General features: G+C 43.6%; 1 protein-coding gene across 2 annotated transcripts; it reads right to left on the reverse strand.

The window, feature by feature from the left end:
* Window positions 1-14,637: 14,637 nt before the first annotated feature.
* DUS1L (dihydrouridine synthase 1 like) lies at window positions 14,638-46,800 on the reverse strand. 2 transcript variants are annotated; one of them, XM_073684154.1, is made up of 14 exons: window positions 46,391-46,800; window positions 43,544-43,652; window positions 42,778-42,828; window positions 42,569-42,681; window positions 42,413-42,495; window positions 41,962-42,065; window positions 41,081-41,225; window positions 23,752-23,781; window positions 22,093-22,189; window positions 19,548-19,636; window positions 18,206-18,354; window positions 17,376-17,413; window positions 15,343-15,418; window positions 14,638-15,265 (listed from the first exon to the last, which is right to left on the reverse strand). In XM_073684154.1, exons 1-14 carry the CDS (start codon window positions 46,625-46,627, stop codon window positions 15,135-15,137), a joined length of 1,452 nt encoding a protein of 483 aa, XP_073540255.1. In that variant the 5' UTR covers window positions 46,628-46,800; the 3' UTR covers window positions 14,638-15,134. The 2 variants fall into 2 exon arrangements, with proteins under 2 accessions (XP_073540255.1, XP_073540256.1); XM_073684155.1 differs by lacking the exon at window positions 23,752-23,781 and having other exon boundaries at window positions 14,643-15,265.
* Window positions 46,801-72,089: the final 25,289 nt, after the last annotated feature.

Consider the following 72,089-nt stretch of genomic DNA (forward strand, 5'->3'; position numbering starts at 1 on the left):
CCGGGGAGAGCGATCTGCTGCCTGCAACATCCTTCAGCATGACCGGTTTGGCAGTGGGTCAGTAATGATGTGGGGTGGCATTTCTTTGGAGGGCCGCACAGCCCTCCATGTGCTCGCCAGAGGTAGCCTGACTGCAATTAGGTACCGAGATGAGATCCTCAGACCCCTTGTGAGACCATATGCTGGTGTGGTTGGCCCTGGGTTCCTCCTAATGCAGGACAATGCCAGACCTCATGTGGCTGGAGTGTGTCAGTAGTTCCTGCAAGATGAAGGCATTGAAGCTATGGACTCGCCTGCCCGTTCCCCAGGCCTAAATCCGATTGAGCACATCTGGGACATCATGTCTCGCTCCATCCACCAACGTCACTGTAGCATCGGCGTTTCTGCCTCCTGCCGGGCACAGACGCCGTTCCCCTCACCGCCGCAGTCCAGGTCCGGCATCCTCCCGCTCCCCTGCTGCTGTGGCGCACACCGCGCGCAGCTTCCCGGGCTCTGTGCTTAGGGCACAAATCCCTCTTAAAGGGGCCGTGCGCGCCGTCCTATAGAGTCCCCGGCCAATGGCTGGAGGACTGCCCCTATATAAGGCACCTCCTCCAAAATGGAGGTGCCTGTGCATGGTTGTTGTTCTGTGTGCTAACACTTGCTTCAGCCCTCAGGTCCCGCTGCCTGTCAGTCCAGCCCGCCAGTCTGTCTATAGTTCTGCTCGCCAGCCTGCTTACCTGGAAGCACCTACCTGTTACCTGTCGTGCCCTCCAGCTTGCCTACCCGGAGCACCCATCTGGCTATCTGCCGAACCAGCCTGCTTATCTACCCGGACAACCCGTCAGCCTTCCTGCCATGCTCATCTGCCGTACCGGTCAGTTCCTGCCATCTGACCCGTGGGAGTCACCTGCTCTCACACAAGGTCGGTCCCAGAGTGGCACCTGGTCCCCCTGCTTGGTCCCTCCCTGGTTCACGGATCGATTGAGCCGCCGTGCGACCTTGGTCAGGCCGAGTAGGCACTTAGTCACGCCCCTCTGGTCCCTCCTTGCACCGAAGCACAGAGGTTCCACCACCCGGACTCGTAACTGTCATGTTGCACCACAGACTGTCCAGGAGTGTGTTTTTCCACTTTAATTTTGGGGGTGACTCCTTGATGATTTTTGTGTGATTTTGTTGTCAGCACATTCAACTTTGTACAGAGCAAAGTATTCAATGAGAATGTTTCATTCATTCAGATGTAGGATGTGTTATTTGAGTGTTCCCTTTATTTTTTTGAGCAGTGCACATTGAAATTGCAACACTAAGAAGTAAAAGTGGTGGAATTATTGAAATTACAGGATTGATAGACATGTTAATGATAAGGGAATTGTGAAAAAATGGGAAAAAAAATTAAAACATCTCGATTTATTCAATCTCGAGTATGAGCACCACAAGCAGAAATCCCCGCAATTACATTCCATGTGGAATGCACTTGCCGTTGTCTGGTTGAAAAATGGCTCATGGGACACTTTGGAGAAATGGCCATAACACTGGTTCCATCACCAAATTAACGTAACACTGAGCCGTTACTGTACCTAGAGAGGTCTCACTACCATGCATTTTACCACCCCAACCATAATCCCAGGAGTAGGACAGGTGTAATCTTCCATCATGAATGCCTCTTAATAGAGTTGCCCATGTTGTCTTCAGATGGAGACCAGAAGTTGGAATTAAACAATAGAGGCTTGAATGGAGATTTACATTCTTCAGAATGATTCCTACTTTTAACTTTTGAACGCTATGATATCCGCAGATTGGTCTGAAAACCATTTGGGCAACACTATGAAGAGGCCTTCACAAGGGAACTTCCCACTGGTCCTTCTCCCGGGATTATGGTATGGAATGGCATAATGTAGTACCCGGGACCCTCTAGTCCTCATGAGCAAGCTGTGTGGTCTAAACATACTACCACGGCCTGCAGTATCTACCGACTTATCGGCCATCGAGCACATCTGGGAAGTCATTGGTTGGCAATTGGAAAGGAAGCGGCCAGCAGTGGATCTTGATGATTTGCATGCCCAAGTGCATTCAGCGAGGCAGAACATTCCTCAGACAACCATTAATAAAGGCCCTGGCATGCTATCAATGAGGTTAAGTGCCTGGATTTCTTTACGTGGCACTTATACTCGATACTTAATAGAAAACCAGTGGGGTACAAATGACCTGGGAGGGATACATTACTGAGTGAAAACAGAAGGGGAGAACTCCATTGCGTAACCCTCACTAACAGGCCATAAAACTTAAAGCACACCTGTCAGCAGGATTGTGCTCAGTAAACTACATACACTGTCAGGTGGGCGACATTACACTGATTAAATCCGTACTGTGGTTATTGTGTAACCTTTACTTTCAATTTGGAGATAATGACATGCTCATGGTCTGGGGCGGCCTGTGGGGTGGGCTCTGTCTGGTGCCCTGGTTATATATTCAGCTATATGCTCTTACGACAGCTCACTGTGCCTTCACTGCCTGCCTCCTATTTTACATAATGCATCTAGTAGTGCGGGGCAAGGTAAAATAGGAGGCAGGTCAGTGAAGGCACAGTGACCTGTCATAAGAGCATACAGATGAATAAGTAAGAAGAGCACCAGATAGAGCCCACCCCAAAGGTTGCCCCGAAGCACGAGCATATCATTACCTCCAAACTGAAATTAAAAATTAAACAAGAACCACAGGATGGATTTCATCAACCCTGGTATCATATTAATCAGTGTAATATCGCCAACCTTACAGTGTATGTAGATCACTGAGCACAATCCAGCTGACAGGATCAAAATAAGGGGGTATTACTGGTAGTGAATTGTTAAAAAGAATCTGCCCCTAATCTGCCAATATTGCACATATTAAATAAGCTATCGCCTCTGATTATCACACGATGGCACCCCGAGGTGCCACCACTGATAGGCAGGAGAGGATATTTGAATTAAAACAATGAGTCACCCCCCAACATGTTTCACCGCATTAGCAGCAATGTTTTAATCCAAATGTTCTATCCTGCCTATTAGGCCACGGCCCCACTATCAGTATTTGGTCAGTATTTTTTTCAGGAGTGGGAGCCAAAACCAGGAGAGGAACAATCAGAGAAAAAGTATAATAGAAACAAGTCACCAATTCTGCATTTATCACCCACTCCTGGTTTTCTCTCCCACTCCTGAGAAAAAATACTGACCGAGTAAAGATAATGGGGCCGTGGCCTTAGTGGTGGCACCCCGGGGTGCCATCGTGTGATAATCAGAAGCAATAGCTTATTTAATATGTGAAATATTGCCAGATTATGGACAGATTCTTTTTAACCCTCCGTCACATACAATATCGGTTCTAACGAGTTCACATACAATGTGACTGTCAGGCGCAGGCTAGAAAAATACCTATAATATCTAATGTTTGCAATTTCAGTGCTCTAAAAGTGATCAGTGACCTTCATAGGGATGTAATAAAAGAGACTACACATAATCAGGTGCAAAAAAAAAACATTTACTTAACATAAAACTAATAACTCTGAAATACAAACATTTCAAAACTCCCGCCAAATAGTCCCCAGTTCGACTCTGTCCAAAAACTCTACAAAGAAAATTTATGGAAACAAACTTAATTTTAAGGTACCTTAAGTACTATTAAACACATATTCAATCAGAATTAGATCCTGAAGTTTCCCCAGAAAAATTACACTTGCAGAGCAAAGAGCAAGAATTACACATAATTTTTGCATGTGTCAGGCAGATTGCATTATGACATTTGTAACATTCATAATTAGAAAGCCTTCTGATTCCGCTTTCCGTGGTGCAGGTGGTGCATCTCCTTCTTTTGGGAGGTGGTGCAGGTGGTGAATTTTCACTATCATCTTCTGGGCGGAATCTTTTGAGCTGAACTTGAAGGCGAGAGGGGATACCGATTGTTTTCATACTTCTCCTGCGTAGCTCTCCAAGCACTACTTCATGGGCCAATTTTTTCAGATAGAATCGTCTACGGAGTGGTTCAAGCTTGTTTTCAAGGTAAATGACTTGTGAATTTATACCACCCAAATTCAACATAGCAAAAAATATGACCATTGGCCAGCGTTTGGTGTTTCTGCTGACGTTGAAAGTTGAGCACATCTGATCAGCTATATCAACACCCCCTTTGGTTGCATTATAAAATGTAATTATCTCCGTTTTTTTTGTGCCTCAGTCCCAGGAATCGATGGCATCATCATCATGAAGTGTTGATAGAAGAAGTACAATTTTTTTTGCTTGTGGTACATAGGAAACCAAAACCTTTCCATTATGGAATGCAAACATACTGCTATACTGTTGTCTCCCTTTCACACTTACAAACTGTGTAGGCAATTCTTTTTCATTTTTTCTTACAGTTCCGACATATGAAAGCTTCTGCATTTTCAGATAATCAATCAGATCACAATTTGAAAACCAATTGTCAGCTGTTATATTGCGACCCGATCCAAATAAGGGCTCAGCCAGTCTTTTTACAACATCACTGGGTTTGTTGCTGACACAGTAAGGACCTTCTGGTTGTTTTCCTGCATAAACTTCCAGGTTGTAAGTGTAGGTCTTACTGGCATCAACAAGGGCATACATTTTTATTCCATATTTGTTAGGCTTTGATGGAATATATTGATGAAAGGCACATTTACCACGAAAACCAGGGAGCATTTCGTCAATAGTGAGATTCTCCCCAGGGCAATAGCTTTTTTTACAGTTTTCAACAAATTTTTGGAATATATCACGAATTGGAGCAAGTCGGTCATGTGTTTTACGTTCGGTTCGGGTAGTTCTGTCGTCAAACCGAAGGCAACGAATTAGAAGCTTGAATCTGTTTATGGACATAACAAGGCCAAATTTTTCAACTCCATCCCCATCTTTACTCCAAAGTTCCTCCAAACTTTGTCTATTTGCCCTATAAGCTCCTGCAAGGTGTAACAATCCAAGAAAAGCACACAGTTCTATTTCATCTGTGGCCTTGATGGTTCTGTTGCAGATGAACTTGTCCTTTATAATGTCTATATATTGGTTGGTATATGTGACAATAGAGTCCAGAATGTCATCTGTGAATAAACTATTCCAGCATTCAACTGCAGTTTTTGCATTACTTGCAGTTCCTATAACTGCAGGAAGGTGAGTAATAATGTTTTGAGGTTCCCTACGTTTTTTCTGGAGTGGCTTCTTGTTCCATTGTTTTTTTTTATCTTTTCCCATATAATAAGATTCTACATCTTCATCTTCATCACTGTCACCATCTTGCTCTGTTTCAGAATCCACTTCACATACTTCCACCTCATCATGAGAATCAATCTCACTTTCCTCTCCTAAATCCTCATTCAGTGTGGGGTCTGCATCATCTAACAGCATGTTTGTTACTTCCTCAACATCAAGGTTTTTTGATAAATTGTACATTTTCCTCTCCATTTCAGCAGATAATCTGAAGCAAGAGAAGGAATATGTGTTAGGGAACTACTGTATATGCCTGAGCAGCACACTTTCTTTTTTAATCTGCCTTATTTCTATGAAATATCCTCACACTTTGTGCTATACATTCATAAAACAAGCTAAATAAACAATTGTGATGAATAAAAACATAAAATACCAACCTTATTGAGTGTGACGTGTTCACATACAATGAGCCTGAGAGATTAGCGCAGTTGTATCTGTCCTCCTGAAGCTCTGCAATCCAACTGTGGTATGAGGTTTCACAGAGCTGCTAGAGACAGGAGACTACCTGGAGGGAGGGGATTTCCTCACAATCTGGTGAGGAAGGGGAAATGAAAGTAAAAGAGATGTGCCTGTCAGGCCTATTGTATGTGACGGAGGGTTAACAATTCAATACTGAATAAATTGAGAGGTTTTGAAAATGTTGTTTCCATTTATTCATCATTTGCATGTCAGTAACATGTCTATCCATCCTGTGATTTCCAAAATTCCACAACTTTTCCTTCTTGGTGTTGCAGTTCATATTTTGAGGATTTATGTTGCAATGTAATCCATGAAAATGAGAGGATACCAGTAAATGCATAGTGCTCAAGTGTTCCAATTTCTCTCTAAAATACTAAACATGCCTGATCTAGATTTTCAAAGGATGCAACCACTACTGGGACTATATGGGATTGTTACCCAGCTTTACATACACCCCAAGCGTTACGTAGATCTGCACTTTTATGTAGTTACTCTCCCCAGACTGAGCTGAATTATAGGTACAGCAAAAGAAGGAATTGCTTAGTGACCTATATCATCCATTTCTCTCAAATGCTTTCAAGACTCTCCCAGCAGCTGGACATAGTAGCAAGAACGCTTTTATTAGGGCATGCCCTCATTCACACAAGAGGTGGTAGATCCAGGTAATAATGGTGGGACGTGCCAGCAGATCTCTAAATTGCATGTCCAGCTTCATGTTTTATGAAAGTGTTGTGAAAGTAGTTCATACATACAATTGATGGAGCAGGTGGTTCAGGATGGTGAACAGTGCCGTAAATCCCTAAAGCGAGGAGTACTATAGAATTGTGGAAAGATGCCGGCAAAAAAAATTACATTGAAATGGCAGGATGAATAGATTTTCTAGAACAAAACAAGTGATTATCATCAGGGAGTATTGTAGCCCATGTGGCTGCAATCTAAAGCCTTTATATACGTACTAGCTACTGAACCCGTTCTACGCCCGGGTGGCGAGCATTTTTATTGGTATATGGTCTCCCATGCTGGTATGTGCTGCCCCTATTCTGTCCCCACCACCCTATCCTGGTATGCGTGGCACCCCTCACCCCCAATCATGGTATGCGTGGCACCCCTCACCCCCAATCATGGTATGTGTGGTACCCCATCCCTCATCCCTATCCTAGTATGCATGGGCCCCTTACCCACATCCCGGTATGCGTGGCACCCCTCATCCCACATCCCAGTATGCGTGGCACCCCTCATCCCCCAATCCCGGTATGCATGGCACCCCCTCATCCCCCAATCCCGGTATGCATGGTCCCCTCACCCCCCAATAATGGTATGTGTGGTACCCCTCTCCTGGTATGCATGGCCCCCTCACCACCCAATCCTGGTATGTGTGGTACCCCTCACCCCCCCCAATCCTGGTATGCATGGTCCCCTCAACCCCCCCAATACTGGTATGCATGGTACCCCTCACCCCCTAATCCTGGTATGTGTGGCCTCGTCATCCCTTTCACACTGTACACACATACAAAAAAATAAACAGTAATACTAACCTTTCTTCTCTGTGCTCCAGCGCTGCTGCGTCCTGTTCCGCCGGAGACCGGGGGAGGAGTGCGGCACCGGAGCACCGCGCTATCCAGCGCCATTTTGCTGAAGACACACTGCAAATGTGTCTTCAGTAAAATGGCGCCGGATAGCGTTATGCGCATATGCCGATCAGACGCCTCACTCCTGCCCCAGTCTCTGGCGAAGAGAGGCGCCGCGGCAATGCTCCTCCCAGTCAGGCAAGTATGTAAGTATGGCGCCGGAGATCGCGGTATGCGTTCAGTGCCTACGCATACCGTGATCTCCGGCGCCATACACACTCCTCTTACCTGTAACGGCTGGATGCGTGATTCCGTCTGGAGCCAGACTGCGAGGCGCGCATGCGCAGTCTATCGAGGCTTCAGACAGAGACACGCATCCCCAGTTAAAATGCTGCGATTTTCACAACACACACACACAAATCAAACGGAAATTTAAAGCGTACCTCCAGTTTCACAAGAAAATGATGTGGTAGAGTCATTTTTCTAAATCACTAGTAGTTCTTGAATGTTTTGCGGGTTATCAACTGTCCGAAGTATGTGCTGCGTGTAGCATCGGTGTCTCTGCCTCCTGCCAGGCAGAGACGCCGTCCCTCTCACCTCCCCGCTCCCCGCGCAGCGTCCTCCTGCGCACCTCTTCCTGCAGCGGCCGGCGCGCATTCTTTCCCGGGCACTGTGATTAGGGCACGCGCTCGCTCCCTCTCTTAATGGGGCCGCGCGCGCCGTCCTAGGGAGTCCCTGGCCAATAGGCGGAGGACCTCCCATATTTAAGGCACCTCCTCCAAAATGGAGGTGCCCGAGCAAAAGTTGTTGCACAGTTACTCATCTCTGCTTCAGCCCTCAGGTCCCGCTGCTAGCCTGACTCCTCGTCCTGCCTGCCAGCCTGTTATCTGCCCGTTACCTGCCGAGCCTGCCAGCCTGCTCACCTGGAGCGCTCACCTGTTGCCTGCCTTGGCTGTCAGTCCGCTCACCTGGGAGCACCCGCCTGTTACCTGCTGTGTCCGTCAGCCCGCTCACCTGGGAGCGCCCACCTGTTACCTGCCTTGTCTGTCAGCCCGCTCACCTGGGAGCACCCGTCTGTTTCCTGCTAGCCTACCTGGAGGCTCTGCCGTCACTTGCTGTGACCACCTGCCTGGTAAACCTAGAGACTACTACCTGCTCTGCTGTCACGTACCGTGACCACCTGGCAGTTAACCAGAGACTTCTGCCTGCTTGCTGTATCCATCCGTCATACCAGTCAGTCCCAGCCATCTGACCCGTGGGAGCCACCTGCTCTCTTACAAGGTCGTCCCCAGAGTAGCACCTGGTCCCTCTGCCCAGATCCTACCTGGTCACGGAGTCGTTAGCCGCCGTCCGACCAGGGTCGGTTCGGGTTGATATTTAGTTACGCCCCTCTGGGTCCCTCCTTGCACCGCGGCACAGAGGTTCCACCACCCGGACCCGTAACACTGCGGTTTACACTGAACTAGGCAGTGTCCTGCTCGTCAATCCTAACTAGCATCTTCAGTATATATAATCCTATAATGATCGATCCCATACTGAAGATGGCAGCCAAGTAGTAGCAGATCATAAAAAGTGATCTTATAAAGTTGTCAAAGCACTTAATATACACTTGCCGAATTATTAGGCAAATGAGTATTTTGATCACATGATACTTTTTATACATGTTGTCCTACTCCAAGCTGCATAGGCTTGAGAGCCAACTCCCAATTAAGTAAATCTGGTGATGTGCATCACCCTAATGACATCAACACCCTATATAAGGTGTGCTTAATTATTAGGCAACTTCCTTTCCTTTGGCAAAATGGGTCAGAAGAGAGATTTGACTGGCTCTGAAAAGACCAAAATTGTGAGATGTCTTGCAGAGGGATGCAGCAGTCTTGAAATTTCCAAACTTTTGAAGCGTGATCACCGAACAATCAAGCGTTTCATGGCAAATAGCCAATAGGGTCACAAGAAGCGTGTTGGCCAAAAAAGGTGAAAAATAACTGCCCATGAATTGAGGAAAATCAAGCGTGAAGCTGCCAAGATGCCATTCGCCACCAGTTTTACCATATTTCATAGCTGCAACGTTACTGGAGTATCAAAAAGCACAAGGTGTGCGCTACTCAGGGACATGGCCAATGTAAGGAAGGCTGAAAAACGACTACCTTTGAACAAGAAACATAAGATAAAACGTAAAGAATGGGCCAGGAAATATCTTAAGACTGATTTTTCAAAGGTTTTATGGACTGATGAAATGAGAGTGACTCTTGATGGGCCAGATGGATGGGCCAGAGGCTGGATCAGTAAGGGGCAGAGAGCTCCACTCCGACTCAGATGCCAGCAAGGTGGAGGTGGGGTACTGGTATGGGCTGGTATCATCAAAGATGAACTTGTGGGACCTTTTCGGGTTGAGGATGGAGTGAAACTCAACTCCCAGACCTACTGCCAGTTTCTAGAAGACAACTACTTCAAGCAGTGGTACAGGAAAAAGTCGGTATCATTCAAGAAAAACATGATTTTCATGCAGGACAATGCTCCATCACATGCATCCAACTACTCCACAGCATGGCTGGCCAGTAAAGGTCTAAAAGAAGAAAAAATAATGACATGGCCCCCTTGTTCACCTGATCTGAACCCCATAGAGAACCTGTGGTACATCATAAAATGTGAGATCTACAGGGAGGGAAAACAGTACACCTCTCGGAACAGTGTCTGGGAGGCTGTGGTGGCTGCTGCACGCAATGTTGATCGAAAACAGATCAAGCAACTGACAGAATCTATTGCTGGAAGGCTGTTGAGTGTCATCATAAAGAAAGGTGGCTATATTGATCAGTAATTTTTTGGATTTTTGTTTTTGCATGTCAGAAATGTTTATTTCTAAATTTTGTGCACTGATATTGGTTTACCTGGTGAAAATAAACAAGTGAGATGGGATTATATTTGGTTTTTATTAAGTTGCCTAATAATTCGGCACAGTAATAGTTACCTGCACAAACAGATATCCTCCTAAGATAGGCAAATCTAAAAAAAAAACCACTCCAACTTCCAAAAATATTAAGCTTGGATAGTTATGAGTCTTTTGGGTTGATTGAGAACATAGTTGTTCATCAATAATAAAAATAATCCTCTAAAATACAACTTGCCTAATAATTCTGCACACAGTGTACACTGGATTAAAAAAGTATCTACAACCCTGTTAAAATGCCAGTTTTTTCTCATGTAAAATAAAGAAGAACGATTTCAGAACTTCAGAATCCATAATCTGGAAAATTCAATTGAGCAAAGAAATGAAATTATTTTGGAGGGGAAAAATAAACATAAAACTAAAAAAAGAAGTGGTTGCATAAGTGTGGGAACCCTGATATTTGTAGGTATGGTTGTATCCACAATTAGCCAATCACATTTAAACACATGTTAAATAGCAGTCAGTACACAGCTGCCATCATTATAGTGATTCTGATTAACCCCATTTAAAGTTCATCTGATCTAGTAGGATTTCCTGGTCCATAAATAGCTTACAACACAGCAGAGGGATTTCTTTGTTGAAAGTTATCAGTCATTAGATGTATGGAAAACCACGAGAAAAAAAAAACCTTAAAAAATAACTTATCAATATTAGTTAAAAATACCAAAATCAACTATGATATTCACAAAGAAAGAGGGTCAATGAAGTATAGTTACCAGGTAAATATGCAAAATGCTGTTAGGCTAATAGATTAAATAAGCTAACGGAATAAGGGAATGTCTTCCCCCTTTCTAACACTTCCTGGCCGCGGAGGTTGGCATCCTAAGAATTCGATGTGGCGCTCCTGCACCCCAAATAAAGTGCTGAAGTACTATGAAATAGTTTTGTGTCTGGCTCAGAGTAGAATACACTTGGTAAGGATAAGTCTCATATAAAGAGGGTAAATATATATTCATACACACCAAAATTTAGATATCAAGTTATTTCAGGTGCTGAAGTGCGTTTATGTCCCAGATATAAAAGTCTATTTGCATACTGGATTCAGATTAAATCAAGTAAGTATATGCACAGGGGACATATGCACAGCAAATTCAATCCAAAAAATGCATGACTAGCTGGCTATATGTTATATATCCAAGGTTAAGTTAGGTAACTCAAGAGCACTTCCAAACAAATATGCTTATCAAATAATCATCACCATAAGTAGAAAGTGCTATACATTGATCGTTTTCAGCATGTCCATAATAGGATCCATACAAAGTCAGTACAGATATGACAGTAGACTTCCAGTTTCTGGAACTATCCTGGCCGCAGTTAGAATATGGTGACGTAGTTCCTTTCTACATAAAGGGTTGTCCATGACCTGGACAAATGTGTTTTCAAAAATAATTAATCCCGATTGTAAAATAAAAAAAATATACACTGCTCAAAAAAATAAAGGGAACACTGAAATAACACATCCTAGATCTGAATGAATGAAATATTCTCATTGAATACTTTGTTCTGTACAAAGTTGAATGTGCTAACAACAAAATCACACAAAAATCATCAATGGAAATCAAATTTATTAACCAATGGAGGCCTGGATTTAGAGTCACCCCCAAAATTAAAGTGGAAAAACACACTACAGGCTGATCCAACTTTGATGTAATGTCCTTAAACACCTGGGCATGCTCCTGATGAGGTTGCGGATGGTCTCCTGTGGGATCTCCTCCCAGACCTGGACTAAAGCATCCACCAACTCCTGGACAGTCTGTGGTGCAATGTGATGTTGGTGGATGGAGTGAGACATGATTTCCCAGATGTGCTCAATCGGATTCAGGTATGGGGAACTGGCGGGCCAGTCCATAGCTTCAATGCCTTCATCTTACAGGAACTGCTGATACACTCCAGCCACATAAGGTCTGGCATTGTCCTGCATTAGGAGGAACCCAGGGCCAAATGCACCAGCATATGGTCTCACAAGGGATGTGAGGATCTCATCTTGGTACCGAATGGCAGTCAGGCTACCTCTGGCGAGCACATGGAGGGCTGTGCGGCCCTCCAAAGAAATGCCACACCACACCATTACTGACCCACTGCCAAACCGGTCATGCTGAAGGATGTTGCAGGCAGCAAATAGCTCTCCATGGCGTCTCCAGACTCTGTCACGTCTGTCACATGTGCTCAGTGTGAACCTGCTTTCATCTGTGAAGAGCACAGGGCGCCAGTGGCGACTTTGCCAATCCGGGTGTTCTGTGGCAAATGCCAAGCGTTCTGCACGGTGTTGGGCTGTGAGCACAATCCCCATCTGTGGACGTCGGGCCCTCATACCACCCTCATTGAGTTGGTTTCTAACCGTTTGTGCAGACACATGCAGATTTGTGGCCTGCTGGAGGTCATTTTGCAGGGCTCTGGCAGTGCTCCTCCTGTTCCTCCTTGCACAAAAGAGGAGGTAGCGGTCCTGCTGCTGGGTTGTTGCCCTCCTACGGCCCCCTCCACGTCTCCTGGTGTACTGGCCTGTCTCCTGGTAGTGCCTCCAGCCTCTGGCCACTACGCTGACAAACACAGCAAACCTTCTTGCCACAGCTTGCATTGATGTGCCATCCTGGATGAGCTGCACTACCTGAGCAACTTCTGTGGGTTGTAGAGTCTGTCTCATGCTACCACGAGTGTGAAAGCACAACCAACATTCAAAAGTGACCAAAACATCAGCCAGAAAGCATTGGTACTGAGATGTATTCTGTGGTCCCCACCTGCAGAACCACTCCTTTATTGAGGATGTCTTGATAATTGCCAATAATTTCCATCTATTGTCTATTCCATTTGCACAACAGCATGTGAAATTGATTGTCAATCAGTGTTGCTTCCTAAGTGGACAGTTTGATTTCACAGAAGTTTGATTTACTTGGAGTTATATTCTGTTGTTTAAGCGTTCCCTTTATTTTTTTGAGCAGTGTATAATATATATATATATACTCATATACATACATACATACTCACTTCACGCACTTGATCGAACACCCCCTTTAATTAAGAAGCTTATTTCATCATGTGTCCATCTGTACCATGAAGCATCCTCCTATCTGTTTTGCAGTATTTGAATGGATATTAGCTGAGTACATAGCTCTATATCCCCCAGAATTCATCCTGTCACTTCCAATCCCAGTTACATCATCAGTAAATACCAGTCTTCCATGTCTATTAGCAGCCATCCATGCCTGTGCCATAACACTGAGGCCAAGTTCACACGTTGCGGATTTGTGATGGTGATTCCACACAAGTCCGCAGCCATTTACAGTACAACACAAGTAATGTGTTTTCTCAAAATGCCAGTCACATGTTGTGAAAAAAATTACCAAGAAAATGAAAGCATGGAGCAGATGTACAGATTTCATATCTGCAGCACGCCAATTATGTGGATTTTCATAGCAGTTTTCACCCTATTCAAAGTTTAGTAAATGGAGTAAGGAGAAATCCACAACCCAATCAGCAAGTAACACACGTGGAGTCTGTCTGCGGATTCGTTGCGGAATTGTAACTAAATCTGCAGCGGAAATTTTCGGCAAGATGTGAACATGGCGTAACTCCACCAAATAATGCGGTATGCTTCGGCCTTCCTTCTTATACTCTTCTTGACCCATAATTCTTGGTTTCATCTGTCCACAGATTCCTGATCAGAACTGTGAAGCTTTTTTAGTCTAATCTGGATTGTCTGTTGAGTGGTACCTGTAGTTTGCAAACCCTTTACATTCATGAAGGCGTCACCTGAGTGTAGACTTTGACAATAATATATCCACCTCCTTGAGAGGGTCCTTGGCTTTTCTATGTGCTGGAAATGATTTTACTATAGAAAAGAACGTTTTCTGCAATCATCCACTTTAGTTGTCTTATGCTTCTGTATTGGGCCTTTTTGGTGTTGCCAAGCTCAATAATGTAGTTCTTTTTAAGGATGAACCAAATCCTTCACATGCATTAACATCTCTCTGGACCCCAAATTGACAGTTCCCATGAATAACTACCAAATACAAATGAAACATTTGGTAGATTCCAAACCATTTATCTCCGAAACTCGTCAGAAAATAATGAGGTAATGGGACACACTAAGAAACGTATGAATCGTTCCAACTACTGTGAGCCTGTGATAATGGAGGAACTATGTAAAACTGTCTCTAACTCCTAAAAGAGGATGCAATATTTTTGTTTTTCAGTGAAAGTCTATACTTCAATGGCATCCGGATGGCTGTGTTTTAATACATTGTAGACGGTAAATGATGAAAATTCTTCTGGCCCCGACTAACACTATTAATGACCCTAGAGATTGTTGCACTTTAATTCAACACACATTATATTCTTCTGCTATAGCAGCCTTTCCACGGTCATTACGTTTAGATCACTCAATAATAAAGCGCACAGATTTTTTCAGATGCTGAAAATAATTATTTATTATCTCCATACACACAAAGAAAAGCAGGAAAGTTGCCGTCCACATCACACTCATCTATGTAGAGGTTACATTTACTCCTGAGACTTATAAAATGCTGCACAACACATTTACACTCAGACCCAGGTAGAAGCAGAAAAAAAAAATCTTTATTTCCTACATCTTTGTGTAAAAGTTTAAAACAACTTCCGATAAATCCAGCTTTTTTCCATGTTGTCTCAGGCTTAAGCCTATCTGAGAAGAGGATGTAAATCCAGTAGCAGCATGTGTGTAAAAGGCACAGACAGTACCTTCCTCAGTCTTTCCACCTTCCATCAAAACAAAAAGAACTAAAGCATTTTAAAGATTAAGAAAAAGAGATAAAAGTCTGAAGTGCAAACAGTTGGTACTGTGCCCTTTCACAATGGAGTAGCGAGATTCCTAGTCACACGTGGTAAACTCTGAAGATTTCCCTGAGCAAGCAGCAATAGGAGAGGCGCTCCTGATGAGCTAGGTCAAGCAGTTCAGGCTCAGGCTTTGATCTCAGGGGGTGGCTGTGGGAGATTTGATTCGGTCAAGTTCTCCTCTGGCACATCCGCATCCTGCACAGCCTTACATTGCAGAGATCTCTCGGATTTGGTTTTGAAAAGCAGCCCGTGACCTAAAAACAAGAATAAAGTTTTGGTACTTTCACATTTGAGAGAGAAGGTGGCGTAACGGCAGACAGCTGACACCAACCTGCACAGTCTGCCAACTCCCTGAATGCTTGCTTCTTGCAGCAGCTGCGGCACAGATGGAACACACATTTATTGCCCTAAAATCCAACAGCAGCACAGTCAGGCAATCGCATATACAAATTGCCAAATATATTTTTATATCAGTAGATTACATTTGCAAATGAAGCTAGCATGACCTTGCATCCATGACAAAGTAATATATTCTTTGGCAAAAAAGTAATGGATTCAATAGGAGGCAAATATGTGAATGTGACCTATGAAGGGCACTGTGAAATGAATGCCCAAAACAAGAAAATTACTACCAAAACTAAAGATATTCTAAGAATAAATGGGCCAAAAAAACTTCAACAGCCTTAGGGGAAGTTACTTGTTCAGCCGACAGGTATTCCTTCCGCCTACCCCCTCCCTCAACCATCTATGGGTATTTGTGTCCCTTAACTAAAGTCTAAGGTTAAAAAAAAAATACTGCCCCGAGAAGTAAAAACTGAAGTAAAAGCTGCACGTTTATATTTCTGCTAATAGAATGCTTGGTCTATCGGGTTGAAGATAATGTGTGGAGAGCTTGGTCAACATCTTGGCTTCAATGCCATGACTGTTCTTAAAGGGAATCTGGCAGTAGAAAATGACTGTTCAAACCAAGCACAGGAGGTTAGTGCATCCTTAGCAAGTCCAAACTAGTCACTGCCTCTTCCCACCTACTTGTCTCCTATCTCTGTCCTTCTCTAGCTCCTGTAAAGCCAGAGCTGTCACTCAGGGAAGGAGGAGGCAGAGAAATAAGGAAAACAAGTAGGTGTGAAGATGCACTGAATTCTTGATCAGTCAGTTTGTGCTGACTGGCTTGCTTTAAAGGGGTGTTCTCAAGTTTGAAAGCTATCCCATATTCAAAAGATAGATGATAACCCTACCGAATAATGGGTGACCGACCAACATGGCTCCCACCAATCCTGAGAATGGAGCAGACATCAATCATGCGCACTGCCTCTCCATTCATTCCAATAGGAGCACTGAAAATCAGTGCTCGGCAATCTCCGGCACTCCCATTAAAAATGAATGCAGCGGTAGTGCGCATGATTGATCTCCGCTCCCTTCGGCTATGGCTCTTCAGGGCCACAGTTCTCAATATTGGTGGAGGCCAAGGCAGTCGGACATCCAGCGATTAGAAAGTTATCCGCTATCCCTAGCATAGGAGGTAAATTTTGACTTTGAGAACACCCCTCTAAAAAAGGTCTCCTATTAATATATTACTCCCTAAACCTGTGTAAACATTAGTGTAGTGTGTTAATATCACTGATCGCTGTCTTCTCCGGTATCCAGCGACGTTCCGCTCCTCTTCAGAGTCACGTGATGGCAATTAAGGCTCTCCGGCTCACACTGCTCTGTATCAACCAGAAGTTGCTTGTACAAAGTAAGCTTATAGAGCGTCAGAAGACAACTCCATAGATTTACATTTGTATAGAAGATTTCCTGATCACAGACCCCAGTGTGAAGCGGAGAGCCTGAATTTCAGTCACGTGACTCATAAGAGGACCGCAGAGGTGCTGGACACTGGAGAAGACTGCGATTGATGAGTATGTTACCCCACGGACACTACACTAACATTTACACAGGTTTAGGGAGTAAAAAAAAAAATAATGGGAATGTTTTTTCCCCCCATGAATTTGGTTTTAGGGGTGGCTATAAAGAAAAAGGTATTAGCTGCCAAATCTATCTGTTCAGTTGACTTTGTGCACTTGCAGTAACTTTTGTTATTTTTATTTGTAGCAGAAGTTAATGCAGTTTTAATGGCAAACACAGAAGGAGATATAAAAAGAAAAATATATAAAAGGAAAGACTGATTGTACTCTCTTTTGTATCCACTGCCCAAAAACTGCATGTGTGACTCAAGCCTAAAAGCCATAACACTGGATGAATAATAATGTGACAATGAATGCAGCAGCATTAATATGGGAGATGATATATCCATGTAGCTCAATGTAGAAAAGCTGTGCTGGGTGAACAAAGCTCATAAAACAAACTTTTTTCTTTAAAGTTTACCTTGGGATTTCCACACTGGTCACATTTTGCATATTTGGCTGCAATAAACAAATAAGCGCAGATTAATGCTTTTGCAGTTGGACGTTGTGAATATTCTAGAAGGTGTGGGTATTAAAAATATATAGAAGTAAACTACAGTAGTTGTATCACAACAGTCCCAGTCTGGCATTTCATTATTTCTGCACTGTGATGTTTATGGGTGTTGGCAGACCTTCATTCTTGTGATGAGGAATTTTAAATTATTGATTTGTACGGTCAATTCTCAATGGCTGACCCCAAGAATAATGGCTTTTGATAAGTTGTATTCACCACTTAGTAGTATTGATTGGGTAAAAGGATGTCGGGATTCTGAGACTGCCACCTGATTGCCTAAAGGAAAAAGCAGGGGTGACAGATTTCTGGGTACACTCAATGGTAAGTATAGCACTTCAAAAGTTGAGTTACCCTTTACTGTTGGCCAAGTCTAACATAAAGAGAAGGGGTATAATAGCTACTGACTGCAGACCACCACTTACCCAACATGTATGGGAACCTTCAACATCATAAATAATACATTTTACAGTTACAGCAGTCAGACTCTGGAATGGTACTTATGGCAGATAATAAGGGGCTGGATGCTTTTCTCACAACAGATGGCATTGTGGGTTATAAATAAGCTAAACATAGGGAATGTATGACTGCTGGAGAAAGGCTGAACATGTTGGACCGCTGTATTTTTACAACCTATCAAACTGTGTAAATATATAGCTCATGGCAATACATCATGATATCACAACGCCAAAGCACACGCAGCTCTGCTTCATCTGTACAATCTTCAAGGAGTTGCATACGTTTTACAGAAGTGTCAAAAGTTTTGTTGGGGTTACGGAGTTTCTTTTTCTGTTTGTTCTTTGACAGGTGTTCTGCATGTCCATCTTCTTCATCCTCCAAGGCTCTCTTCCCTCGTACTCCACCTTCGTCTTTCAACACATCTTTAGGCCTGAGAGGAAAAAACAAAAACTGTTTCATCCCTTAGTAACCTATGATTCACATTTTTGACATGGGTCGATAAGGAATGTATAAAGCAGTATCAGGAGCGGTTACTTCTTCATACCAGGCAGACGCTTGTTGTGTTACATCTAACTGAACTACTGTAATCAGAGAAAACGCCAACCACTTAAACATCGCTGTCAATCTCTGAGTCACAACCTTCCATCGGCTTCCTGCAACATGATCGTGGGGAACCGGTAAGAGGTGTGCTGAAGACCCACGTATCTGCCATGTTAGTCCTGTTATGAAGCTCCACTACTAGCTGAGCTACATAAGAGAATCTTCATGTCTGTATATACTGCAATTCTATGGTGTTGCAGTATATAGTATCAGCAATTAAATGTTAAGTCCCCTAAGGAGACTAAAAATGAAAAGGGAATCACGTTATATGCACCCGAAAATGGTATCAATAAAAAAGTCAGCTCAAAGTGCAAAAAAACAAGCCCTCATACAGTACTATGGACCAAAAAAAAAAAAAAAAAAGTTACTTGTCTCAGAAAATGGTGACATTAACTAAACATTTTTTCTTAATACAAATTTCTGATTTTTTTTTTTCACTATCAAAATAAAAAACATCGGACAAGTCTGCCATTGCTGCAATTGTACCTGAAGAAACAGGTTGCCAGGTCATTTTTACAGGATAATGAACAGCATAAAAACACTGCCTTCCCCCTCAAAATAACAGAACCGTGAGTTTGTTTTTTTTTGGCAATTTCACCGCACTTGATATTTTTTTCCCCCCATTTTTTTGGGGGGGATCAGATCCAAGTTTTGTTATGTTTAATAAAAATGTAACAGATATTACATGATCATACTCGTTTTACTGTAATATTGTAAGTCCCCCCCAACCCCCTTCCCTTATTTCCCCCCCATTTTCAGTACAGAACACCGTACAGTACACATGGTAAAGTGAACAGTGTCAATCAATGCATTTAAAAAAAAATAGCATGAATGTATGGGGGGGTTGTTTTTTTTTAGCAGTTTCATTTTTTTCTCATTCACATGTTGACATGCAAATTGCTGTGTGTGAAGGCATCCTTATGGTGTTAAAAGGTTCATCAATTGACACGGCTTTTAGTGTAGTGAACACTTGGTATAAGTGACAAAAAGAATACTTTATTGATTACTGAGGGGAGAACTTACAGTGGGCGGACATAAGGCTGGCAGATCCAGTGGGGGAATGGCAAGTCACCTGAGACAATTTCACCTTCTTTCCCTTTAGATTTTTCCTCCTATGAGACAAAATACAAGACAAAGCATGAGCACACAAGGCCTTAAAACACTTCACACCACGAATAGTAATTTACTTTTGACAATTATTTACCAAAGAGGTGTTTAGATAGAAATTCAACATTTAGCGTATAAAATATAATTTGTTGCAAATAAAACTTTTTATTTTACACATACATATATAATATACAGTACAGACCAAAAGTTTGGACACACCTTCTCATTTAAAGATTTTTCTGTATTTTCATGACTATGAAAATTGTACATTCACACTGAAGGCATCAAAACTATGAATTAACACATGTGGAATTATATACTTAACAAAAAAGTGTGAAACAACTGAAAATATGTCTTATATTCTAGGTTCTTCAAAGTAGCCACCTTTTGCTTTGATGACTGCTTTGCACACTCTTGGCATTCTCTTGATGAGCTTCAAGAGGTAGTCACCGGAAATGGTTTTCACTTCACAGGTGTGCCCTGTCAGGTTTAATAAGTGGGATTTCTTGCCTTATAAATGGGGTTGGGACCATCAGTTGTGTTGTGCAGAAGTCAGGTGGATACACAGCTGATAGTCCTACTAAATAGACTGTTAGAATTTGTATTATGGCAAGAAAAAAGCAGCTAAGTAAAGAAAAACGAGTGGCCATCATTACTTTAAGAAATGAAGGTCAGTCAGTGCGAAAAATTGGGATAACTTTGAAAGCGTCTCCAAGTGCAGTTGCAAAAACCATCAAGCGCTACAAGGAAACTGGCTCACATGAGGACCGCCCCAGGAAAGGAAGACCAAGAGTCACCTCTGCTTCTGAGGATAAGTTTATCCGAGTCACCAGCCTCAGAAATCGCAGGTTAACAGCAGCTCAGATTAGAGACCAGGTCAATGCCACACAGAGTTCTAGCAGCAGACACATCTCTTCAACAACTGTTAAGAGGAGACTTTGTGCAGCAGGCCTTCATAGTAAAATAGCTGCTAGGAAACCACTGCTAAGGACAGGCAACAAGCAGAAGAGACTTGTTTGGGCTAAAGAACACAAGGAATGGACATTAGACCAGTGGAAATCTGTGCTTTGGCCTAATGAGTCCAAATTTGAGATCTTTGGTTCCAACCACCGTGTCTTTGTGCGACGCAGAAAAGGTGAACGGATGGACTGGTTCCCACCGTTAAGCATTGAGGAGGAGGTGTGATGGTGTGGGGGTGCTTTGCTGGTGACACTGTTGGGGATTTATTCAAAATTGAAGGCATACTGAACCAGCATGGCTACCACAGCATCTTGCAGCGGCATGCTATTCCATCCGGTTTGTGTTTAGTTGGACCATCATTTATTTTTCAACAGGACAATGACCCCAAACACACCTCCAGACTGTGTAAGGGCTATTTGATCAAGGAGAAGAGTGTGATGGGGTGCTACGCCAGATGACCTGGCCTCCACAGTCACCAGACCTGAACCCAATTGAGATGGTTTGGGGTGAGCTGGACCGCAGAGTGAAGGCAAAAGGGCCAACAAGTGCTAAGCATCTCTGGGAACTCCTTCAAGATTGTTGGAAGACCATTTCCGGTGTCTACCTCTTGAAGCTCATCAAGAGAATGCCAAGAGTGTGCAAAGCAGTCATCAAAGCAAAAGGTGGCTACTTTGAAGAACCTAGAATATAAGACATATTTTCAGTTGTTTCACACTTTTTTGTTAAGTATATAATTCCACATGTGTTAATTCATAGTTTTGATGCCTTCAGTGTGAATGTACAATTTTCATAGTCATGAAAATACAGAAAAATCTTTAAATGAGAAGGCGTGTCCAAACTTTTGGTCTGTACTGTGTATGTGTGTATAATATATATATATATATATATATATATATATATATATATATATATATATATATATATTTATTTTTTTGCATGTGCTAAAGTTATTTTGGTATTTAACTACTTCGGGTCATTGCATCAGGGGCAGGGCTTTGTATATACAATTCATTTTCAACATTCATTTTGTTTTTTCTTTAATATTACATTTTTTTAACCATTTATCTCCCTAAAAAGGTTAGAAATCACTTTTTACAGATGGGATTATTACCAGACACTATAGCAGCCCCATTACAAGGTGACATTGCCCTGATGAGTGAAAGTGTGAAGAATGGGCTGCATCTACAGTAATTGGACCAGGAGCTGACAACACAAGGGTAAACCCTCAGAACAAGCCATCACCAATGTGCTGTATAGTAAAGGCTTATATTTGCGGTGTGTATACGGAGATCAAAAAATCTGAAACGATAAAATACTGCTGCTGCCTGGCCTCGATTATGCCAGGCATCTGACCAGAGGTTGCACAGTCTTCAGTACCATTTTTAAAATATTTAGAATAAGAGAGAGCACTGGCTATCAGTATTTCATTATTATAGATAAATATTAATGTAAAAGATGTGTATGTGGCCAGTAAACAAGCTTGTAGCCATCGTTGTATTACCTGGCATCGGAGTTTCAATTCTTTATTCACAGCAATGATGCCATTCAAGGACTTGGCTTTTGCTAGCTCTTCACGTAGCCCCTGGTAAACCTGCAAACTAAGGTCAGAACAGTGAGAACATCCCATTGTACAATCTTTTTTGGCATAAATTATGATGATTTTGATGGCTGCAGGCAGTGGTGCTCCCTCCAGTTATGCTTTGTCCACATTTCTAAAAGTTGGTGGAGGTGGAAGGGACAGCCATAAAAACATAAGTTGCAAAATTTTTGCACAACTCATAGAATTGCTGTGAAAAAGGCTTGATGAATCAGCCCTTATGCGTATTTAAAGGGGTGGTCCCTTTCAGAAAATCTTGGATCTCCAGGTGCAGTTTGTTATAAAAAGGCAAACTGCACCTAACTCACTGTTCCTGGGGTTCAGCACTGAGTCTTTGTTGCAGCTTTCAGCGTCTGATATTGTCTGCAGCGCTGATGTCAGGTCAACCGCACAGCAACCAAACAGTGAGCTCAGCGGCTATTAGCAGGATATTCCGCCTACACAGGCAGAACCGCTGAGCTCGCTGTTTGGTTTGTGCGCTGTCGATCTGATATTGGCGCTGCAGCCAATACCGGACACAGAAAGCGACAGAGACTAAGCGCTGGACTCCGGGAGGGTGAATAAAAGGTGACAACTAGTGTTGAGCATTCCGATACTGAAATATCGGGTATCAGCCGATATTCGCGGTATCGGAATTCCGATACTTAATTCCGATACTTTTACAATATCGAATACCGGAATCGGAAGTTCCCATAATGCCTGCGCTCTGCAGTGTCTCTGAAGGATGACAAGCTGGATGGCAGCGCTCAGCTGAGATCCAGCCTGCCATCAGAATGACATCCCAGCGTGGGAGAATTCTCCTGATCGTTTAAAAGCCGGCGGCTTTTTAAACAATCACACAGCCCCATACTGCTTCCCCGCAGCCTACCACCCCGATCCTCCGCTCCCCTCGCCACCTCCCACCCCGATCGTAAGTTAGGACCGGGCGGGGAGCGCAGCACCAAGGAGCGGGGAGCGAAGGACCCGGGCGGGGAAGCCGGCAGTGAAAAGACTTCACGGCCGGGTTTCCTGTTCTGTGCTGCGCTTTCCCGTTATTTCAAATGAACAGCTGAGGTATCAGGTGATGCTGATCAGCTGTTCATTTGAAGTAGCCGTGGTGCCCTCAGAGGGTTCACGTGAGTTCATGCTTGACTGCATTGCATGAACTCACATGAACTTTCCCACGGCCGCACAGGTCAGCCTCACCTCCCAGACGATCAGACCCATCATGATTGGTGTGTGTGGGTGTCTGTGCGCGGTGTCTGCGAGTGTGTGTGGGGTGTCTGTTCGTGTGTCTGCGAGTGTGTGCGTGCAGGCAGACATAGGCCGATGTGACACTACTACTCCCATCGGCCTATGTCTGTCCCCCGTCCACTCGTGCCAGCAGGATCAGCTCGATGGGAGCAGTAGTTCCCATCAGCCTGATCCTGCTATTTAAATTGCCCTACTGTGTCCCCAATAAATTTTAAATACATGTCATTGGTGGCCAGTGGTTACCTAAAATAAATTAGTTTATACATTACCTGTCCCCGCCGATCGCCACCTAAAATAAAGTAAAAAATAAAAAACTACACCTATACTCACCTAGACACCAAATTCCCTGAAGCCATCGATCTGTAATAAAATATAAAATAATAAACCACAACCTTATCCTTACCCCTCTGTAGTAGTCCACGAGTGTCCCACGATGATCTCCAGTTTAGAGCAGCCACATAGAATGTGACCGCTCTGAACCGCTGCCGCCGCTAGAATGACGGGGCCGTAAAGCAGCCCCGTCATTGCATAAGCGGGTTCGCCGGAGTTCAGGCAGCGCTGCTCCGGTTAGCTCCTTTACGGCCCTGCTGTATCTGAGAAATTCCCACGGTACAGCAGTGCCATAAAGGAGGTCTCCGGAGCTGCGCTGCCTGAATGCACTCCGGTGACCTCAGTCAGTGGCTCCCGCTGCCGGGAGCGGACGTGTTCCCGGCAGTGTGAGCTTACAGCAGCCATGCACAGCTGTCACCATCTCCAGATGTGACAGCTGTGCATGGGAGATCAGCGCAGGAACGTGGACAGGTAACTATTTTTTTTTAGTAAACTAAGAATTAAATAAAATTGTGTTTTATTTCAAATAAATTATTTTTTTCTGGGTGTAGTGTGTTTTTTCTTTTTAACACTTTGTAGGTTAGTAATGGGGGTGTCTTATAGACGCTCATCATTACTAACCAGGGCTTCATGGCAGCTGGCGCTGACATGAACCCCACCACTATTACCCCCTGCCACCGCACCAGGGCAGCGTGGAAGAGCGAGGCTAAGTGCCAGAGTTGGCGCATCCTATGGATGCGCCATTTCTGGGGCGGCTGACGGCTGGTGTTTCTAGCCTGGGAGGGGGCCAATATTCATGGCACCCTTCCTGGGCTATTAATATCAGCCCCCAGCTGTCCGCCTAGCCTTTGCTAGCTATTAAATAGGGGGTACCCCACGTCATTTTTTTTGGGGGGGGGGGGGTCCCCCATTTTAATAGCTATTAAAGGCTAGGTATTCAGCTGGGGGCTCATATTAGTAGCCTGGGAAGCTCCGTGGGTATTACCCACTTCCCAGGCTTCAAACATCTGCCCCAGCCGTCTGCTTAACCTCCGCTAGAGCCTAAAATTATGGGGGATCCCACGCCAATTTTTTTTTAAATAAATCCTTTATTTTAACACTAAATGACATTTGAGGAGTTAATAAAGATGCAGTTCCTAAATTATTATTTATTTTTTAATTAATTTTTCCCAAAAATTTTGACGTGGGCTTTGCCATATTTTTGTATGCCAGCCAGGTACAGCATCCTGCTTCTATGAACGCGCCATTTTCCGGGGTGGCTGAAATTCATGAAATAATAAAGAAAAAAAGGGCTTCCCTATATTGTTGTGTCCGGCCAGGTACAAATAGGCAGCTGGTGGTTGGGCGCAGCCCGTTCCTGCCTGCTGTACCTGGCTGGACACAAATATAGTGCGAAGCCCCACGTCAATTTTTTTTTAATTATTTCAGGAAATTCCTGAAATAATTAAAAAAAAATTGACGTGGGGCTTCGCCCTATATTTGTGTCCAGCCAGGTACAGCAGGCAGGAACGGGCTGCGCCCAACCACCAGCTGCCTATTTGTACCTGGCCGGACACAACAATATAGGGAAGCCCTTTTTTTCTTAATTATTTCATGAATTTCATGAAATAATTAAAAAAAAAATACGTGGAGCTTCGCCCTATTTTTGTGTCCAGCCAGGTACAACTAGGCAGATGGGGGCTGGAATCCGCAGCGCAGGGAGGCCCAAGCTTTCTGGGCCCCACCCGCTGCAAATTGCAGTCCGCAGCCACCCCGGAAAATGGCGCGTTCATAGAAGCGCCATCTTCTGGCGCTGTACCCAACTCATCCAGGGCCCTGGTGCGGTGGCTTACTGGGTAATAAAGGGGTTAAGGCCAGCTTGGCATTATCAGCTGGCCCTAAGCCCAAAATTCATGGGGTCACGCCAATATTAGACATGACCACCATGAATTTCTAGTAAAGTATTTAAAAAAAACACAACACCCAGAAAAAAGTCCTTTAATTGAAATAAACACACAATTCTTTATTGTTCTAAATTAAACTCTACTTACCATCACGCCCATTCCAGCTGAAGCCAACGATCTCCTGCAATAAAAGTAAAATAATAAACCAACCTCATCCTTACCTTTCCATGGTTCTCACGACAGCTTCAGCTCTGCTACATCGAGATGACAGGCTGGACCGCAGCAGAACGCTGCCATCCAGCTTGTCATCCCGCAGACACTGAGAAGCGCAGGCATGCTTGCGCTCCTCAGTGTCTCTCTGTGACGGCATAAAGATGAGCCGAGGTCATGTCCAATGAACTCTGCTCACCTCATGCACGTCACTGACAGCGTGGGAAAATTCTCCTGCACTCAGCGCTTCAGCGTGAGAATTTTCCCACGCTGTCAGTGACGTGAATGAGGTGAGGTCATGTCCAATGAACTCAGCTCACCTCATGCACGTCACTGACAGCGTGGGAAAAGTCTCACGCTGAAGCGCTGAGTGCAGGAGAATTTTCCCACGCTGTCAGTGACGTGCATGAGGTGAGCTGAGTTCATTGGACATGAACTCGGCTCATCTGGATGCCGTCACAGAGAGACACTGAGGAGCGCAAGCATGCCTGCGCTTCTCAGTGTCTGCGGGATGACAGGCTGGATGGCAGCGTTCTGCTGCGGTCCAGCCTGTCATCTCGATGTAGCAGAGCTGAAGCTGTCCTGGGAACCATGGAAAGGTAAGGATGAGGTTGCTTTATTATTTTTCTTTTATTGCAGGAGATCGTTGGCTTCAGCTGGAATGGGCGTGATGGTAAGTAGAGTTTAATTTAGAACAATAAAGAATTGTGTGTTTATTTCAATTAAAGGACTTTATTCTGGGTGTTTGTGTTTTTTTTTTAACTTTGACTATGGGGTTAGTAATGGGGGTGTCTTATAGACGCCTCTCCATTACTAACCTGGGCTTGATGTCAGCTGGCATTATAAGCTGACATCAACCCCAACCCTATTACCCCACTGCCACCGCAACAGGGCAGTGGGAAGAGCGAGGCTAAGTGCCAGAATTGGCGCATCCTATGGATGCGCCATTTCTGGGGCGGCTGACGGCTGGTGTTTCTAGCCTGGGAGGGGGCCAATATTCATGGCACCCTTCCTGGGCTAATGTCAGCCCCCAGCTGTCTGCCTAGCCTTTGCTAGCTATTAAATTAGGGGGGACCCCACGTCATTTTTTTGAGGGGGTCCCCCATTTTAATAGCTAATAAAGGCTAGGTATTCAGCTGGGGGCTCATATTAGCAGCCTGGGAAGCTCCGTGGGTATTACCCCCTTCCCAGGCTTCAAACATCTGCCCCAGCCGTCTGCTTAACCTCCGCTAGAGACTAAAGTTACGGGGAACCCCACGCCAATTTTTTCTTAAATAAATCCTTTATTTTAACACTAAATGACAAGTACAGTAAGCAACACTGTCACTGTACTTCATATATATGTGACTGACATGTTTCTATCTATCTAATCTATGTGTGAAGCTCTATTCTGTCTGTTATAAATTGTCGGGTACCGCTGCTGAATTGCCGGCCGGCTTTTTTAAAGAGACGGTGCATGAAAACACTAATATTTTTTTAAATAAATCCTTTACACTAAATGACAAGTACAGTAAGCAACACTGTCACTGTACTTCATATATATGTGACTGACATGTTTCTATCTATCTAATCTATGTGTGAAGCTCTATTCTTTCTGTTCTAAATTGTCGGGTACCGGTGTATGGCGCTGATGAATTGCCGGCTTTTCATGTAATACATTCTACATTATTCTTAGTTGTTTTACTTCATGTAGAATTAACCTACAAGGAAAGAATGGGTTTATTTTCATTCCGATATTTGTGTCCCATTGACTTGCATTGGTTTCCGGTATCGGAATCGGCGATATCCGATACTTTTTGGGTATCAGTCCGATCCAATCCGATACGATATTTCCTGATATCGGAAGGTATCGCTCAACACTAGTGACAACCCCTTGAAGCATTCTCTAAGAAAGTCTAAGAAAAGCCTCCTGATAAAGACTGAAAAGAACCCCCCTCCACCAGCAAATCACTAAGTGTAGGGGTTCTCCTTTAAGCACGTGGACCACACCATTTTTTGCTTGTTAGTTTTTTTTTTTCCCCCTTCTGAAAGGCATAACTATTTTACTTTTTACATAGCTGTATGAGAGCTTGTTTTTTTTTGTGGGACAATCTGCAATTGTGAATGAAAGCGTTCACTTTACAATATAATGGACTGAAACATGGAAGGAAAAATTCTAAGTGGGGCGAAATGGTGACAGAAAAAAGCTATTCCAACATGGTTTATTGGTTACGTTTTTACGGTATTCATTGTGGGATGAAAAAAAAAAGATACCAAACATATACAGATCTTTTATTATTTTAATGGATTAGAAAAACTTAGTGAAATAAAAAAATAAAACTGGTGTTGCCAATATTTTTTTTAATTTTTCCATCAATGGAGGGCTTGTTTTTTTACAAGCTGGGCTGTATTTTTTATTGATACCATTTTGATCACTTTTTATTGTATTTTTGTGGGGGGGAGGGGAGGGTATGGCCATCATAGAGAACCCAATTCTGGTATTTCGGGTTTTATTTTTCCATCTGGAGTTTAATGAACAGGTTAAATAGTTCTTGATTTATATTTAGTAATACATTTTATATTTTGATAGATTGTACTTTTACAGACATGACAATGCCAAATAGGTTTTTGAATTTTTAAATTTCTTAATCAACTTGACCTTAAAACATTTTTAATCAATTTTCAATTTATTATCTCATCCCCAAATATAATTCTAATGTCATTAATAGTGTTTAGCGAGTATGTTCTGTCCGAGTATTCTCGGGCCGAGCTCCGAGCGATTCAAACATATCACCGAGCAGCTGTAACTACTCGGAGCTCGGCCCGAGAGTACTCGGCGAAAGGGTTAATAGAACATACTCGCTCAACACTAGTCATTAAGAATTATTTTCAGGGTAAAGAAGAACAAGGAGTCCTGGAAGAGATGATATGGGCTCACAGAGGATTGATCTCTACATTAGTAAGTCTGTATGCGATTACATGGAGAGACAGAAGGATTTGCACAACAGACATCCTCAGAAGATCTGTGGTTAGTTCTCCAAGAAGTTTGGAACCACCTCCGTGCTGAACTCAATAAAATTGTGTACAAATGTACCTATAAAAATCGATGCAGTTTTGAAGGTAAAAGGTGATCACACCAAATATTGAACATTTAGATTTCTCTTTCGTTCATTCACTTTGCATTTTGATAGTTGATCAACTATTAATACTTCAATTTTTTTAAAGCGTTCTGACAGCGTTATTTTTCCATACCTGCCTAAAACTTTTTCCTAGTATTGTACACACAGTGGCTTAAGCAGGAGTAAGTGTCAGCTAGCTGCAGTTTTCTGGATACTAGTTTTTGCCCTCCCTGTGTCTGTCTCACTTGTTCCAGTTACTGGTCTATGCATTATGACTGTGCACCAAATCAGGTGCCTGTAAACCAGTGACACCTTTTTATGTTTTGTACTAAGTCAGTGATTTTGCATTTTTTTTTTTTCTTTCATTTTTGTATTTGTTTTAATTTCATATAATGATATATTTTTGGAACAAACTCCGGGTGGTATCACTGGATCTGGACCAGCACCTCCAGCAAGACCCCAATTTTTATTTCTTCTCCAAATATCTCCTACGGGGTCGGACTACCAACCGTACCAAGGAAGGTTGAAGGCAGCACTTCCACTGATGAGAACTTGCTTTCATGTGAATTGATCCTGACAGCACAAGTGAAACCCTATCCTGTCTTCATGTACTACCTCAGGATACCACAATAGGTGCAATCTCTCCCCCCCACCATTTACAGATTGCTTAATACTGACAATGACATATATGGCTGTCCATACCCCATCCCCCTCCCCTGCATATCTGACCAAATCTCCCGCTGCTCCACCACAAAATCAAAGCTCCTCACAAGACCTCCATTTTTGCAGTCCTCATGTCCACCTCACACAGCAGTCTACAAGATTTCTCCTTTACTTCCTAGATACGCCAGACCTCTTTGACCTGAACCAGTCCAGACTCTCTCTAACCTTTGAAACCTTGAAAAGCAATCCGAAAATTTACTTCACCAAAAAACAAAAGAAAAACTACAATAAGGCCCTGTTAACACTGTGCTTCTGCAGAGCATTAAGGGGTTTCATCTGAATCCCCATAAAAATAGTATTCATTCATACTCCAGATGAAGCTATAGGCTGCTACTACACTGAGTTCAAACAAACTCTTATTTTTTTCTGAAAGTGTGTCTTTTCACATGTGCACAGAGGCATAGACCGTCGGGAATTTGTCTAAATCCTGTTTTTAGGGCAATTCAGAGGGAACCCCCAAGCGCACTGCAGAAACGTGGTGTGAACAGGTCCTAACCCTGCTGTCAGTACACTATGAAGTTTTTATCCTGACCTGAGGTTTCTTTCCGCCTACACTGGTAGACAGTAAGCCCTTGTGGGCAGGGTACTCGCCCCTCTGCACTAGCATGTCACTTGTGTAGTCAACTATATTGGACTGGTCTTCTACCCCCTTATATCCTGTGATATGTACTGTAAATCCTGTTTGCACCTAGCTCCCAAACAGCCAACTGGAATGAAAAGAAATAGCATATACCCAATACGTGAGCTACAGGGACGGCAGAACATGTGCACATCACACAATGTTTCTCCATAAGACAGTAGGACTGTTTTATGTCTGGACTCTGATGCCTGGAGAAATCATACGCAGTTAACTTTTCTCAGATGATGAAACTTCAAGAGAAGGCTGATGCATACACAGTATGGCTCTGGGGGGTTCTATCTAAGTATGCTCAGAGTATTATGCTGCGCATAATGAACACGGCCACGGATCCTCATTACTACATCCACGGTAAAGGGAAAAGTCTACATTTCAATTTCAAAAGGTGTGAACGATACCCCAGGGAACGGCGCCTTTAATGTCTTCTAGAATAAACAGCTTAACAGAATTCCAATAAAATCCAAAGCATCTTCGTCATCAGGAGAGAAAAGTTTCACAAGCGATGCGCCTTCCATCCTAAACTTCAGCCTGCCTGATAAGCCATATTGGGAACCTCTAAAGAGAGCCGGGTAGAGGTGGTGCGCATTGATTCGTACAATCTGGTCCCATCAGTCATGACAGTAATCTGTGGTCGCGGGACGAAAGCCTTAAGGCAGGGACACACTGCCGTATAACTCGTGCAATGATCACTTCACACTGCACGGATCGGCCGGCACCTCTCCTGACTGGAGCATGATGGATTTCTATGCAGCTGTCAAGCTCAGGTCAGGAGAGGTGCCGGCCAGTACGGGGGTTTATGATGCAATCCTCGCACGAGAAATATGGCAGTGTGTCTCTGCCCTCAAAGGGGTATTCACATCGCCAAGATCCTATTTTATTAGGTAGTATGAGTAATAATATTAGCAAATACCTCCAATTAGAAATGTAGTTTAGTTCTCCTGATTCACTATGTTGCTTACCATGTGAAGGGAATTGTGGTAGCTTAAGTAACCATTATGACCATTAGCAACTGACTGTCAGTATATGAGTGGTCGTAACCATGGATACCTAAACTACTACAATGCCCTGCACATGGTAAGCGACATAGCGAATCAGAAGAACTATACTACATCTCTTATGGAGGCATTAATATTATTATACCTACTACATTTTGGAATAGGATCTTGGAGATGGGAATAGCCCTTTAAGTACTGCCTTTCCTCGACGGCATCTGCAGCTCTTCTTTTGATTACCCGGCCTGCAATGTCATGTGTGTGTCACACTGAAATTATGGTGTTGCTGAAGGCCGGCTAATGAAAAGAAGAGCCGTGTATGCAGATAGGTTAGAGGTGGTTATCAGAGCCCACGTCCAGCCGTCAAAGGTTACAATCATGGCCGATGGGACCAGGTTGAGCGAATCAATTCACAGCATTTCCAGTGCAGGGTCACTGCAGAGATACTAACAGCAGCTCTACTGTAATCTAATAACATTTGCTCCAGCTTTCCTTGTGTCATTCCTCTGTTATTCTGCCTAGATATGTATGAATAAATTAATAACTGGGTAAATGTCCCTATACAATCTGACATGGTCCAAGTGCAGGCTGCCTCAGACATTGTGCCCTAGAGTCTTCTGTGTTTTACCAGATGTGTTATAAAAATCAATTCAGTGAGAGCCAACCAAAACCAATTCATTCTCCACATCAGTGGAGTTTCACAGATGTCACCTTGATATCAGGGAATAGACAGAGACGGGCAGGGAATCTAATAAACTGCAGTAGTAAGGTCAATAATCCAGTCATTAGGAGAAAAGCAATATACAGCCCCAAGCTAAGCTGCTCTCTCATCCATCGTTTCATGACATATGACGTACATGTACGTTATATGTCGTGCCCGCCTTTGATGAGGGCATGTACACCGGGCCCACATCTTTCCCAGCAAATCATGGCTGATTCAATCAGCCATTATGTGCCTTTAACAGCTGCGGATGGAGGGGAGCTCCACCCGCGGCTGTTAACCTGTTAAATTCTGCTGTCAATCAGGCTGGCTGGGGGGGTCCGCTGTTCCATGCGCCCATTGGCATGCCTGTGATGTGATTGCGGGGCGCCGATGGGTTGTCATGACAGCTAGGGATCTGCTGAAGACCCCCGTGCCTATCATTACAATACTCCTGTGAAAGTCAGCCCATGGTTGGCATTCATAAGAGATTAGGATTTTCACTATACATAGCCGTGCGGATACACCGCCATGTATAGCACAAGTCTCCTAAGGGAACTAATAAATATAGTAAAAAGTGGGAAAAAAATCTGAAAAAAATAAAAACCACAAAAGTTCAAATCATCCCCCTTTTACCCCATTGAAAATAAAACAAAAAAAAAATACATATTGGGTATCGCTGCGTTTCCCAACAGTCAAATCTATCAAAATGTAAAGTAAATTAATCAGATTCATAAACGGCATAATGAGAAAAAAATCAAAGCACAAATTAGCTTTTTTTTGGCCACCGCAACATTGCAATAAAAGTCAATCAACACATTATATCTACACCACAATGGTAGCAGTAAAAACATCAGCTCAGGGAGCAAGAAATAAGTCCCAACGCTGCCCCATATCCCAAAAAATGAAAATGTTACAAGTAACATAAAACAATACATTTGTAAAAAAAAAAAAAAAAAAACTATACATGTTTGGTATCTGCATACTAATCATGACCTGGAGAATCATATTTCCAGGTCAGTTTTACCATATAGTGAATATGATAAATAAAAAAAGCTCAAAAACAATTTTGGAATTGTTTTTTTTTTTTGCAACTTCAACGCACTTCCAATTTTTTTTTACTGTTTTCCAGTGCACTATGTGGTAGAATGAATGGTGCCGTTCAAAAGTACAACTCGTCCCGTAAAACAAACAAGCCCACAGATGGTCATATTGATGGAAAAAAAAAAAAAAAAAAGTTATGGCTCTTGGAAGAAGGGGAGGAAAAATCAAAAACAAAACAAAAAAGTCAAGAACAACTTTCAACAGCCCTAACATGGCAGTTTTAGTAAATGCTTGTAAACCCCATGAAAAGGACTTGCAAGGGCATCTTTTTTCATGTCGACTGTGCTATTCTGGACTGTGACTGGGCCATTCACACACATAAATATGTTTTGATGTAAACCATTCCATTGTAGCTTTGTCAGTTTAGGGTCGCTGTCCTCCTGGAAGGTGAACCTACGCCCCAGTTTCAAGTCTTTTGCAACCTCTAACATGTTTTCCTCCAAGATTGCACTGTATTTAGCTTCATTCGTTTTCCTCATCAATTTTGACCAGCTTCCTGGTCCCTGCTGAAAAAAAAAAGTAACCCCACAGCATGATGCTGCCACCACTATGTTTGATGGTGGGGATGATGTTTTCAGGGTGATGTGCAGTGTTAGTTTTCTACCACTCATAGCGTTTTGCACTTAGGCCAAAAAGTTCTACTTTTGTCCCATCTAACAAAAGCACCTTCTACCACATGCTAGCTGTGTCTGACATAGCATTTTTCAAACTACAAACGGGGCTTTTTATGGCTTGATTTAAAAAAATGGCTTTCTTCTTGTCATTCATCCATAAAGGCCAGATTTGTGGAGTATACGACTAAGGCCACGGCCCCACTATCAGTATTTGGTTAGAATTTTTCCTCAGGAGGGGGAGCCAAAACCAGGCGTGGGTGAAAGAAACAAGTAAACCAATTCTGCATTTATTATACCTTTACTCTGATTGTTCCTCACCGGGTTTTGGCTCCCACTCCTGAGAAATAATACTGACCAAATACTGATAGTGGGGCTGTGGCCTAATAATTGTCCTATAAAGAGATTCTCCCATCTGAGCTGTGGCTCTCCGCAGCTCCTCCAGAGTGACCATGGGCTTCTTGGCTGCTTCTCTAATTAGTGCTCTCCTTGCTTGGGATGGTTCAGGTGGATGACCATGTCTTGGCAGGTTTGTGCCATACTACAGGGTGGGCCATTTATATACACCTAAATTAAATGGGAATGGTTGGTGATATCAACTTCCTGTTTGTGGCACAATGGTGTGTTTGGTTTTAACGTAACTTTATTCTTTCATGAGTTTTTTACAAGTTTATGACCACTTACAAAATGTGTTCAAAGTGCTGCCCATTGTGTTGGATTGTCAATGCAACCCTCTTCTCCCACTCACAAAGATAGTGGGGCCATTCTTCATCAATGGAAACCTCAATGCCACTGGATATCTGAAATTGCTACATGATGATGTGTTGCCCTCTTTATGCACTGAAGATGGCACGTTCCCTGAGTTTTTCCAACAAGATGGTACACCACCACATTATGGGTGTCAGGTCCGAGCATTCCTACATGAACAGTTTCCTAGAAAGTGAATTGTTCGTCGTGGGCCAGTTGAATGGCCACCAAGGTCTCCCGATCTGACCCCCTTAGACTTATCTTTGTGGTCATCTGAAGGCAATTGTCTATGCAGTGAAGATAAGAGACGTGCAGCATCTGAAACAACGGATACTGAAAGCCTGTGCTAGCATTTCTTCTGCGGTGTTGCTATCAGTGTGTCAAGAGTGGGAGAAGAGGGTTGCATTGACAATCCAACACAATGGGCAGCACTTTGAACACATTTTATAAGTGGTCATAAACTTGTAAAAAACTCAAGTTACGTTAAAACCAAGCACACCATTGTTTTTCTTGTGAAATTCTCAATAAGTTTGATGTGTCACATGACCCTCTTCCCATTAAAAAAAATAAAGTTGGATCCAAAATGGCCAACTTCAAAATGGCGGCCATGATCACCACCCATCTGGAAAAGTTTTCCCCCTCCCATATACTAATGTGCCACAAACAGGAAGTTGATATCACCAACCATTCCCATTTAATCTAGGTGTATCCATATAAATGGCCCACCCTGTACTATCATTTTTGGTTGATGGATTGAACAAAGCTTCATGAGATTTCACAGGTTCGGCTATTTTTTTATAACCTAACCCAGCTTTACTGTTCTCCACAACTTTATCCCTGACCGGTCTAGTGTGTTTCTTGGTTTTCATGATGCCGTGTGATCCCTAATGTCAATTCATTAATTATGTGAATTCTGAAGCAACTGGTCACATGCTAAATACAAATGAGCATCACAATTTTCAGATTTATATTTTTAATATAATTAGAAAACCATGTATCATTTTCTTTACGCTTCACAAATGCTTGCTACTTTGTGTTGGTATATCACATAACATCCCAACGGCTGGTTGTCAAACTATGCCTTCTCTGAAAATAGAATTAGACTTACCGGTAATTCGGTTTCTAATAACCCACCACGACAGCACCAAAGGAGGATGTCACCCCACCCTAATAGGGACAGGAAACACAAAGAGGTTAAATAGCCCCTCCCTCATCCTCCCTCCAGTGTTTTTATAAAGGACCACACAAGTATGCATGCTTCAAATTATATTTATTCAAATTAAATGATTGGCTAACCAAGCCTGGGAGGGAATTACCAGTGCTGTCGAGGTGGGTTATTAGAAACCGAATTACCGGTAAGTCTAATTCTACTTTCTCCAATAACCCCCCACGACAGCACCAAAGGAGGAGTACCAAAGACTCATGTTTAGGCAGAGACAATGGCCTGAAGCACTTTCCGCCCAAAGGCCAAGTCTTTAATGGACATTAAATTAAGTTTGTAATGCTTGGTGAAGGTATGGACCGAGGACCATGTAGCTGCTCTACATATCTGCTCGAGGGAAGCGCTAGCCTTCTCTGCCCAGGAGACGGACATGGCTCTAGTAGTGTGTGCTTTCAGTTTCTCTGGTGGTGAGAGATTTTGGATCTGATATGATTCCACAATTGCTTTCTTGATGCAAGTAGCGATGGTAACCTTTGAGACCTTCTGCCCTCTGTTCTGACCAAATGGCTGAATAAAGAGGTTCTGATCCTTCCTCCAGGCCTCTGATTTTTGGAGGTAGTGAAGAACAACCCGCCTTATGTCCAAAGCATGGTATTCTTCTTCCCTTTTATTTTTTGGGTCTTGACAGAAGGAAGGAAGAATTATCTCTTGAGACCTATGAAAGTCTGAGACTACCTTTGGCAAGAAAGATGGGTCCAGTTGTAGAATAATCCTATCATCCAGGATTCTCAGATATGGGTCATTCACTGAGAAGGCTTGGATTTAGCCCACTCTCCAGGCAGTGGTAATTGCTACTAGAAATGTTTTCCAGGCTAATTTATCCAGCTCTATTGAGGCCAAAGGTTCAAACGGTGGTAGTGTCAGACCCTTAAGGACGATATTAAGATCCCAGGAGGGAACGTGGTTAATTATTCTGGGACGCAGGCGAGTAGCTGCTGTCATGAACCTTTTTACCCATCGGTGTTCGGCTAGGCTCTGGTCTAAATAAATACTCAGCGCCGCGATCTGAACCTTGAGGGTGTTGGGTATAAGGCCCTTCTCCAGCCCTTCTTGTAGAAAATCCAAGATCTGGGTCATGTCAGGATGCCAAAGATCTGGTATATTTGGTTTATACCATGTTAGGAAGGTCTTCCATATCTTGCTGTATATGGAGTTTGTAATTTGTTTCCTACTTTTTTGTAGGGTATGAATTACTCGGTCTGAGAGTCCTTTGGCCTTCAGGATTGTGAACTCAGAAGCCAGGCCGCTAGATGGAGGTTCTCTGGATCTGAATGGAGTATTGGACCCTGATGGAGAAGGTTCTTGATTGCTGGCAGAATGAGGGGTCCCTCTATGCTTAAACTGTTTAGTGCACAGAACCAGCTCCTTTTGGGCCAAAGTGGGGCTATCAAAATTATCTTGACCTCCTCGGTCCTTACTTTCTGTAAGGTCTTGGCTAGCAATGGAATTGGGGGAAAAGCATAAGCCAGATGGAAACGCCACGGGTGAGCGAATGCATCTATCCCCAGGCATACGTCGTCTGGATCTAGGGAGAAGTATTTTTCTGCCTTGGTGTTCTGGCGTCTTGCAAAGAGGTCCACCTCCGGACAAACCCATTGTCTGGTCAGCATGTGAAAAATGTCTGAGTCCAGCTCCCATTCCCCCGGATGGATATTCCTTCTGCTCAGAAAATCGGCCTGGATGTTGTCTGAGCCTTTTATGTGCAGACCTGATAAGGAACGAAGATGTCCTTCTGCCCAGAAGAATATTCTTGCCGAGATACTTTTTAGATTCTCGTACCTTGTACTCCCTTGATGGGACAGGTGAGCTACGGTAGTCATGTTGTCTGAATAGACTTTTACGTGTTTGCCCGTAATGATTGGAGCCGACATTTTGAGTGCCTCCTCCACTGCCTTTAACTCGCGGAAGTTGGAGGATCTCCTGCTGGTCTCTTCTGTCCAGACCCCTTGGAAGGGGGTTTGAGCGACGACGGCTCCCCATCCAGTCTTGCTGGCGTCTACCGTGACTTATCAGAGGGAACTGAGACCATGGAACCCCTGTTCCTAGGTTTTTTGGGCTGAGCCACCATGATAGGGATGTCTTCACATAATGAGGGATCATGATCTTCCTGTTTAGGGAGTCTGGGGATCCGTCCCACTGTGCAAGAATATGGGTTTGCAACACCCTGGTGTGAGCCTGAGCCCAGGCTACGGATTGGATGCAGGCTGTCATGGAGCCGAGGGTTGACATGGCAGACCTTAGGGACACTCTGTTCAGGGCCTTCAGATTCGATATCTTGGATCTCAAAAGTATCTGTTTGTCTTTCGGTAGGAAGGAGGTTTGTCTGGCGGAGTCTAGTAGAACACCCAGAAATGTTTTTTCTGTGGCAGGGACCAGGTCTGACTTTTGATGATTTATCAACCACCCTAGGGTGGTCAGGATTTGGATTGTTCTCTGCAGATCTTCCTGGAGTGATTCCACCGAGGGACCTACTAGTAAGAAGTCGCCGAGGTAGGGAATGATGCAATTTTTTCTTTTCTGATTGAAGCCACTACCTCTGACATAATTTTGGTGAATATTCTTGGTGCTGAGGATATCCCGAACGGCAATACGTTGAATTGAAAATGCAACGTTTGATCCTCTTGAACCACAGCAAACCTTGGAAATTTCCGGTATGTTGGATGTATAGGGACGTGATAGTATGCGTCCTGTAAGTCGATGGTTGCCATCACATATCTTTGTCCTTTCAAGGGAACTGCTGATCTGATGGACTCCATTTTGAATCTTCGGTAGATGATGTATTGGTTTAAGGGTTTCAGATTTATTATTATTCTGTAGGTGCCATTTGGTTTCTTTATCATAAACAGGCGTGAATAGTGGCCTGTGTGTCTTTCTGTTTTTGGGACCGCTGAAATAGCCCCCAAGGATAGTAGGTCTTTTAGGCCGGACATCAGTGCGGTTCTTAATCTCGGGGAGGTTAGACGAGTTAACCTTACTTTTCTTGGAGGATATGAGAATTCGATCTTTACCCCTTCTTGAATTACCTTCAAGACCCATTGATTGGAGCAGATCTTTTGCCATTGGGGAAGGTATTTCATGATTCGTCCTCCCACTGCTCTGGCGTCACCGCTTCTGTGGTCGCTGTCCTTTTGGGAAAAAAATATTCCTATCTTTCCCCCCTTTGGGGTAGCTCCACCGACCGGACTTGCCTTTTCCACTGTACTGGGGATTCTGTTCCCGAGGGGGGCGAAAGGGGGTCTTCTTGTAGTGTCTGGGTTCAGGCAGGGATTTCTTTTTATCAGCCGCCTTCTCCAGGAGGTCGTCAAGGGCCTTGCCAAACATATATTCTCCCTTGAACGGAATGGAACAAAGTTTTATTTTAGAAGCCACGTCACCGCTCCACGATTTCAGCCATAGTGCTCACCTTGTGGAGTTCGATAAGACTGCTGCCCTGGCGGTTACCCTCACAGATTTCGCTGAAGCATCTGCCAGGAAGTCAGTGGCTTTCTGCAGTAAAGGTAGGGAAGCTTGTATCTCCTCTCTGGATGTGCCCATAGCTAGGTGCTCTTCAAGCTGGTTGAGCCATCTTGACATGGACCATGCAACACACTTAGAGACTACGCTTGTGTTCAGAAGGACTGCTGAGGTTTCCCAGGATTTTCTGAGAAGGCAGTCCATCTTGCGGTCCAGAGGATTCTTTAGTTGCGATGAGTCTTCGAATGGCAATACTGTCTTTTTAGCGACTCTTGCCACCTGAATATCAACCTTAGGTATCTCGGTCCAACATTTTGAGGTTTCTTTATCTACGGGAAAACTGTCTTTCAATTCCGCTGGTGTATTCAGTCGTCTTTCAGGATTTTCCCATTCGTCCAGGATTAGATCCTGAATGTTTTTATGTATTGGGAACACCATCTTTTTCTTTGAGCGGAGACCACCGAACATCTCTTCCTGGACTGATCTAGTGGGCTTCTCTTCATCCACTTCCATCGTTCTTCTTACTGCTGAGAGGAGGTCTTCCATAAATTCCATTGAGAAATAATATTTCTTAACTTCCAGACCTTCCTCTGCTGGACTAAGTTCACCTTCCTCTATAGAGTCTTCTGGAAGGAATATCTCGTCCTGGGAGTCTGAGTCTTCTTTTTCTTCCAGGGAAATTTTCCTCTTTTTTGCCTTTGGAGGCGAATCAGAAGTGGATCGGGAAAAGGAGGCCAATGAAGACTGAACCTCCTGATGGACTATCCCTTTGATCTAGTCTATGAGGGACGGCTGTTCTTCCCTCAAAATCTTCTCTGTGCATTTTTGGCATAAATATTTTTTGCTTGAAGAAGATAGTTTTTTTGAACATATAGCACATTTTCAGCTAGATTTATTTCCTGGTGCAGGATCCTTGTCCCCCTAAAAAAGAGGGAGAAGGGTAATTAATGTATCAATTTTAACCTGCACCTAGGAAAGGACCCCCAGTGCCAGACTTACTGGGACTGGAATTGCGTAGGGCTCCGCAGACATGGAGAAGATAAGATTCCTGACCATCCAATGTAACAATGCAAAACGGATTAGGTCCTACCTTAGATGTCTTCAGTCCACGGCTCTTATATAGGCGACTGGACTCAGCGCTCTCCCTCTTTCCATGGGGAGGGGGGTGGCAAGGCTCCTCCCCCTTGGTCCAATTGGTGAAGCAGGAACACCTGCGATCACCTGCGGGGTTATTTATTATTCGCTTTTTTTTTTCTCTCTCTCTACTGAGAGCCCAAACGGACCAGAAGTGACTTAAGGGACCCCACTTTCTGTCAGTTTCCAAGTTACTGCGTTCCAGGGTGGAACGCACACCGGAAGTGACGTTATCAGAGGTCCGCGTCACTTCCGGGATTCCGCACGTGTCTCTCCGCTATGGAGACTGCCGGAGGCCGCCTGGAGAGGGGGGAGGAGCAGGGCTGGAGAGCTCGAGGAGGCCTCCAGCCCGACAACCACCGGACCTTACCCACAGGCGCCGACTCGGTGGGGACAGGGGTCCCGAGTCCCGGAGGAGACGGGAGCAGCATAAGGGAAGGAGAAGAAAACTGCCCGGTCCCAGCTGCCCGGCTTAAAGGTATGCTAGGTGTCTGCCGCCGGCACAGAGCACCCTGGATGACCTCTTCATCCCAATAGGGACAGGAAAAAACACTGGAGGGAGGATGAGGGAGGGGCTATTTAACCTCTTTGTGTTTCCTGTCCCTATTAGGGTGGGGTGACATCCTCCTTTGGTGCTGTCGTGGGGGTGTTATTGGAGAAACAGTAGCGTTTCAGAGTGAAACATACCTGGCTGCAATCGCGTCACAAGACTCTGATTCATCTTGTCTGTGGTTTGAGCCACAATAATCAAGTGACAGGTTCCATTTAATGTTAAAAGGTGGATTTGAAAGTATATATCAAAACATGATACTCACGTGTGGTGCCAAAGTTTAAAAAGATGCGCCCGCACAAAAGACAAAGGGCACGGGTATTGCTGAGCAAGATCCAAGTACTCTTCTGCCATCTCCCACACAAAGGGACTCTTCCCTTCAAACAAGGCTGGGTTGTGAAGATTCCCCTCTAAAATACAACCAACCATGAATAAAGTTATACCAGGCTAGCTCAGCAACTTAGACATAACCAAATTGGATCTACTGACGAGGGAACATATATATGCACCAATGATTGTTAAGTAGGTATTTGTTGAAGGGATTCTCCTGCGCGGCTCACTTCTGTATCAGGAGGTGAGCAGTGCCAATGAAAAATTGTCTACTCCTATCAGCCGAGAAGTGTCCATAATAAGTGGTGATCATGTATGTGACACGGATATGAGTAGACAAGACATCATCGGCAGCACTTACCTCCAGATGCAGAAGTGAGTGGCACCGCAGAACTCCTTTAATGGGAATTTGCCAATAGGATAAGAGCAATAAAAATTAAAGAATCTACAAGTATAGGCACCCCCCTCCCCATAGACTTTTATTTGGATGACTTATGACAAGGGCATATCATCAAAGGTCAAAGCGTGCTCAAGCTTCCATACTGAGGGTCCATATTGTGTGAAAGTGCATGTCCATGATTGGTAGTATCTATGAACACATCTTAAAAGGATTCAATAAAAAGTGGCCTTGTGATTTAATCATCATTCTCTAGAAATGTATTCTACAATATGCTATCTGGCTAGTAGGTCCTGAGATGTAAAGAGGTCTTAACTGTTCCAAAACATATGTCTTTATATGATGGTAGGATTCTAAATTACTACCTCCATAGGTTAGCAAATAAAATGGTTTACAGGTCTAGAGAGAGGAGAACCTACCTGCACTCATCACTCCATGGACACCAGTCTCTTGAATACACCGCTCCACGTCACTAAGGTATTGGATATTCCCATTTGCAAAAACTGGGATGTTTACAGCATTTCTAGTCAAGATAATAATGAGAAACCCTGTAGTGATAAGAATGAAATACCATACAGTTTCCAGAAAAACAAATGTATGTAAAAGGAAACAAAACATTAGAGAAATAAAGGAAAGGTTGATTAATAAAAAGTGAAATGAAGCGGAAGCTGCAAGGGGAAGTGCAGAGATATAGTTAAAATAGAGGGGGGACAAGGACCTGGAGAATATTGTGTCGCAGCTGACATGTGTAGCCAAGGGTAGCCGACACATCCAGTGTACATGAGATCTGGTTTACCCATTGCACTAGTTTGATACATTTCGGGCAATGTGCCCCTACTTCTTTAATATAATGTGTGCCTATACACTCACCTGACAGCTTTAATATGTTCCCATGAAGCAATGCCAGTTAGAGGCCCTTTCTGCTCTTTGGTGCGACCATGAACTGTGAGGAGCTGAAACAGAATCTTGTAAGAAGCCAAGGAGATAAACTCCAAGAAGACAACAGATAGTCAATAAAATACCCACCTGGCACCCGGCTTTCTCCAGTAACTTGCCATATGTGACGGTTTTTTCAATCTCAGGGAAAACTCTGATTTTACAAGTGATGGGGACAGTCAACTTCTGGTGCGCCAGCTGAACTAAGAGATAGAATTCAGAAGAGCTGAAATCCCCAGATAGAAAATACAAAAGCCGCAGGAAACTTACAAAGCCATTACTTTACAGTGGAGACTTACTCATCTTCTCCAGCAGCTGCCATTCATCTTGTAGAAATGCTCCATAGTGACCTGAGCAATGGAACAAAGGCATGTTTATGAGAAGGTCTTTTATGCACTCACAATTTATGGAGTAGCACATGGAGCATCAGGGGTAGTGCGTTATATCCTGAATACACAGGCACCAAATAACGATCTGTAAATGGATTCCCTGCAAATAAGCCGGTCGACAGAAGTCAATTTGTTGGGATCCCCACTGGGCCCGAGAATGGGGCTATACGATCGCCATGCCCGCACACCTATGCTTCATTCATTTCTATTGGATTGGACTAATGCAGATAGTATATTTTTTTCTCACTTTTTGGCCATGCTTGGCTTTTCAAGATGTTGTTAAACATTTTTTTTTTCGAAAAGGCACAAAGCAGGAAAGACTTAAAATAATCAAATTAAAACACAAATAATTAACAGTTCACCTGCCAGTCCAATGATCGCACCATTGCATGTAAACCGCGCCTGCAGTGATAATCCCTGACCTTAGTGGACATGTTCTGACGTGCTACCATCCCGCTGAGGCAAGAGACGCACAGCCTTAGTGTGGGCAGAACGTCACCACTTCTGGACACTTCACAAATGCCAGCTGCCAGCAGGACAATGGGAGAGGCAGGGGAACTAGCAGGACATTTTACTCATTTAATCTAACCCCCCCCCCCCTTTGTAGCCACCATTAGATGTTGGATAACCCCTTCAGCCAATCTGCAGTGTCAGGAAGGTTTGTGTATCACTATACCTCTCTTTGCAATCATTTGTGGGCAGCCGAGGTTCAGATCAATGGCATCACAATAGTCCTGAGCTAGCAACGCTGCCTGGACAAACACTTCAGGGTCGTTTGCACAAAACTTTAAAAGAAAAAAAAAACAGACAAGCAAAAATCAACAGCCAATACAAATGTGGAAACAATGGGGCTGGCTTACCTGTAGAAATGACAGTCTGCCCCTTACAAGCATGTCACCATCACGGAGAGGGAACAGGGTACTCTTCTGTGTTAGTAAGCTGGATTTGGAAACTGGACACTATTCCCATGATCTAATCGTGGCATAATCAAACTATAGGACTATGTGTATATTATATGGTTTTCCGAACTCAAGAAAAGTTTCTGCAGGCACATGACAAGTATTTGCGATCACGTGCCAACTAGATTCTAATGCGCTTTTTTCAATAGAGGGAATGGTGAATTAGAGAGGACTCCTGAGAGACAGCGTATTGCACAATGTCACTGAGAGAAACATGAGAATCGGTCATGTGACCCCTCACCTTCACTGGAACTAGGAGACTCATGCTTACAAAAGGATTAGACATGTTGATATCCAACATGCCTGACCCTTGTTTGTTCTTACATCAGTAATATAACAGTCCCAAACACATTGGATGGTCAGGCCACATTCATCTAATGTATAGGACTACCTATACATTTAAAGAACTGGTCATGTGTCCGAAAAAAAATAGTTTATTACCTTTCCAAAACCCCATGCTGCCCTGAATCTGCCGATGCTTTCCATTTTTATTTGCTGCCCTCCGTAGCAAAGATATGCCCATTTTTCTATTTCTTCTCTATGAGGAGCTGGCCACTGACTTTTTCCAGCACGGAGCACTGGTACATGGATCTTATTGTTGTGTTCATAGGAGATTTGCTTGCTCGTTAGTTTAGGGTGCACTGATCTCTCCTGGAGAGAGTGTTCAGCCTCATGAGTCAGTGTTTCCATTAAGTGTCAGTAAGGAAAGGAGGATGTGTGGGCAGGATCTCATGTATACATAAGGCCTACATAGCATTTCTGTCCTGCATCTGGTTGTGGCAGGTGTGTCTTTGTTCCTCTGTGCAGGGGGCATCCCTGGTGCACAGTCCTGAGGACAGGCTGGAGACTCGGCTTCTGGAACACTCTTCATTATTTGAGCTAAAAGCAAATGTTGAAGGGGGAAGGTGTGAACACTCCTGCACATCCAGGGGGCTGATCCCAGGAGAGGGAGAACAATAAGCCACATGCTGAGGTCCTGGTGCCCAGGTATGGATGGCCTATGGAAATTGGAGATCGATTGCCGGTTTGAGCTGGTTGCACATTCTACGGTCGTGGGATCTGTCGTCAGGATTTGAGGAACTATCCTAAGGACTGTTGTTGCTGGCTGGTGTGAGATACACGTGCTACAGTTGTGATATCAGTCGTCTGGAGGAACATAGGCTGTGACTGCAAACTATACCGGCAGAAGATACCAAAAGCTGTGGGCCAACCAAAAGTTGGGAGACAGTGGGCATTACCTGGTACGGCGCAAGTGGAACTATCATTCCCGGGTGGGATCTTGTGGATTGGGGACATTGTATTGTAACCATCTACATGGAATTACTGTAAGACCATGGACGTAAGGAATAAAAAAATAGTTCTATCGTTAACCTGCCTAGGTGATTATTACAACCCACATCAGATATTCATAGGCTCCAAGTGCTCTTGTGGACAAAGAGGGCGCTTTAGAAAGATTTCTCTTGGTATGTGTAGTCCTCTCCCTCTATGACTGCTCGAGAGCATCAAACTGGTTATGCAGCATGATCTCAGAAGATCTCCCCGTTATCAATGTGACTTGCCTGTGACAAGTGCTCAGGATAGTCTTCTTAGGCCACGGCCCCACTATCAGTATTTGGTCAGTATTCGGTCAGTATTTTTCCTCAGGAGTGGGAGCCAAAACCAGGTGAGGAACAATCAGAGAAAAGGTATAATAGAAACAAGTCACCAATTCTGCATTTATATATGCATGGAGGAGGGGGAATGGAATGAGTAAGACCCCGTAGGAGGTCAAAAAGCGTTGGTATTCACACTAGCTGGTCATGTTGCTGCCATGTATTTTAACTACTTTGTGAATAAACGTAATCTTCTTTTACTTTTGGATCTCCGCTGATACTTCTATTTTCACATTTGCAATTCTGCATTTATCACCCACTCCTGGTTTTGGCTCCCACTCCTGAGAAAAAATACTGACCAAACACTGATGGTGGGGCCGGGGGGCCTTACAGTTTAATCTTGCAAGAACAGGGAGATTTTGTGAGATCTTGCTGTTCAACCAGTTTCAGATGCTGCCGAGGAGCGATTTGGCAGTTTCATACAGAGGAAGGAGGACAACACGTCTTAAGAGAAAACTTTCTGAAACGCCCTCTTGGTCCACAAGCATAATTGGAGCCAAAATAGAATAAATGGTATATCTCCGCCGATGGACAAAATAAAAAACGGAAAGCTCTGACACATTCAGGGTAGCACAGGAATTTGGGCAATTTAATAACCTAAGTTTGGGACACGTGACCGGTCCACTTTAATATGAGGGATCCTTTTGTCCTTGAGGTTAAACCCTTTAATATCAGCGTCAGATGACACCAGGGGATAACTTGAGTGCGGAGTAGTGCAGCCCATTAGGTGACTCGCCCTATAGGTTACAGGACGGCCTCAGGATCCTCACCGGCCGCAGATACTACAACCCTCATCAGACAATCATCACGTATTCTGGATAATGCCAATACCAGTCCTATGGGGTAACGGCTACGTACATCTGGGGTCGCCATGCCAGACATAACTACTAGCGGGCAGGAAACCGTTGTTACCTGGACGATGAGGGGCCGGTCCTCCGCAGACACCTCACAGTACAGGTTCTCCTTCCGGTAGTTGGCATCTCGTACAAACACCTGGGCATGGAGCATGGGAGTGTAGCACAGCTCAGCACCATGTCTCCGACTCAGCAGCCTCCAGGCCAGCTCACTCTGATCCACCATAGGAGCCAGCACATGGCGAGCTCCCTTCAGGGTCTCTCTCCAGAAGTCCATGCCCTGCTGCTTAGCCATGCTGTGTGGTGCCAGGCTCCGTGCCCACAAGCCGGCATGGACCACTCAGCTCTCCCTCCCGGACTATCCAACGTCGCTGCCAGCGCTCACATGCCAACCACTGGCACTCGGCTCCTCTCCCGAAGTAAGACACGGCCGCTTCCGGCAGTAAGCATGGCACTTCCGCTCGGTGCATCGCTGACTTCATTCCCTGCAGCGCAGCAACTAATACTTCCGGTGGCTACAAAGCAGAGACGTCTTAGTTCCCGTGTCATTATCCTCCGCCGCGCACATTACTGCTGCCTGCTTCCTGTCATGTTTCTATTAATGCAGTCGATATTTTTCAGAATGAAATGCAAACCTGACCGAACACTATAATATGCTGTAACTGCTAGAAATGATCAGTGCTGGTTGGACATGGACCAGGAAAAAAAGATTTATTTCACTTTAGGGTATCATCATGTTCTCCATATAACTGGCACATATTGCAATGGATGCCCTATGTATGCCACTGTCTCTCACTGAGGGTCCTCAGACATCTGCATTACAGATATGGACAAATAGGTTTGTGGTACTCTGTCACAACCGGATTCTGGGCCTGGTGTCCTGGAATCGGTATCTGCTGGCGCCTGTGGCACCTTGGCCCCACACCTCGTGATGTGCCATAGAAACAACAGGCACCCAGGGATGTCAATTCCAGGATGCCAGTCGCAGAAGTGGAGTCCGCCTGTGACAAGTTGCAACTTATAGTTTATCTCTATGAAATATAAGGAAAATCAACTTAAAAAAACTTCATAAATGTATCCGCACAGAAAATAGAAGTGATAATTTTATTTATCTCTAAAGTATTAGTATTAATATGGAAGATAATGTAACTGCGTGTTCTGTTATTACATCTGTATCTTTATGCCATGCTTAGGAAACAAGTGCTCCATTTTATGATAATGATAATAAAGTCCGATGATGTCATAATTATTTATTCATTTTAAATACTTTTTTTCTCATTAGGAAGTTTTAAATAAATGGAGAATTTTGGACATGACTACCGTAATAGTCACCATGATGGAAATAGTCATGGAGGATAGTCTATGGTTTCTTTTGAGATATCCATCTATCTCTCATTATCATTCACACAGTTGTTGAAGTAATTCAGTGGGGAGGTTCTTCCAATCATCTTGGAGAACTAACCACAGATCTTCTATGGATGTCAGCTTGTGCATATCCTTCTGTCTCTTCATGTAATCGACATAAACTCGATGATGTTGAGATCCGGGCTCTGTTGGGGCAATATCATCACTTCTGAGACTCCTTATTTTTCTTTAGGCCACGGCCCCAAAATCAGTATTTGGTCAGTATTCGGTCAGTATTTTTTCTCAGGAGTGGGAGTCGAAAACAGGAGTGGGTGATAAATGCAGAATTGGTGACTTGTTTCTATTATACCTTTTCTCTGATTGTTCCTCACCTGGTTTTGTCTCTCAGTCCTGAGGAAGAATACTGACCAAATACTAGTGTGGGGCCGTGGCCTAAGAAGACTATCCTGAGCACTTGTCACAGGCAAGTCACATTGATAACGGGGAGAGGACTACACATCCCAAGAGAAATCTTTCTAAAGTGCCCTCTTGGTCCACAAGAGCACCTGGAGCCTGTGAATATCTGTGACAAGTGCTCAGGATAGTCTTCTTAGGCCACAGCCCCACTATAGTATTTGGTTAGTATTCGGTCAGTATTTTTTCTCAGGAGTGGGAACCAAAACCAGGTGAGGAACAATCAGAGAAAAGGTAGAATAGAAACAAGTCACCAATTCTGCATTTATCACCCACTCCTGAGAAAAAATACTGACCAAATACTGATAGTGGGGCCATGGCCTTATGCTTAAAATGGTTCTTAATGACTTTGGCTGTATGTTTGGGGTCATTTTCCTGCTGCAAAATAAATTTGGAGCCAATCAGACGCTTTCCTGATGGTATTACATAAGGGATAAATATTCGCCTTTATCTCTCAGCATTGAGGACACCATTAATCTTAACCAAATTCTCCAACTACATTTAATGAAATGCAGCCTATAAGGCTATGTGCCCACGATGCAGAAATGAAGCAGAAAATTTCTGCAGCATTTCTGCATCTCCCTGGCAGAAAAAACGCATGCAGATTGTGCATGCGTTTTTCCTGCAGAATACATGCGGATCCACATGCGGGTTCACATGCGTTTCCGCATGCAGATTGACAAGCGCTTTCTAGGCGATAGCATCACTTGGAAAGTGCTTGACAACTAGGTCACGCTGTATAAATCCATGCAACCGGCATGGATTTATACAGTGTGAACCGTAAAAATTAAAACAAATAAAGCTATACTCACCCCCGAGGCCCCGGTGTGTGCTGCAGCGCTCGTTCCTGTCTGGTTCCCGGCTGCCGGCATATCGCGAGACAGAGCGGTGAAGGGCCTGCGGTCACATGACTGTGACGTCACTGCAGGTCCTCCAGCGATGCCGGCATTCAGAGAGAAGCCTTCGAAAAGGTGAGTATAAACTTTACTTGTTATTTTATTCTTTTTTTACAGGTACAATGGTACCCAGGTCTGGATGAGAGTCTTCTCTCCTCCAGAACTGGGTACCATCCGCACATAGAGACGCATTGAAGCCGCTTGTACAAATGTACAGTCGCGGTTTCTATGCGTTTCAATGCAAGTCAATGGCGGGAGTTCCGCTGCGCTTCCGCAAAATTAAATGACATGCTACGGATTTTTGTGCGCAGCATAAACGCTGCGGAAAAATCCGCCGCATGTGCATAGAACATGCGGAATCCCCTTGGGGACCATGGGGTGCGGATTACCTAGCGTTTCACAAGCGTTTACGCTGCGGAAAATCCGCAGCATAAATGCTTGAAAAACGCTACGTGGGCACTCAGCCTAATTTGCAAGGAACCTCCATCATGCTTTACTGTTGCATTCACTCATTACTGTACCGATCTCCAGCCCTTCAGCAAACAAACTGCCTTCTGTTGCAGCCAAATATTTCACATTGACTCATCAGTCCAGGGCACCTGCTGCCATTTTTCTGAACCCCAGTGTGACGATACAATTTAAAATCTTAATTAGCCTGATTATTAGATTTGCTAATCCAAGAGAAATACCTTCTTGTGTTTTATTAGAGATTGTTGGCTGTGTTTTATTAATGTTCTGCTTGCTCATCAGTTTATGTACACTAATTTAACTTGTAAAGTGTCCAGCATTCCACTAATCTCATTAGTATCTCAGGAGCCTCTAACCATTGTTCAAAAATCGTCTAGGCCCATTGTGTAAGTTTTGAAAGAAGATCCAGTGGAGCCTTCACCACAGGGAGTCTCACATGTAGACCCAGGTGATGGGTTCGACCTGAGAAAGATACCTCCACTAATGCACACTTAGTTTTAGGGGGGGAGGGGGGTGAGAGCAGTTCTGCCATTCAGTGGGTTTAGCCTAGAGAAGGGACGTGTTTTTGTAGCAGTTTAACTTGAGAAAGAGATTGGAGAAAGACTTTACAAGCAAATGAGAGACATCCTTCAGGACAGTTGATGGATTGCATGACATTACCCAAAGAGACACAGATTTGAATTCTATATGATTCTAGCCTAAGGGTATGGCCCTGACTGGAAAGATACAGATCTGCTCCATTAACCATCAGAGAAACCATGGATACATTTTGGGGAGACCAGGGTTGGGAAGAAGTCACCTGGCCCCATGGATATGTTGTTTGGAGTTGCCAGGAGGGACCCACCGGTTGCCTGGCCCCATTAAAACTCTCAGAGAGGCCAGGGTGGGATCCTCAGATCTCCTGGTCTTGTACTTCAATGGACTGTTAGCTTCCTAAGCTTGCCGCTACCTCCTCTATGCGGAGGCCCGCCAGAAGCAGGGGGCCACTGTTTGAGGTAGTCGGCCCTGGAAGTCTCCAAAGGCGCAGCTGTTCTATCCCAGGAGGGTGGAGACAGAAGGGTGAGACTGTGTAATGTTGTACCATCTTGGGTATTTGCTGGGACTGTTCTGTGTGTTTATTGTCCACTTTGTGGTTCAATAAAGTATTGCCATGCTGTTTTACCCTCACCCTGTGTTGTCTGAGTAGTTTTACCCCCACGGTAGACCCCGGGTCTTCACAACCAGTTTCTATGTTTTTGTGCATAGCTGAGTTTCACGACCTTGTTTTTATGTCTAAAGTATGGTATCTGACCGCAATTCTTCCATTAAGACTGGACAAACAGTAGATGGGTGTAGCAGGGTCCCTCTGGTTGCTGCCAGTTTTGAGCTGATGAAACTGCTGAACATCTTTCAATTTTCGAAGGGAAGTATGATGTGTCTTTCATCTGCTGCACTGTTTCCTTGGTCGACCATTGTGTTTGCGGTCTTGAACATTGCCATTTCTTGTTATCATCAATGCTTATATTCTGCTACCTTGCCACTGACAGTAGTCTATTTACTGAGTCTTGAGTGACTACTCTATACTATGATATGGAAATTTGGCATTTCAGCTAATATTGATGTAAAAAATCACCGGTGTGGTTTTAATAATATTTAATAATTCATGTTCAAAACGTTTTAGTGGTTTGTTTTTTTGTTATATATATTATATGTATATATAGAAATGTTTTCTTCACGTTATGTCAAAATGACATGCTTTTGAAAACACTACTGTATTTGGAAGTGCCTACATTTTACACATGGAATGCAAGTACAAAATAAGTACAAAATAATTTGAACGACGCAAACAAGGAGAGCGAGTCGACGGACAACCTGGCACATTCAAAGAAACTATAATCAAATTGTACCTACTGTCAAATTTTCTATTGTAGTTTTTCAATGCTGAGACATAACGGTAGATACTTATCCGTCATGCAATATCATCATGGAGGCATTTGATTGGCTCCAAATTTATTCTGCAGTAGGACAATTACCCCAAACATACAGCAAATGTCATTATAAACTATCTTCGGCGTAAAGAAGTACAAGGAGTCCTGGAAGTGATGATAAGACCCCCACAGAGCCCGGATCTCAACATCATCAAATCTGTAAGGGATTACATGAAGAAACAGAAGGATTTGTAGAAGTCGACATCCACAGAAGATCTGTAGTTAGTTCTCCAAGATATTTGGAACCAACTCTTCCCTGCTAAGCTTCTTCAAAAACTGTGTGTAAGTCCATCTAGAAGAATTGATGCTTTAAAGGGTCCAAAATGCTAAGTCTGCAGTCACTCTGTGTGACTGCAGACTTATGAATCCTCCCAGCATGTGCACTTTGCGCTGCTTGAATTCACTGGTTTCTGAGCCGGGACAGGAAGGTACGTTTATGTTATACATACTCCCGGCCAGAACCCGACTAGTGGGTGTGGCCTCTCTCCTTACACTTGTATTGAGTGAGGCCGCACACACGGGTCACTAGACGGGGTGCAGCCTCGCTCAATACAAATGTATGGAGCGGGGCCATGCCCACTAATCGGGTTCTGACCTGGAGTATGTATAACTCATACGCACTGACGTACCCTCCGGTCCCAGCTCAGAAACCGATGAATCCCCGCAGCGCACAGTGCGCACACTGGGGGGATTTATACGTCTGCAGTCTGCTGCCATCCATCAGCAAGCTCTGCTCAGTGTTGAACTGGTCTTATAGCTGAATCCTCTTTAGGAGATAGTCCTGGCTCTTGCTGGACTATCTTGGATGGCCTTAAAGGGAATCTGTCACCCCCTGGGACTTATCAGACCTCTAATATGGGGATACAGGTGATAGAAATGTAAATCTATAGTGTCAGAGAGAAGTGAGGGGGCGCACTACTAATATGAAATTGATACTATAGGGTGCAACATCATGTGGAGAGAGGGAACCATATAAGAGACAAAGAAAAGCATCGCATAAAGATGTGCACACCTGGTATAACCGTAAGTAATACAAAAAGTTTATTGAGCACAAAAGGACAATGGAGTTAAAAACACTTAAAAAAACAAAACAAATGGTATAATACATCCCTGGGTAATGAAATATAAATATATCAATGTAAGCAGCAACCTACATGTGGGACCAAGAACCTCAGAAAAAATGTATATAGATATGAATGATCTCTTAGCACCATTGGCAATATGCATACAGGATTATATGATAATAATCATAAAGAACGATGGCCATCACAAAACAATTATACAAACATGAAAAAGCCAGGCGCCTGGTAACAATGTGACATGGTTGTCCCTGATATGGTCAAGATGGTCATAAGATCACAGTTGTGGGTCAAGTAGAAGTACATATCACACGTAAAGTGTCAGGTATTTCTGGATCCCCCAGAGAGAACTACTGACCAATAAATCATGAATTCTCAGTATGTACCAAATTATGGAAATATCCTGAATTTAATGGTACCAAGCAAAAAGACTCATGAATGGATAAAGCTTGTAGGCTTACTGTAATGGCTTACCATATTGTATGTAGATATATATTTATGTATATATATATATATATATATATATATATATATATATATATACACATATACACGTGTATACATATATACAATATGGTTCCTAACAATCCGGATGCCAGGAGGAAGAGGGGAGCAAACCTTATTGTTGCGCACGCTGGAGGTCACTGGAGCGGAAGTCACAGTGACTCCCTGGCCCCTGCGCACTAGGGCGAAGCAGGGAAAAATAGGGTCGGGTGAAAGAAAAGCACACCTTGCGTTATAGGTGCTTTGCGCATGCGCGGGATCTGCAAAACGAGACTGCATGTCAGGGGACTGGGACAGGGGAGGGGGGGGAATAGTGAAATTAAGTAAGTAGGCTGGGATTTCTTCCAAGCATGACAAAACTGTTTTAATAAAAAGACATTTCAAAGCAACCAAACCTTTAATATGAGGCATACAGGTTTGTATAGATTTAGATTTCTGTCACCTGTATGCCCATATTAGAGGTCTGATAAGTCCCGGGGATGGGGGGGGGGTGACAGATTCCCTTTAAGCCTTTTTTACAGCAATAAATCCTATCTCTTTGAAGTTCTTGATGATCCGATAAATAGTTGATTTCAAGGAAATCTTACAAAGTAGTAATGTCCTTTTCTGTAAAGCCTATTTGATGCAAAGCAATGATGGCTGCACATGTATCCTTGGAGTTTACCATGGTTAACAGAAGAAGACACTCATTTCAAGCACCCCCCCCCCCCCTTTAAAGCAATCAGTCTGCTTCTATACAGGTGCATCTCACTAAATTAGAATATCTTCAAAAAGTTAATTTATTTCAGTTCTTCAATACAAAAAGTGTAACTCATATATTATATTGAGTCATTACAAACAAAGTAATCTAACAACAGCTTGAAAAATGTTTTTAAAATCTGAAATGTTGGCCTACTGAAATGTATGTTCAGTAAATGCACTCAGTACTTGGTCGGGGCTCCTTTTGGATCAATTACTGCATCAATACGGTGTGTCATGGAGGCGATCAGCCTGTGGCACTGCTGAGGTGTTATGGAAGCCCAGGATGCTTTGATAGCAGCTTTCAGCTCATCTGCATTGTTGGGTCTGGTGTCTCATCTTCCTCTTAACAATACTCCATAGATTCTTTATGGGGTTAAGGTCAGGCGAGTTTGCTGGCCAATCAAGCACAGTGATACTGTTGTGTGTAAACCAGGTATTGGTACTTTTGGCAGTGTGCACAGGTGCCAAGTCCTGCTGGAGAATGAAATTTCCATCTCTATAAAGCTTGTCGGCAGAGGGAAGCATGAAGTGCTCTAAAATTTCCTGGTAGACGGCTGCGCTGACTTTGGTCTTAATAAAACACAGTGGACCTCCACCAGCAGATGACATGGCTCCCCAAACCATCACTGATTGTGGAAACTTCACACTAGACCTCAAGCAGCTTGGATTGTGGCCTCTCCACTCTTCCTCCAGACTCTGGGACATTGATTTCCGAATGAAAATTGGAACTCTGGGACCTTGTGGAGTGTGTCAATGACTGCCTTCTGGACATCTATCAAGTCAGCAGTCTTCCCCATGATTGTGGAGCCTACTGAAACAGACTAAGGGACCTTTTTAAATGCTTAGGAAGACTTTGCAGGTGTTTTTTTTTGTTAATAATTTAAATTTATTGAGATAATGACTTTTGTGTTTTCATTGGCTGTAAGCCATAATCATCAACATTAACAGAAATAAACACTTGAAATAGATCACTCTGTTTGTAATGACTCTATATAATATATGAGTTTCACTTTTTGTATTGAAGAACTGAAATAAATACATTTTTTGATGATATTCTAATTTAGTGAGATGCACCTGTAATTCAATCAGCATGACAGAGTGATAACAGCTGCTTTGTTCTCCTAGGCTATTTGCACACGATGCGTTTTTGATGCATTGCAAACCTTATCCCATGATTTCCTATGACATTTTGCAAGATCTGTGCACATGATCAAGATTTTTCCTGACTGAATCTCATGTGCGGAAAAAAAAGCAGCATGTCCATTCTTTGTGTGTTTTGGCCTGCGTTTTTCCTATACAATGCATTGGAAAAAACGCATGGCAAAAACGCACAAAAAACGCATGAAAATAAATCAAAAACGCTGCAGAAATTTCTGCAAGCAATTCCTGATCGTGCGCACATAGTCCAACACTTTCTGCTGAGCTAACCAGAAGTTCACTGAAATGATGTAAGCAGGTCATTTTGTATCAGGGCTGAAATTCATTAGAAACCAGGATTAATTCAATCTTTATGACTAGGAATGAGTTTGCATTTTTTTTTTGCAATTTATCTGCTCTCTCTTTATAACAATATAGAGTTAAAGGAAATTTGTCATCACATTTGACCTATCTAACCTATTAATATGGGCATACAGGTTATAGACTGCTGAAAAAAAGTCCAACCTGTATGTCTCATATCAGATGCCTTGTTGTGGAAAAATCAGCTCTTATCACTTTATGTAAATGAGTTCTTCCAGGCTATGGGTCATACTCTGCGTGGAAGATGACTCTGCCTCCTCTCTTTGCTATCCTATCTTTCTTCTCCCACATCGTCCCTCTGTCTCTGTGATGTCAGGTGCGCTGGCAGAAATCCCACACCTGCACATTCCGACTGCCGTCGCTCCTCTTCAGTGTTCCACCATTCTATGGGCATTGGCTCCACGTAGCTTATGCGCAGGCAAGTCACTGGTACTTTGCCTCCCAGTGATTTTATTAAACTGGTGCATCAGAAATGACATTCTTACTCTGCAGGGAAGGAGGAAGGAGGTCGGGAGTGCATCTTTTCTGTGCGCCGGAGATCACTGGAAGCGGAAGTATGGAAGAACTCATTTACATAAAGCGATAAAACCTGATTTTTCCACAACATGGCATCATCCATGGGGCATACAGGTATGACTTTTTTCCAGCAGTCCAGCAGTTTTTTCCACCTGTATGGCCATAGTAATAGGTTAGGTAGCTCAAATGTGGTGACAGATTCCATTTAATGCAAACTGCCACACTTAACCCCTTAGAGACCGCCAATAGGTCTTTTTACTGACCTGCTATATAAGTGACTAGCATCCCCCAATGAGTGACAATCCTGTAGCTGTCACCTGTACACTATAGCTGACAACTTGCTGCATCAGCCACGATTGGCACAGACTATGGCTGTTTAACCCTCCGTCACATACAATATCGGTTCTAACGAGTTCACATACAATGTGACTGTCAGGCGCAGGCTAGAAAAATACCTATAATATCTAATGTTTGCAATTTCAGTGCTCTAAAAGTGATCAGTGACCTTCATAGGGATGTAATAAAAGAGACTACACATAATCGTGTTAAAAAAAAAAACATTTACTTAACATAAAACTAATAACTCTGAAATACAAACATTTCAAAACTCCCGCCAAATAGTCCCCAGTTCGACTGTCCAAAAACTCTACAAAGAAAATTTATGGAAACAAACTTAATTTTAAGGTACCTTAAGTACTATTAAACACATATTCAATCAGAATTAGATCCTGAAGTTTCCCCAGAAAAATTACACTTGCAGAGCAAAGAGCAAGAATTACACATCATTTTTGCATGTGTCAGGCAGATTGCATTATGACATTTGTGACATTCATAATTAGAAAGCCTTCTGATTCCGCTTTCCGTGGTGCAGGTGGTGCATCTCCTTCTTTTGGGAGGTGGTGCAGATGGTGAATTTTCACTATCATCTTCTGGGCGGAATCTTTTGAGCTGAACTTGAAGGCGAGAGGGGATACCGATTGTTTTCATACTTCTCCTGCGTAGCTCTCCAAGCACTAGTTTATGGGCCAATTTTTTCAGATAGAATCGTCTACGGAGTGGTTCAAGCTTGTTTTCAAGGTAAATGACTTGTGAATTTATACCACCCAAATTCAGCATAGCAAAAAATATGACCATTGGCCAGCGTTTGGTGTTTCTGCTGACGTTGAAAGTTGAGCACATCTGATCAGCTGTATCAACACTCCCTTTGGTTGCATTATAAAATGTAATTATCTCCGGGTTTTTTTGTGCCTCAGTCCCAGGATCGATGGCATCATCATCATGAAGTGTTGATAGAAGAAGTACAATTTTTTTTGCTTGTGGTACATAGGAAACCAAAACCTTTCCATTATGGAATGCAAACATACTGCTGTACTGTTGCCTCCCTTTCACACTTACAAACTGTGTAGGCAATTCTTTTTTATTTTTTCTTACAGTTCCGACATATGAAAGCTTCTGCATTTTCAGATAATCAATCAGATCACAATTTGAAAACCAATTGTCAGCTGTTATATTGCGACCCGATCCAAATAAGGGCTCAGCCAGTCTTTTTACAAAATCACTGGGTTTGTTGCTGACACAGTAAGGACCTTCTGATTGTTTTCCTGCATAAACTTCCAGGTTGTAAGTGTAGGTCTTACTGGCATCAACAAGGGCATACATTTTTATTCCATATTTGTTAGGCTTTGATGGAATATATTGACGAAAGGCACATCTACCACGAAAACCAGGGAGCATTTCGTCAATAGTGAGATTCTCCCCAGGGCAATAGCTTTTTTTACAGTTTTCAACAAATTTTTGGAATATATCACGAATTGGAGCAAGTTGGTCATGTGTTTTACATTCGGTTCGGGTAGTTCTGTCGTCAAACCGAAGGCAACGAATTAGAAGCTTGAATCTGTTTATGGACATAACAAGGCCAAATTTTTCAACTCCATCCCCATCTTTACTCCAAAGTTCCTCCAAACTTTGTCTATTTGCCCTATAAGCTCCTGCAAGGTATAATAATCCAAAAAAAGCACGCAGTTCTATTTCATCTGTGGCCTTGATGGTTCTGTTGCAGATGAACTTGTCCTTTATAATGTCTATATATTGGTTGGTATATGTGACAATAGAGTCCAGAATGTCATCTGTGAATAAACTATTCCAGCATTCAACTGCAGTTTTTGCATTACTTGCAGTTCCTATAACTGCAGGAAGGTGAGTAATAATGTTTTGAGGTTCCCTACGTTTTTTCTGGAGTGGCTTCTTGTTCCATTGTTTTTTTCTAATCTTTTCCCATATAATAAGATTCTACATCTTCATCCTCATCACTGTCACCATCTTGCTCTGTTTCAGAATCCACTTCACATACTTCCACCTCATCATGAGAATCAATCTCACTTTCCTCTCCTAAATCCTCATTCAGTGTGGGGTCTGCATCATCTAACAGCATGTTTGTTACTTCCTCAACATCAAGGTTTTTTGATAAATTGTACATTTTCCTCTCCATTTCAGCAGATAATCTGAAGCAAGAGAAGGAATATGTGTTAGGGAACTACTGTTTATGCCTGAGCAGCACACTTTCTTTTTTAATCTGCCTTATTTCTATGAAATATCCTCACACTTTGTGCTATACATTCATAAAACAAGCTAAATAAACAATTGTGATGAATAAAAACATAAAATACCAACCTTATTGAGTGTGACATGTTCACATGCAATGAGCCTGAGAGATTAGCGCAGTTATATCTGTCCTCCTGAAGCTCTGCAATCCAACTGTGGTATGAGGTTTCACAGAGCTGCTAGAGACAGGAGACTACCTGGAGGGAGGGGATTTCCTCACAATCTGGTGAGGAAGGAGAAATGAAAGTAAAAGAGATGTGCCTGTCAGGCCTATTGTATGTGACGGAGGGTTAAACCCATAAATGCTGCTATAAATAGTGACTAGGCATCTAGATGGTTTACAGAGTGTGGGGGCTCCCTCTTTAACCCCATTGGAACTCTGAGGATCTTGATCATGTGGTCCTGATATTTGCCATGGCTATACATGGCCAAATAATGGCCTTAGAGTCTGTTAGCTATAGTGGCCTGTTCAGAAGTTGTCAAAATTTAGGTGGTAAAAAAAAACTTTCATTTCTATCATACCACTTTGCATTAATTCCTAAAAAGCACCTGAAGGGTTAATGAACTACCTGAAAGAAATTTTGAATACATTGAGGGGTGCGGTTTTTAAAATGGTGTCACTTTTGGAGGTTTTCCAATATATAGGACTCCCAAAGTCACTTCAAAACTGAACAGGTCCCTAAAAAATAAGTTTTGTAAATTTCCTTGAAAAAATGAAAAATGGCTGCTACATTTTATAAGGTTTAAAAACTTATAAAATGGTATCAAAATAAAAGAACCTTTTACAAATGGTGCTGATGTAAAGCAGACATGAGGGAAGTGTTATTTATTAATCTTTTCGTGTGGTATGACTATCTGGATTAAAGGGATAATCGTTCAAAGTTTGAAGATTGCAAATTTTTTTACATTTTTGTCAAATTTCTGATATTTTTATAAATAAACGCAAAACATATCAACCTAAATTTACCATTATCATAAAGTATAATGTGTCACGAAAAAAAACAATCTCAAAATTCATCAGATATGTTGAAACATTCCAGAGTTATTACTACATAAAGTGACACGTGTCCGATTAAAAAAAAAAAATGGCATGGTCGTTAAAGGGTTATAACTGGAGCAGAAACTGTATGAAAACCCAAATTTGTGTCAGTCTCAAAACTTTTCACTACGACTATAGTAATTATTTTTATACCTCCCATCTCACTTATCGTTATGTTGACCCCAGATTATCTGTTGTCCAAAGTACTGCCCCCTTGAGTCACTTATAGAACATCATACTTATTCACCATATCACATATTCATATGTGGAGTAATGTAGCAGGTTACTGATATGTAACTCATCATCATAAATATAGAGATTTCTTGTGCATTAAGAATCCTCATGACTGGCGATCCATTGCTTTATTATAGACTAGATAACGCATCGGGTATTCTAGAATATGCCCCATGCAGGATGTGACTCCCCCCCCCCATATAATGCGCCATGCAGGATGTCACATCCCCCGTCCGTTATAATGCCCCATGCTGGATGTGACATCCCCCCCTCCCTTATAATACCCCATGCAGGATGTCACATCCCCCCCATAGTGCCCCATGCAGGATGTGACATCCCCCCCTCCCTTATAATGCCCCATGCAGGATGTCACATCCCCCCTATATAATACCCCATGCAGGATGTCACATCCACCCCATAGTGCCCCATGGAGGATGTCACATCCCCCTTCCCTTATAATGGCCCCTCCACGATGTCACACTTCCCCACCCCACCATTTAATGCCCTATGGCCCCATACAATAAAAAAAAATAAAAAAAATCCAATACACACCTCACTTGTCAGCTGCTCCTCTGGACTCCAGCGTAGCCCGCATGTTCCCGCTGTGCTCTGTGACCGGTCTGGAGAGAGCGCGGTGTAAAGACGTCACCGCGCCCTCTGACCTGACACGTCACACAGCAGCAGCGGAAGACACAGGTGCTGCTGCGCAGGCACGGGGAGGGGTAAGTATGGCGCCGGGTGCCGGGGTCCTGAGCGAGCGGGTGGGGGGGGAGGAGAAGGGAGGGGAGAAGAGGGGAGGGGAGAGGAGGAGAGGGGTAAGTATGGCGCCGGGTGCCGGGGTCCTGAGCGAGCGGGGGGAGGGGCAGGAGGAGAAGGGAGGAGAGAGTAGAGGAGGGGAGGAGAGGGAAGGGGCATCACTTTTACCATCCGGAGATAAGCGGCCGTAGCCGCTGATCTCCCGACAGTAGCCGCATGGGGGTCAGTGGCGCCTCCGGTCTGGGGACGTATGCTGCGAGCAGCCGGCTTCATCTCCCGGCTGCATCGCCGCTCACCTCCGTGCGGCAGATCAGCCGCTAACGGCCGCCATCTTTTTGAGAAATGCCGCGTCGCTGATTGGCCGCGGCCGGACCAATCAGTGACGCGGGATTTCCTGGACAGACAGACAGACAGGATAAGACAATTATATAGATAGATATGCCATAATATCATTGCCGCCTATTCTGGGCTGTGCACTCATTAATCCTGCCCAGTTATTCTGCCTCTTATAGATGGCCGATGTGTAGATGGTTATATGGCTACCCCTGCATGTATTAGGGTGAGGTAATGGCATTGGTTAGTTCAGTCCATGCAGAAGGTGATCACACACAGTCACAGTTGAAGGGTTTGGAATGGAAATAGAAGAGGTTACTGTACATTGTCAGACAGAAGTCCAGCTCTTGAACAAACATTCTATATTCATATGTATGCAATGATTATAATATTATATTCTCCTCTATGGACAGGTCTCTAGATGCTGAACCTCTGCTGCCAGGACAATGTCTGGAATATGTCGATCAGCTTTGATTATCATTTTATGCTTACTGATAATTATACACATCCGATTCCATTACTTCACATGACAGTTTCTATGGGAATAGTCATTATCTACACCAGAAAACCTGTGTTATCTAGAAAATACAATGTCCTACGATGATATGTATGTTTCATTATCTATTATTTAGCTGAATTTCTGTTGTTTATTATTTACCAATATTTCATGAGAAGTGTATAAAAAATTTGCACATTCCAGTCACAGAGGCCACTTTACATTTTTTCACGTTACACCCACGAATATAAAGAAGCACTCCCATCCAAATTTTTATCCTTTTAATATATTTCAATCATCATATTATATAGCACTGTGTACTTACAAGTGCTTATTTTGCCCTTCTACACAGCTAATTCTTCTCTTTTCCATTAGGTCTATGACATTGTGGTCACTGCTTTCTGGTTCTTCTATCCTTTAGTATACAGGCCCGGAGAGAATAAGATACAATACAGGTAGTATGTGTCAACAGACTCTAACTTTATTACAAAGCATAGGGTTTATATACACCCTGGAGGCAGAAACGGATTTACCATATATGGTCCGATCATACAATTTAGCTGTGCAAACAAAAGCTGGTTTCTGTTCTCGTGACGCCTAGGTTTGTAGTTGAAACATTTATTCAGACACATTTAATCAGACACTTCTGATGACTAGCAAGGACACGTTAGTTTCTATTGATACAAGGAAGGAACATTTAGTTGTTGTTTTTGACCTAAAGTAACCGTCAGACTTATATAGCATAGATGGGGTCTTTGAACTTGGGGGACCTCATCTTCTGCTATAACATTCCGTCCTTTTGTTCCTTCATTTATCAATATGAATTTCTATATTTTCTTTTTCTTTTAGTACAACGCTGAATACACATTAGAAAAAGCTTAAAAACCAAATAAACCGCAAGACACATTAGTAAAACCTGAAAAATAGCTTGCACTATACCAGCCAACCACCCACCGATACCTTTAAACCAATTAGCAGGATTCAGAAAAGAAAAGGTGTTTGCCCACCAGGAATCCTGGTTCTTGAGGTTGGCCTCATCATAAAGCTTAATCTCTGTGTGGAATTATTAGCCAAAGTATCTGAGCAGTTCACCCAAAAGTTTATCTCTTCCCATGAGACTGGGACAGCGAGAAAGGGTATGCTAGTGGACGTCACAGGGGCATGTGTACATATCCAACAATTAGCAGTAGTCTGGTTTTGCTCCTATAGTCCATCGATTAGAGCAAGATGGTGTTTAATGAATCTATTGTCATCTTCATCTGTGGTGCCTAACGTAGTCCATGCACCTGTGGTCGCAAGGATGCAGGTAAGTATAAACAATGTCTTCATTCTTTGTCCGCTGGGTCTCCTAGTATCTTTTTGCAATGGGACGCATGGATCCAGGCCTCTTTTCGCTCTAGCTTAACGGCTGTGCTTGTGGTCAGCAGAACTTGAAAGGGTCCGTCAAACCGTGGATCTAGGCTTTTCCTCACGTGTCTTTTTATAACCACCCAGTCTCCAGGTTGCAGCGTATGGCTGCTAGAGTCTTGATCTGGATCTGGAAGAGAACTGAAAACATTATCATGTATTTGCTTGATCTTTTTGTGTAAAGCCCTTACGTAGGAACTTAGCACATGGTTGTTCATTTCTAATGCTTGCGGATAGAAACACCCTAGGCTGGGTACGTTGCCAAACAATATCTCATATGGAGAGAGTCCAGTCTTTTTATTGGGCGTGTATCTTACCGAAAACAGAGCAAGCGGTAAACAATCCGACCATGGTTTTCCTGTCTCAGCCATGGCTTTCTGAATTTTTAATTTCATTGTCCCATTCAGTCTTTCCACTTTACCACTACTTTGTGGGTGATATGGGGTATGGAATGCTTGTTGAATTCCTAGAGTTGACATGACTTCATTCATTATTTCACCCGTGAAGTGTGTACCTCTGTCACTCTCAATTACCTCTGGTACCCCATACCTGCAGACCACCTCCGCAAGCAGTTTCTTTGCGGTTGCCGCAGCCGTGGCTTTGGCAATCGGGAAAGCCTCTGGCCATCCTGAGAACAAATCAATACAGACCAACACATATTCCCATGATCCTGACTTCGGCAGCTGAATATAATCAATTTGCAGTCTCTGGAATTGATAGAGGGGCCGGGGGGGGGGGTGTTTGGGTGGTGTTTTAACTACTCTACCCTGATTATGTGTAGCACATATCATGCACCCTTTTATCAGTCGTTCAATACAGGTGGAGAATCCTGGTGTCACCCAATGTTTCTGCATCACATTCATCACAGCCGTTTTAGATTGGTGTACCGGCTCATGTAGCATCTGGGCAGCCGCTGGGTGCAGTGCCCTTGGAAGGCATCGTCGTGTCCCTTTCCCCCATACCCCATTTGCTTCATTCAGGCATGCACTTTCCTTTAACCACTTATCAACCTCCTCCTTCAGAGCCTGAGCCTGCATTTGGGATAAGATGTCCTCCGACACAAAGGGATTTTTAGGGGCACTTATCTGACGTACTGTTGGCCCTTGTTGTGCCTTGCAGGCTGCTGTTTTTGCTGCTGCGTCTGCCATCGCATTACCTCTGCTTACCTGGTCGGTGCGTCTGGTATGTGCTCTTACCTTTATTTGTGCCATCATTTGTACACAGTCATGAGGAACATCCTCTCTTGGATCTTCCTTAAAAAGCACAGTACCTGAACCCTCCTTCAGATCCGAGAGAGGTAACAAAGTTGCTGGGTTCAAAGTAGTGCACCTCTGTAAAGAAACATTGGGAGGCATTAACAGTGCACATTGTAACCTGAGATGACGTGCTGCTGAGAGGTGAGTGGGTTGCACTTGATTCAATATAGTATAGACATCATGAGGTGTTAGCACGGTGAGCGGATGATCTAGAACAATCTCTGCAGATTTGTGGAGTAGCAGTCCAACAGCATGCAGAGCACGTACACAGGATGGTGCTCGTCTGGCTACCGCGCCTAATCTGCCACTAAAATAGGCAACAGGTCTCTGATTGTCACCATGTGATTGAGTTAAAACTCCTGCTGCATGTCCAGCTTGCTCGTGAAGGTACAGAGTAAATGGGAGCTCATAATTAGGTGTGCCCAAAGCTGGAGCGGCCAAAATACGGTTTTTGAGAGAATAAAAACAGTCTATTGCCTCTGGTGTTAGTACAAAAGGTGTTGGAGTAAGACAGTCATAGAGGGGCTGCATTAAAACAGAGTCGACATGAATCCACTGTCTGCAATAGGAAACAAGTCCAAGAAAAGTTCTGAGGGCTGCAACATTAATGGGGACGGTGAATGCCTGTACTGCTAGTTTACGTGCATTTGTCAAATGGCGGGCTCCTGGTGTAATGCAATGTCCCAAAAAGGTGACTGAAGATTTACAAAACTGAAGCTTATCTTTCGATGCCTTGCAGCCAGCGCGATAGAGAAACAACATAAGCGATATAGTTGCACTATGACATTGTTTCCTGGAGGGGGCACAAATGAGCAGGTCATCGACATATTGCAGAACAACGATATGTGGTTCAGACCATCCCTCCAGTATTTCCTGCAGACTTGCAGTGTACATTGTGGGTGAATTCTGGGCACCCTGTGGCAACACTGTCCATGGATATTGACTGCCCTGGAATGTGAAAGCAAACAGGTACTGGCAGTCAGGATGTAATGGTACACTGAAAAATGCATTTGCCAAATCGACCACTGAAAAGCAAAGATAGTTAGAAGGTATCTGTAACAGAAGCGTATGAGGGTTGGGCACAACTGGTGTTAGAATTTCTGTGGCTTTGTTAACCAACCGGAGGTCATGGACCATTCTATATGCGGCTGGTTGTCCTGGCACGCTCTTTTTCTTTACTGGGAACAGGGGAGTGTTGCAAGGGGACTGGGTTTTGACTAGGACTCCCCTGTGTAGTAATTTTTGGACTTGCTGGGCTATGGCATTCTCCTGAGCCGAGCTAAGGGGATACTGCTTCTGTTGAGGCAAGATGGCTCCTGGTTTTAGATTCACCATTACTGGTTGAACTTTTAACCTACCAACATCTGTGTTATCTGAGGCCCAAAAGTCGTAGGGTACAGCCTGCTCCAATATCAGGGGAAAATCGTTTGTCTCTTCTATGCTGGCAATATCTAGTGACATTATTTTGCAAAGGGTGCTTGGTTTTAAACCTGGGGTCATGGTGACGGTGCCATCAGGATGATATTCGATATGTGCTTGTAATTGAGACAATACATCGTTTCCCAAAAGGTTACATTAGCCTCGGGGCGATACCATGAGCTGGCTATGTACAGTAGCTCCTTGAATTTGCAGGGGAATTTTTTTAGTGACAGGGAGCAGGACCGACGGGGAATTGAAAGGGGTGGCAATGACATGATGTGAAAAATCAGTGTCAGTGTATGGCCAATCACCTCGCGTAATTACTGAATTGTCGGCCCCCGTATCTACTTGGAAATCAATTTCATGCCCCCCTGGTAGGTTCACCTGCACTATACAACTGGGAGTTGGGGGTAAGGAGATGAGGGGGTTCATGTGCAAGCTACCCTCATCCTATGGGGGCATTGTTTGGTAGGCTGGAGGACCCGTACTCTGAGCATCTGGATACGGGTTGGTCCTACAGTCCTTTCTAAAATGTCCTGGCTTTCTACATCCGTAGCATAGTCTCTGTCCCCCTCCTGCAGTCCGTCCTCTGCCTCTGTTGTTTCTGGGGGTCGTCTCTACTATGTGTATTCTGGCAGCTCTTTTTGCCTGTATTATGTCATGCTGTGCCCCCTGAGCTATCCTGGCCAAATCCTCTGCCTTCACTGATCTCCACTCTGGTCTACTTGCTTTTACCTTTTCTGCAATCTCTTTCTTTAGTCCGTTCATGAAAGCACTTGCTAATACCCTCTCACTAGTCTTATTTTCAGGAATGAACCCCATTTCCGACCAAGTCTTCCTTAGAGCCCAAAAGTAGTCTTTGGGGTCCTCTTCCTTACCCTGAACTCGGTCTTCTAGTGTAACCTGCCTTTCTCCCTGCCTGTCTTTACATGCCTTTACCAATGCTGTTGTGAACATGACTCCGGCCGCTGCATTATTGAGTTCTGCGGCTTCGGGTCCGGTCCTATTGTCATACTGCTTGTACATTTCGCCTGTCAACCTATCATAGCGGGCTTCATCTGCCAATTTTCCCTTAATTACCCCTTGTAAATCCAACCTAGTTGCATTGTACGTATCCTGTATGGTTCTTATCATTCTGGCAAAACCCATCGGGGACTGGGACGGATCTGGCAACTGGGAAATCAACGCCAATTGTTCTGAGGGACTCCATGGTCTATACATTAACATTGTACGGGCTTCTTGACTTGGAACAACTGCGTCCCCTACTGCTGCTGCTGCTGCTCCCGGTGCTCCTGGCACAACTACCGTCCTCATTGGGAATAGTCTAGCTGGATGGGGTCTTGGTCCTCCGCATGCCACACAGATATCTACAGTCAAGGGATTCTGCTGTCCACATCTGGGGCAAACCCAGCAATTGGGTTCCTGGGATTTCTGGTACTGGGGTGGGGGTGACGTCGGGGGCAGATAAGGAGGAAAATCTGTCATTCCGGTTTTTGTCAGTCTGTAACATCCGTTTCCTAATTCTTCAATTCTTCCTTCAAAATGAGCGCATGCATTCATCCATACATCCACTGTCTCCAACAGACCCTTATCTTTCAGCCATTCATGATAGGAGTTAAAGAAGGATTTCCATTTCTCTCCATTCATCTCTCCATTTTCATTCATTCCCGCCTTACACAATATTTTGTCAATACCAATCAGTGCCTGTTTCCCTTCTCTGCGTACTACTAAGTCTTTGGCTGTAATGCTTTCTTTGGCATTTTGGTTCCCCATTTTTTCGGTTCTCCTCACTCAGAGTAGACTCCTCAGTCACTTAGACAATGGGCCACAAAGATTTCTGAACCACACCACTACTTGCCCTCCAGGACTTATACGCCAACCAGAAAAACAGACCAAAAAACACCGATCCCGAGACACACCCACAACACAATCATCAGATCCATGCTGTCATTCTTAAGTTTTTCCAAAGGATAGAAGGCAGGACTGACAGGGATTCTACTGGTTCAAAGGGACCTGAGCCAGACAACAATCTGTGAATTACCTGGGAGCCGACCGCTCGGGGGTGAAGGAGTCTCTTCTATGTAGTGATATAATTTAGGTAGAATATAACAGTTATTCTTACCTCAGCGCTGTATATATCACCAACAGAGAGCTTCACTCGTCCCACATCTCGGACCGGTCGAGCACCCCTGGGCAGATTAACTCAGGTCCCTGTTCGAGGCGCCAGCTGTGGTCACTGCTTTCTGGTTCTTCTATCCTTTAGTATACAGGCCCGGAGAGAATAAGACACAAGACAGGTAGTATGTGTCAACAGACTCTAACTTTATTACAAAGCATAGGGTTTATATACTCCCTGGAGGCAGAAACGGATTTACCATATATGGTCCGATCATACAATTTAGCTGTGCAAACAAAAGCTGGTTTCTGTTCTCGTGACGCCTAGGTTTGTAGTTGAAACATTTATTCAGACACATTTAATCAGACACATTTAATCAGACACTTCTGATGACTAGCAAGGACACGTTAGTTTCTATTGATACAAGGAAGGAACATTTAGTTGTTGTTTTTGACCTAAAGTAACCGTCAGACTTATATAGCATAGATGGGGTCTTTGAACTTGGGGGACCTCATCTTCTGCTATAGCAACATCATGTGATTAAAAACAGACTAGCTGAATCCTTCTAAGCTCTATGCAGAAACAGGAGGTCAATTTTATCTGCATATGTCACGAATCACTGCAAAAGTCTATAGCAGGGTGAGGAGCGGAGCGGCTGGGTCAGAAGTTAAAGAGGGGAATGATAAATGCAGACACAAGAGACTTCCTGTTTCTGCATAGAGAAGAGAAAACAGAATCATTAACTAGTGTAAGGCGGTAGTTCACACCGTGCAGTAACTGAGGCAGTGATCCAAGCAAGTCCAACATAAGCTGCTTTTATTCAGCACTCACGGCTAAAACAGAAAGTCCTCCGGTTCGAAGCCGGGTTAACATCAGTCCATAACAAAGGTTGCCGTGGGCAACGGCCGCTCAGAGCCTGACGGGTGCAGAGCCTTCCCAGGCGTGGGTTCAGCTACTCACAGGCCCGCCAAGCTTTCTTGCTATCGTCCGAGCAGGTCCCACACTGGACAACACTAACCCTTAATGCATGGTTTTTAAAGGACCTGTGGCAAGAGCCACTGAAAAACCCGGGTTGGAGGGAGGAGGCCGCCCCACTGCCTCCTGTGACCTCCTCCAAGAAATGAAGGCCCTGCCGGGTTTTACTTAATCTGCCTTAGCCAGGTAGTCTGACCAGGTCATTGCTCACCTTCATTCCTGCATTGCAGTCGCTGCTGTGTCTGTGACTACAATGCACTCCAATGAGTTTATTAGGTCTCTGTACACATTCTGGGGATATATAACGTCCCTCTTATACGATCCCAGTCACTGCCTCACACTGGGTTGAAAGGCAAAATGATCAATTGTAAGTCCACAGTGCTATATAATATGATGATTGCAATATATTAAGAGGATACAAAGTTTGATGGGAGGAGGAGTGCTTCTTTAAATGTCTCCAACACAAAGTAGAAAGTATTTGGGAAGTGTAAAGGAAATGATACGTTTTTAAATATTTAAAAAATAAATCTGAAATTTGTACATTTGTATTCACCCCATCCTCAGTCAATACTTTGTAGGACCGCCTTTCAGTGGAATTACTGCTGTAAGTCTTTTTGGGTATATCTCTACCCGCTTTGCACGTCTAAAGGCACTCACTAGCTTAGTGAGTGGATGGAAGCGTCTGTGAACAGCAATTTTCAAGTTTTGCCACAGATTCGCAATGGGATTTAGGTCTGGACTGTGACTGGGCCATTTAACCCCTTCGCAACCCTGGGATTTTCCGTTTATGCATTTTGGCGCCATTTTCCAAGACTCGTAGCGTTTCCAATTTTCGGGATCTGGGGCTGGGTGAGGGCTTATTTTTTGCGCACCGAGCTGAAGTTTTCATTGATACCATTTTGGGGTAGAACCGATGTTTTGATCGCCCGTTATTGCATTTTATTGGAATGTTGCGGCGACCAAAAAACGTAATTCTGGCGTTTAGAATTTTTTTCTCGTTACGCCGTTTACCAATCTGATTAATTTTTTTTTATATTGATAGATCAGGCGATTCCGAATGCGGCAATACCAAATATGTGTATGTGTTTTTTTTTTTTTTATATATATATTTTATTTTGAATGGGGCGAAAGGGGGGTGATTTAAACTTTTATATTTTTTTAATATTTTTAAAAACATTTTTTTTTCACTTTTTGCTTGCTTCTATAGTCTCCATAGGAGACTAGAAGCAGCAACTGTCTGATCGCCTCTGCTACATAGAGGTGATAAGCAGATCACCTCTGTGTAGCAGAAATGCTCCTGTGCTATGAGCGCTGACCACTAGGTGGCGCTCATAGCGATCAGCTCATGACAACCACTGGAGTCTGCTGCAGACCCAGGGTTGTCATGCTGACGCAGCGGTGACCCATGATCACGTGATGGGGTCACCGATGGGTGGGGTAAGTGACGTGCTTCCGGCGCGGTTAAGTGCCGCTGTCAGAGATTGACAGCGGCATTTAACATTTTAATAGCCTCGGGTGGATCGCGATTCCACCCTCGGCTGATGCGGGCACATGTCAGCTGTAATAATCAGCTGACATGTGCCTGGTTCAGTGCGGGCTCACCGCCGGAGCCCTCACTGAACCAGGGGTTACAGCCTTGTGCGTACAAATACGGCACAGGCTGTAAAGGTGTTAAAGGGAATCTGTCTCCCCCTGGCACTTACAGTGGTGGCCAAAAGTATTGACACTCCTGCAATTCTGTCAGATAATACTCAGTTTCTTTCTGAAAATGATTGCTATCACAAATTCTTTGGTATTATTATCTTCATTTAATTTGTCTTCAATGAAAAAACACAAAAAGAATTGTCCTAAAGCCAAATTGGATATAATTCCACACCAAACCTAAAAAAGGGGGTGGACAAAAGTATTGGCACTGTTTGAAAAATCATGTGATGCTTCTCTAATTCGTGTAATTAACAGCACCTGTAACTTACCTGTGGCACCTAACAGGTGTTGGCAATAACTAAATCACACTTGCAGCCAGTTAACATGGATTAAAGTTGACTCAACCTCTGTCCTGTGTCCTTGTGTGTACCACATTGAGCATGGAGAAAAGAAAGAAGACCAAAGAACTGTCTGAGGCCTTGAGAAACCAAATTGTGAGGAAACATGAGCAATCTCAAGGCTACAAGTCCATCTCCAAAGACCTGAATGTTCCTGTGTCTTCCGTACGCAGTGTCATCAAGAAGTTTAAAGCCCATGGCACTGTGGCTAACCTCCCTAGATGTGAACGGAAAAGAAAAATTGATGAGAGATTTCAACGCAAGATAAAGAACCTCGACTAACATCCAAACAAGTTCAAGCTGCACTGCAGTCCGAGTGTACAACAGTGTCAACCCGTACTATCCGTCGGCATCTGAATGAAAGGGGACTGTATGGTAGGATACCCAGGAAGACCCCACTTCTTACCCCGAGACATAAAAAAGCCAGGCTGGAGTTTGCCAAAACTTACCTGAGAAAGCCTAAAACGTTTTGGAAGAATGTTCTCTGGTCAGATGAGACAAAAGTAGAGCTTTTTGGGAAAAAGCATCAACATAGAGTGTAGAGGAAAAAAAAAGAGGCATTCAAAGAAAAGAACACGGTCCCTACAGTCTAACATGGCGGAGGTTCCCTGATGTTTTGGGGTTGCTTTGTGGCCTCTGGCACTGGACTGCTTGACCGTGTGCATGGCATTATGAAGTCTGAAGACTACCAACAAATTTTGCAGCATAATGTAGGGCCCAGTGTGAGAAAGCTGGGTCTCCCTCAGAGGTCATGGTTCTTCCAGCTGGACAATGACCCAAAACACACTTCCAAAAGCACTATAAAATGGTTTGAGAGAAAGCACTGGAGACTTCTAAGGTGGCCAGCAATGAGTCCAGACCTGAATCCCATAGAACACCTGTGGAGAGATCTCAAAATGGCAGTTTGGAGGAGGCACCCTTCAAATATCAGGGACCTAGAGCAGTTTGCCAAAGAAGAATGGTCTAGAATTCCAGCAGAGCATTGTAAGAAACTCATTGATGGTTACCGGAGGCGGTTGTTCGCAGTTATTTTGGCTAAAGGTTGTGCAACCAAGTATTAGTATTGTGTGAAATGATCAATGATTTGATTTTTGCTTCATTCTCTTTTGTGTTTTTTCCTTGCAAGCAAATTAAATGAAGATAATAATACCAAAGAATTTGTGATTGCAATCATTTTCAGGAAGAAACTGAGTATTATCTGACAGAATTGCAGGGGTGCCAATACTTTTGGCCACCACTGTATCTGTCCTCTAATATGGGCATAAAGGTGCTAGAAATGTAAATCTATACCTACCTGTATGCCTCATACTAGAGGTCTGGTTGCTGTAAAATGTTTTTTTATTCAGTCAAGTTTCTGATGCTGTTTTGCTGGGGCCCACAAGAAATCCCCACCTCCTGTGTGAATTACAATGTTTCCCCCCTGGGCACAGTGACATGCAGGGGAGGAGGGAAGCATTGTCATTCACACAGGCGGGGAGAACACATCAGAAACTTGATTGAATAAAAAGAGATTTCACAGCAACAAGAACTCTAATACAAGGCATACAGGTAGGTATAGGTTTACATTTCTATCACC

The sequence above is a fragment of the Phyllobates terribilis genome, unplaced genomic scaffold, assembly GCF_046119375.1.
Source record: "Phyllobates terribilis strain yellow unplaced genomic scaffold, ASM4611937v1 Scaffold_5__5_contigs__length_657084704, whole genome shotgun sequence".
In the NCBI taxonomy this organism is placed as follows: Eukaryota; Metazoa; Chordata; class Amphibia; order Anura; family Dendrobatidae; genus Phyllobates; species Phyllobates terribilis.

What these genes read in the sequence shown, in the direction of transcription:
- DUS1L (XM_073684154.1), bottom strand. Translation starts at nt 46,627, where the DNA reads ATGGCTAAGCAGCAGGGCATGGACTTCTGGAGAGAGACCCTGAAGGGA. An exon ending in TTTAAACTTTGGCACCACAC is followed by an intron (nt 23,782 to 41,080) that starts GTGAGTATCATG and finishes ATTTTATTACAG; the next exon opens with ATCGATGGCTTCAGGGAATT. An exon ending in AATTGAAACTCCGATGCCAG is followed by an intron (nt 19,637 to 22,092) that starts GTAATACAACGA and finishes TTTGTCTCATAG; the next exon opens with GAGGAAAAATCTAAAGGGAA.